We start from the raw sequence: 71,818 nt of genomic DNA on the forward strand, positions 1-71,818 counted from the left end.
TGGGTTCGCTTCGGGTGGGGGGTTGGGTTTCTCACAGGTTACGTTTCATCATCCATCGATCGATCGGCTCTGTTCTACATATCTCTTCGCTGGGTGGGGGGGCACACTCCTCGCACGAGAAATTCGTTTGTAATTTCTTGATTATGGGAAATTCAAAAAAGTTAAAAATGTTTTATTTATGAGTAAGAACTTTTTATATCGTACATATCGCAGATACATATTTTGTTGTTGTTGTGGCAAGTCAAGTAAATCGCCAGCCGAGGCGATTCTGATTCTGATTCCGAGGTGTGGTTTTTGGGTGCACAAGCGAAACAGATATGGAAATTATAATTGTGGTTTATGACTTTTTAATGGTTGTTGTCTTGGGGGGGAGGGTGTGGGGGCATGCAGGGGAGCCTTATGAACCCGAACAGCGTCTTGCCTCAGAGTCAATCAAATGTGACACAGGTTGAGCTGCCACTTTATTCTATGCCTATCCTAACCACTCCATCAAAATCACTCCCGCAGGTCTCCCCAGCGCCCCATCGCCCCATCTTAGGGGGCCATGATTGCGAAAACAACTTTCCAACATTAATGACAATTTGTATCGTAATTGAAATCGAAATGCCGTGAATAAATGCCGCTTTGCACTAAGCCACGAGAGACGAGGACGCAGACAGAGACGCACCAACAAGGAACACCTTTTTCCTCATAAGCGAAAACCAGTCCCGGCTGCTGCAGGTGCCAGCCCAGGAGTGGGCCATGCCAGCAGCCCCCACTCCCCAGCACGTTCCCGGTCTCGCCCGGGCGAAAGCTCAGGCTCAGGCTCAGGCAGCCGCTTTTCAGTGTGTAATCCATTTTAATGCCAACACCATTACGAACAGTAGCCTCAGTGTCACATTTAGCAAGAGCAAAGGCAAAAGCAAAAGCAAAGGCGACCAAAAATGCAATATGCTATCCACTCGAGTGACTCTCTGATTGGTGTAGAGCACCGCGAGGTGCTTCTGGCCGGAGTGGAAGTGAGTGAGGGAATCTGAAAGGTAAGTAGAGACTGGTCCGGGTCCCACCTTATTCTCTAGAGATCGCCTAGCGAGGGGCTCTTCGACTGGAGAGCACCACGCAGTCGTTGACGTCACGAGCCGAACTTTTCTCACTTTGTTTTATGATTTAAATGAAGCGCCAAAGTGTCATGGCAGCGCTGATAGCAGCCCCAGACGGAGACGGAGACAGGACAGGGCAGCCAGGAGTGCGACCTTAATACGGCGACAATTGATTAGCGAGCGACAGAGCAAGGCGCACAAGGCTAATGAGGCCCGGCCCGGCCCGGCCCGGCCCGAGTTCCGCCCCAGCACCAGCTCCAGCTCCAGCTCCAGCTTCAGTCCGGACAGAGGCGACAGAACTGGGTGTGGTGTGTGCCGATGAGTATTGGGGGACTGGCGGCAAGCGCCAAGTGCAGTGGAACAGGTTTCCCAGACATCCAGACATCCAGCCATCCAGCAGGGCCATCTCTGTTCTGGGACTCGGAATTAATCAAAGCGATTCGCCAGCGATCGCCTTCGATACGAGTGCGAGTGCGAGTGCGAGTATGTGGCCTGCACTTCGCTTAAAGCCCGATAGCAGGCGCACAATTTATCAAACCTTCCAGCCGGTTGGGGGCACGGGCGGGGCGGGGGGAGTGAGTCAGTGGCCATAACGAACCTTAGCCTACTTAGCGAGTCCGGCTATGCCGAAAACCCGCTGGTTGTTTCCCACAATTATGCAAAGCAAAGAGGGGGCCCCAAAAATGTGGCAGAGAGGCACAGAGGGGGGAGGGAGAAACAAACATGACCGTACCGCAAGCACAAGGTGCATCTCCCGTCCGGCAATCGACTGCCAAATTATAATGCATTATTTCATAACTCCCACTCCCCCACCCCCCTCCAGCAACTTGTTTGAACTGAGTCAGCCACAGAGGGACTCTGGTCCCTGGTCCCTGGTCCCTGGGCAATGGCCAGCAATCAAATCACTTGCCGCCCAGAGCGGAGCGCTAAATCCAGCCAGGCGGAGTGGGGTTCCAATTCTCGACTCTCGACTGGGATTTGCTCAGTGATTAGCTCTGGAACAAGGCAAAAGATACTCCCATCAGAGCTGGAGATCAGTGGAAGGAAGCTCCCTCATTGACACTAGATAGGGGGATCCTCCCCCCTAGATAGAAGGTCCACCAGTCGGGGCATACCCGTACCCTTGATACCCCTTGATAGGAGATTGTTAGACAACAATCGTCTTGGCCTGTTCGCTCCGCTGTGGCCTACATTGGCCACATTGTCCTGACTCCGACTCCGACTACGACTTGGACTTCTCTTCTGGCGGTTAATTTGATTATGTATTTTCTGCTCGGCCCGGCCGGAATGGGCTGCCATGATTAACTGCCTTCTGACATGACAGCTCAATTCGAACGATCGCGATCGGGGCCCTGCCATGATTATCGATTGCGCAATATTCCCTCGAGAGTCCTATCCTCATCATCTTCGGATCGAGCTCGAGGTTTATGGGCTACAGCAAACAGCAAACAAGCACAGCTCTGTCTCTGGCTCTGTCTCTGGCCCTTTAGCTACTCGTACTCATAGTTTTTTGTCTATGCCGAGACTCTGACAACGATCGCGTAATCGCCCTTAATCCATCAATAAAACGGGGCCATCACGATAGCCACGGTTGCCGGTTGCAAGTTGCCAGTTGCTGGGTTGCCAGTTGCCACTGTTGCCGAAAAACAGAGAAGAAAATATCGACAACATCAGCATTCAAATTTGCCAATTGCAGCGGTGGGGCGGAGGGGGCTTGCCGTGGATTCACAAACACCATCAGTCAACACAATCAATCTCTTTTCCGAGGCAGCCATCGGTGGGTATCGGTGGGTATTGGTGGGTATCGGTGGGTATCGGTGGGCATCGAGAGGGCCTGCAGTTTGCCTGTGAAAATATTTGACTTGTTTCTATTCGCTAAGTGCATTTATTGGGGGCTTAACGAGCTGCCCGATCGATCAAGTGCCCTAAAACCTTTCACTAATGATTTGATTATGCGGTGGGTGGCTGCTGGCTGCTGGTCGGTGGAGCCATGTGGAGCAGACGTAGCATTTAAGCCGGCAAATTGATTGTGACAGAGCATCCGGGGGGGCGGGGCCGGTTAGCGGGGCTCCAATTAGTATTAATAGAGACTTGTGGTTTGTTTTACTGGTTGTGGCTTTTGCAATCCGCCGATCGGGGGACATTTGAACCGATTTTAAGACACAATTATGACTGCGTTAACTCATTGCCATCTTTCAATCGGGCTGAACTTTCGACTACCTTCACTTCTTGTATCGCCCTCGCTCCGCCATCGGATAAGAAGTGTCCCAGAGAGACCCGAAAACAAACGTCTCGCATTCACTTTTCGCCATATGGGCTATAAAGAAACAAATTAACTGATGATCAGTGTCAATGGAATGCAACCATGTAAATAACCACAAGCTCCGCTCCTCCGCTCCTCCATGCCACACTGCCACACTGCCGCACTCTGGCAGCGAAATTAAAGCCAACACTGGCGTCGATTGTGGCAGCCACAACAGGAACCGTTTCGACCATAACTTAGGATACATTGGCCCCGTTACCTTCCCCTCTCCGTCGTCCTCCTGGGCCCGAATCGTCGTGTCGTGATCACAGGTTGTTTGGAGGATTGGCCCCGGCGCGGCCCGGCCCGTCTCCGTGGAGAGAACTATGCGATGTGTTGTCGTTTTGAAGCGATGAATTAAGCGATATTTGCAATTAATAACTGTCATGCTTTGGAAATCTGCTCAATAATAAAATTTGTTTAACGAATCAAAGTGCAGCGACAGCTCGGGCTGGGCTCCACCTCGCGCCGCCTGCCGCTCCTCCTTCGCGGGATCCCCGCTCTCCTTCGCACCTTCCTCCTTGGCTGAGATGGCCCCAAGCGATTTCGCAATCGAGGCGACTTTCGTGTTAATGGTATGCAGGCAATGCCATTGATTTCACTTCGATTGCTCATAAAATACAACCAAGTGGAAATCCAAGTCCAAGGCGATGTCGGAGCCAGTCCGAGACCCAGTCCGAGACCCAGACCATGGGCCATGGGCCATGGCCAGGCCAGGCCACGTGCGAGCAAAGGCGGCAAAAGTTATTGACTGATTATGAGATTTGGCACGCCATGTGCTGTAGAAGACGAGGTGCTGGTGGTGCTCTGTGGTCGGTGGTGGCACCGGAGAATGTCGGCAGATTATGTTTTGAAAGTGCAGTCAGTGATTTCTTTATGAATTCATTAAACTTTAAATTGGTTTTAAATTGGCCTGGCTCCATCTCCATCTGGAGTCCACTCCAGCTTCAGCTCCAACTCCATCGCCAGCTCCATCTCCATCTTCATCTTGTGCGGAATTTGGCACGACCTGCTTGCCACAATTATCTGGCAGCACACATCTCTGCCAGCCGCCTGGTGCCTGCTGCCTGCTGCCTGCCCTACCCTGTCGCTCTGTGTGGCCAATAGCCAGGAGCAGCCTGTGGGCCAATAATATTAATAACACGCACTTTGTATGGCCATCCAGTCTCCTTGCCTCCGGGAGACAGATGCCCTGCTGGCATTCTCGCCTGCGGCCTCATCGCATCGCATCGCATCGCATCTCATTGTTTGTTTTCATTAAGAGAAATATTGCAGCGTCAACATGAAATCAATACCGTGTCCAAGGCGAAACACCCGCACCAGCACCAGCACCAAGGAGAGGACCTGCCTAGAGATGGTGCCCACAAGAGGGCCGTCTCGTGAGTCACGACATGGGAATAGGAGGGCATCTGTGGTGTGCCCAAAGTGAGGCCAGATACCCCTGTCCTCACGAACCTCTGCCCCTCACGCTCCCATCGCTAGGCCATGTGCGTACACACGCCTTTTGTTTCAGAGGCTGCCTTTCTGATGGGGGTGACTGATTGTGATTGTGATTGTAGCTGTGCAGCCAGCAGCCAGCAGCCAGCAGCAGGGTCTGTGTCCCATCACCGTCTCTGTCGCCGACATAGACTCCGTCTCAGTGCAGGACACGGATACGGACATGGACATGGACATGTGCAATGTGCAATGTGCCGTTTGTCAGTGGCGCATAAAAGAAAGGAGTTTTCTGTTTCTGTTTTCTGTTTTCCGTTTCTGCTGGTGGCTGCGCCTTCCCCAGAAATCTGATACTTTGGCCCCGCTCGTAATTCTGCAGATGCATTGGTCGAAAAGGTGTCACTCGAGTGGCCGCCCAGCTATTTTCGACTAACGAGGCACCCGGAGGCACCCGGAGGCACAAGTCGGACACGCGTCTGAGATTTGAGCCGCCGCCTCACACCTGTCCGCCCTGTGGTGGCATGGAGGAAGTGCGCTCGGAAGTGGGACTCGCAGAAGGGTTGGGTCTATAAATAAAGGCAACAGCTGAATGGGATCGGCCTGCCCCCAGGACTCGCCCCAACCTTGGGGTCGCATCGGCGATCGATCGCGGTCTGGGCTACTTTTTAATTTCGAAACCTTGAACTTTTTTTCGCCCAGCCCGGCCCAGTAAAGCCCGCCGCAGATTCCAGTAATCAGTCGCGGAAATCACGGCCGGGCCGGCTGGCCCCCAACAACTTCATCGCAACAATGGCTAATGAGTCAGTGGAGCTGGCCCACTCGAAGCTCCAACGGCGACGGCAAGCGACTAATAAAACCATCAAAACCATTAAACGTTTGGGGTGCCATTCATTTGATTGAACTCTGACACCCAACCCCACAGCCGCGCAGGCGGCAGATGCAAATGCAGCCAAAGCTCGGACCAAAGCCAAAAGAGGCCCCATCAAAATAATAATAATAATAATAATGCAAGATGCAAGATGCTGCCAACGAGTTGCAGATAGGAAAAGCAAAAGCAAAAGCCAAAAACCGATGATTGCCCGCATATCGAACAGAAGATACACTCACACAAGATACAAGAACACATCCCCGAGTGGCCTAAAACATGCCCCAGATACTTAGATACTTTCATTGGAGAGCATTCCCTGTTCGGCTTGGCCAGGCTTCGGTTTCCTCCTCGTTTTGGACACCAACTTTTGTGGATTTGTAAATTATGGCAAGGTCTGCACGTGCTCAGTGGCCATTGTTTTGGTTGCATCATCATCGCGCATCGCGCATCGGGCATCGGCTGCAGTTTCCCCTCAATGGGCGACAAATCATATTGGCATAGTTTTGGGGCTTAAGGAAGTTCCGTCCCCCGTCCGCAGTCCCCCGTCCCCTCCGTCTCTGTTCACTTCCTATCGGCTCAATCTCGCAATCAGCTGGCTCCAAGCTTGGAGCTTGGAGCTCTCGTAGCCGTTACCATTCTAGAAAATCATTTTCGGAAAATATAATTGTGTGGCCGTTTCAATTTCATTTACGTTTGAGGCGCCCTCGGGTTATGTTCGACTGTCGCAGCAGCCCCACCATTGGCGACTGGCATTGTTTCTTTTTCTGTGCGGGGCAGTGGGGGAGTGGGGCACCAGAGATCGTTATAAACTGGCCGCTGGCGCCGCAGTTGCAACTGCCACGTCCTTCACGGCGAGTGGGTGGCTTTGGTTTGGTATTTTCGGCCGTTTGCTGTTTGATTTAAAATATAATTTTATATAATCTGCTAGCAGCCTCAATTAAATGCACGTTTTGGCTGGGCTGGGTCTGGCTAAAAGCAATCGATTATTGCCTTATTTTAATTGCTTCGCCTTGGCCAGAAGCAGCCAGAAGCAGCAGCAACGTGAGAAGCGAAATCGAGAACCAGAAACGGCGATCCCCAGTAGATTCCAAGGCCCAAAGCTGGCCACTCCAGCCTCCCCATTTGACACTCTTTATTCCCGAATACAAACGATGTAAACATCTGTTGTTAACTCATTTATGAACCGCCCAGCCACTCGACGTGTTAAACGTCAATAAACGGCAACAACCCGCGGAAGGCCCGCTTGCAGCCAAATGGAAACAATATCGCAGGGCCCGGCCGAGTCCAACCCTTTGACTGCCATCGGTTGGGGGGAGTACTCTCGCCTCGACTGGTGCGGGGGTCTCGCAATTAACTGTGTGAAGTGCCAGGGCAAGTAATTATGTCCCTGTTTAGGGCATGGCCGGGCCTGGCAAGGCGAAAGTGTGCCACCAGTCGGGGGGTTGCTTGCTTAAGCGGGCGCCGTCGAAAGCAAACAGAATTAACTACTCAACCCGTTGCAATTCAATTGGAAGAGGACTTGCTGGACTATATATAGGGCCTGCCACTGCCCCTGCCACTGGTGGGGCGCCTGACGAAACCCCAAAAACTAACCTGAGGCTAGACATTATTATAATGCTTTTCTGTTGGGGAGGGGGGGAGAGAGAGGGCTCCACGCAGAAGCAACGACTGAATGGCGGCGTGTGAAAAATCAGCTTGAAAGGACGCCGCCCACCACACGTGTCGCTGGCTGGGCGCGCCACTAAATCATCGCAAAATGCTTATGATTAGAGGAGCCATGGAAAGAGCTCCGATACGCTCGCTTTATGCGGGCCCTTGTCTCCTGTGCGTCGCTCACATTACACTTCACGGAGAGTTAGAGGCACCGAGCCTCGAGTTTTTCCGGCAGCTGGAAGGGGTCTATAAATAGCCCCGATCCCATCCCATACCTTGGCATTGTGTCTGCCTTTGCTTTGGTTTTTTAATTAGAAACATTTGAAAGCTATTGTCTAGAGGGGGAAGTGCCTCCAGCACTTGTTGGGAGCTATCATAGCCCCAGACTGGGGCCCGGATTTGGGCAGCCCTCGAAGTTACGGCGACAAGGCTCACCAGAAACAAATGAGCCTGTCAGTGGAAGGAACATAAGGAGCCCCGACAACGGGTGGAAGTGATTAAAATATGGAAAAATATAGGAAATAGTTTATGGATAGCTCTGGGAGAGCCCTTTACGCCTTGAGCTTCTTTTGCCCCCATAAAGTGCGGATCAAAGCGTACCTTCTCGCTCGATGTTTACAAAATCATTCTCAGGAATGGCCGTACACTCTCTATCTTCACATAAGTCCACATAAATGTCATGTTTTCATCGGGGCTTAGCCCGGCCAAGTTTTATCCCTGGGCATCGCATGACGTGTTATGTTTTGTTAGCTGCAAACACGCCGATGATGGCCCATAATCGCTGAAATTGGCTTAGTTGGCCCCCATAAAACGGGCCCCTTCCGCCACCAGCCGGTGCGTAGCTAGTAAAACAATAAAAACACTTTTACGATGGCCACAGATTCAATCTTAAAGTGCAATAAAAGTGCAGTGGGAACGGGGAACAGTCCGTCAATGGGTGTGGGGCCGGGGGGCTGGGGGGCTGGAGGGAGCCGTGAGGCAAAGCCCCCGGCAATACAAAAGATATAAAATCAAAGTCAAACTTGGCGATTTGATGGCATTTGGTGAGGAATCAATTTAATCGCATTTAATGCCCGCCAGATACAAGAATAGACCCCGACGATGGAGCAGAAGATGAGGGAGACCCTCCAGACCTCCAGTCTGATGTAAAAATTTCAATAATTTCTCAGAGGCAGCGCCAAAAATACTTCCCCAATGAAAGGGGGGAGGTGGAGACCGAGTTAAGTGCGACATCGCCTGGGGAATTGATTTAACATCATTGTTGGCCGCCGCGCCGCGCCGCACAGATGGGGCGACACCTTGCCTTGCCTGCGGAGTAAGCCCCAGCCAGTCGGCTGACAAACACCCACTAATTAGTTGTATCTGCCAGATATTTATGCCTCGTTTGGTGTCACTTGGCACATAAAACTCAACTCTTCTGCCGCCGCTAGTGCCTGCTGCAGCTGTGTGCGATAAAAAGAGGCCCAAAATTAGGCAAAGTGCAGACGATTCGAGGAAGGGAGAAACGATTGACTGCCTGCATTAGGCCCGTCTGATTAATGCGAAAAATTAGCCATCCATCGATCCCATGCACTGCTAAAATGAAAATGCGGCTCCTCCCCAGCCCCAGCCCCGGCACCAGCCCCACCCACAGCCCCAGACCCACTCCCCGGCCAGACGTGAATCGTTCGGCTCAGTCGCTGGCTCGCCTGATCGCCCCAATGTATCACGATGGATTTATAGTTTAGTATGCACGATCAATCAAAAATCGTGAAGCGAAGTGCCCGCGCAGAGAGCAAGAGAGAACTCGAACTCGGGCTCTTCTGCGTCTAACAGTAAACGGGCGATGCCACAGCCTCCCCAGCCTAGAGATGGCCGCGTGAGCCACAACTACTATCCCCAAAGGCAACTGTCGGAGGAATGCCCATCACGCGCCCATCCCCAGACGAGAATTAAGGCCTTCCGTCGTCGGGGCATATTAAAAGAAAGTCTTTCGGACGAAGCGTTGCCAATAAGAATTATTACACCTGATTGGAATCTGCTGCCGCAGCAGCTTGAACTTGACCACCAGCCAGTGGATGGGTGGGTGGCTGGGTGGATCGACCGCTCGACTGAGAGCTGGCTTACAGTTAGCCCCAGCCCCAGCCCCAGCCCCATAGTCGCTGCCTTTATTAACATTTTGACTTTGTGACCAATATAGAGCCAAACGTAGAGCCGTTTCTTTCGTTCATTCAGCGCAGACTGGGGGCCTGGTAGGCGTACTTAATCGATCGCTTGTTGATAGGCAAATTGGCAACAACAAAAGCCCCAAAAAAATTGTGCATAACCTGTTTCTGGCCAGGAAAATTCGTGATGAGCAGAAGTAACAAAGAAGCGAGGGGAAAACCCAGCAAAAGCCCGACTCTGCTTCAGTTCTTCTTGGCCATGTCCGTCCGCTGTGTGATCTTTATCTTGGCCGCTAGAAAATTTTTAGGGCTCCATCGTCCGTCTCAAAGTCATTTACATTTGGCGGAATGGGATTCGGGATGTCGGGACGTCGGGACGTCGGGACGTCGGTTTTGTAGCTGTTGTTGTGGCTGTTGTTGTGGTCTTCCTGACAGTTTGGAGCATTGCAAAGTGATCGTTAAATCACGAATATTTAATTGTCTTCATCACCTGAGGGTGCTTGAAATTAGTTTGGACTTGCTTTAAACATTTCTTCGTCTTCGTCTTCGTCTTCGTCTTGGTCTGGTCTTCGCTTCGAACTCCTTTTGTAATGGCCTGTAATGGTCTCAGCTTTCAGACGGGCCATTTACCTTTACCTGACTGACTGCCTGGCCCTGGCTTCGGCCCTGTCTCTGGCCCTGGCCCTTCCATGTTTGAGGTTTAAGGTTTTGGTACATAAGCCGCAAATTGTATGCATAGATTCGGCTTTTAATGAGCCCCACAACAGCAACAGCAAGCGATATTTAGTGCTAATTTAGTGGATGCAGAGTCGGCCTCAGAGTTCTCTATGTACGAGAATGGTGTGAAAGGCGGGAGAGATTACCTTCTTAAGGGAGAGATCCCTTCAAATCGATTCCTACCCTTTCCAAAGGAGGTTCTAATACGTTGCTCCGATCACACCTTGACTCATAAACGGTTCCAGTACAGCAATCTCCTGGGCTTCCCACGCTCGCCTCCATACGGTTCCCACTTCAATCTATGGACCTGCCCGGCCTTCCAAAACAATTAACGGGCGACCCTCCCAGCGATCCAGGGAGGGTGGCATTAGAAATCAAACAGTGACTAAACAGTTATCAATTAAATTATTACAATGCATCGATGATGTGCGTCAACATAACGTAGATCAGAGTGGTTCCCACATGAAGCGCCCGGGAAGCGGGCCATGCCTCATCGCACATGTGGCAGCAGTCGGTGGAATCATGGCAGTCGAGGGGAGGGTGAGAGGGATGACATTCGGCATATTGTTCCCACAATTGTCAAATCACAATCGAGGGGAACTTGCCAAAAACTGGCAATGGATGCTTCTGGTGGCTACTGGTGCCAGCCACCAGCAAAAAATTAAATAAAGCCACATTAAATGGCAACTTGGCGCTGATTCCGGGGGTGGTTTGCCCTCTGCAGTCGATCCATTAATGAGCGACAAACGCTGATGATATTATTTACTTGACGTCATCCCATTCCGAGTCCTCCTCCTCCTGCTCTTCCCACTTCGGAGCTGCGTCGCGTAATTGCTCGCCGGCCGCACAGTTGAAAGTCAACGAAAGCCGAGGTCGAGGTTGAGGGTTGGACCCAGGCGTCGTCACGGGTGCCTGAACACCCTCGCCCTCTGCCTCGGCCTGTCCTGTTCTGTTGGTTTAACCCTCACCATTCGCTGGGGTCGGGTGATGGTTAGGACATTTGACATACGTTTTGAGCAGCGTTCAATTCTTAATATGCGACACGTGACCCACACTTTGCACGTTTCACAGTTCCACCTTCCACCATGCCTCGTGCACCATGCAGGTCCTGCCAGACATCGCTCGGGGATCGTCCGCTTTCCGGCTTGACTTGTTGTTCCCTGACACGCGCACTGGCGACGCTTCCTATCGCATAGCTTCCCATCTACCATCTCCAATCTCCATTGTGGGCTGACCAGCGACACGCGTCCAGTGCCCCTGATGTGGGTGTGTCGGAGAGGGTTGACATGTGGCCTGCTGGGGGTGGATCCAGGAGCTTTTGTTCGCTGCCATCGATGAGGCTGTACTTTTGTCCCGAAAAGAACTCTGCGACCCATGCGGTTTCCTTTATGAAGCTCGTTAGGTGGCCCACAATCCCCTTATCACAGGTCAATCCTTCCTCAAGAACTTGTCCCAACACCGTCTGCACTCAACTCAAGCTTCGTTGACCCCCCATTGACCCCGCCCTGGGCAAACGACAAACGATCAGAGCCAAGAAAGTCCAAAAAACACCACTGGGATAATCCAGCATAATGTTTGGGCATTTTTTGATCGAGTTCGAGTTCCAGTCGAGGGCATCGTGAGGAAAACCTCGCAAAAGCTCTGCACGTTTCGCATTACATGCTTTTCCTTTTCGATTGCTGCCTGGCGAAAATTGCCGAACAAATTAAGTGATTTGCTATTGACATTTCCGCCAGGGCCCCAGTCCTGGAGAGCCCCGAGCCTTGAACGAAGCACGCGCGTGAATAATGAAGTGCCAAGATCGCTTACACTCCTCCAGAGACAACTCTAGAAACGCGGCCTGGGTCGCGGAGAGCTCATGGCTCATGGCTCATGGCTCATGGCTGCGGTCATTTTCACACAATTCACATTGACCCCGCGCACACTGGCCTGACCCTGGAATGGGGCCCAATACAGGCTCCAGCTCCAGCTCAGGTTCACAGTTTCGCTTCGTTGTTCGGTGTTCGGGCCCCTCAGACCATAGCCGACAATCGATTTTAATTTGTTTAACTTGTGCATCAATTTCTGCGCTTGTTTGTGCAGCATCTCCTCTGCTCCTCTGCTCCTCCGCTCCTCTCCGCTGGATCTCTTCTGCCATTGTGCATAAATTACTGACACTTGTCTCCATTAAAAATGAAGGTGATTCAACTGTCATTCGCCGCATCTCAGCCCTGACTCTGACTCTGGGACTCTCAGCGTCTTGGCAGTCACGGAATGCTTTTCACTCGGACATGCAACATGGCTGTGGCTATGGACTGGTATGACGTCGGCCCATTGCCGTTCCACGGACATCGATCGCTGCCAATTTTCGTGTAATTGTTTGATGTTGTTGTGCTGCACAATTGACAGCGATCTGTTGGCCAGAAGAGGCCGAGGCTGGGGCTGAGGCTGGGTCTGACCTCAGCACTTGAGAGGAGTTTCATAAATCCCCATTCACCCACACTACAATCCCCCGGTGGTCTCCAGGGGGATGGGGCGGAGGGGGGGAGGCTACAAAGTAATCTATAAATTAAGTTTGACGCATTTTGAAATATTTTAGCACTTTTTTGTTATCGCGGCGACAAAATCTATTACTTAATTTTTTATTTGCTCTCCGCCACTCGCGAGACACTCGCGCCATTCGTATGTTTTGCAAATATCACTCGAAATGAAATATGAAATGCAACCGGCCACAGAGCTCCAGCTCCAAGACCTCTTGGCCGGCATTTAACTGGCCATTTATGTGCGTGATTATTACGTGATATGGCGAGCATTGGGCTCATAAATAATATTAAGCCAGTTTTGCGGGCGAGACGGTCCAGGTCCCGGGTCCCAGCTCCCAGCTCCCGGCTCCCAGGTCCCTGGCTACACCCGCTCTCCATGTGAATTGATTTCTGTTTGGGGCTGCGCGCCTGCCAGACTTTTAAATCATTTAATATACCAATTATAACAAGTCGAGTGGTTAGCATAAATCCGAAATCGCAAGAGTTAAGTGATTTTCGCGCTGGACCTTTTGGCCAACGGCGGTGGCAGCGTCGCCAAGAAATCAAAACTCATGCATTATGAATGCCAAAATTTTCTGACGTAGTCAATTTCATTTTATTTATTTTATTGGCTCTAATGCATTGGCGCACCGTCGCACTGGCCGGCAAATAAATAAACATTGGAAATGGTACCAACAAATGCATGACATTCGTAAAAAGGAACCCACTCGGCATCGGCATCTGAAGAAAGACAGTGGATGGAGATGAGTGCGTGACACGAGGGATTAAAGAGTCTTTCTTTCAACTTTTCGCAAGGAATCATGGCATCTCTATGTATCTATCTCTATGTAAAGTTACAAAAGCTTCCATCTCTCAAACACTAATTTCTTATATACTTTCCTATTACCCGATACTATCGTGTGCACTGTTCGATATTCTTGTAGAAAACACCCATTCAATCGCATAACTTATCCAACTCCCAGGCCTAGGAATAACCGATCGTAGCTCTCAAATTTCCACCCAAAAATCGCAGAATTCCCTACCACCTATGACTCATCGCCTTTTGGCTATCGACTCCCATCTCTAATCGAGGTCTTTGGCTGACAGGTTGGTTTCCCCATTCGTTCGCTAGGTGGCGTCTGGTGCTGCTCGGACGTTTGTCCGTCCGTTGGTCAGTTATATACGACAGTCGCCGCAGACTCCTTTTTATTATTTGGCTGTTTTTGCACTGAATCATTGCCCATTCCCCCAGACGCCCAGGCCGCCCAGTCCGCCCCCCTCCTGCCGCACTCTACTTCTCCACGGCAGTCGACTGTCTGCCCCACTGTCTCATATTTTATCACAGCAGCCGCCGTCCTCGTCGGCGTCTCGAGTGGCCAAGTGTCTTGGCTAGAGGTTTTTCTTTTGGTTTTTGTCTGGGTTTTGGGGCTAAGAGCGAGAGCCGGCAGAGTTTTCTTTCCTTTTTTTTGGCACAGATTTACGGCTTTTTATGCTGTTTTGATTTGTTTTTGCATAAGGGTGTTCACGTGGCCAGAGACCGGAGACTGGGGACTGTGGCTGCAACTGTTTGGCCGTTTGTCTTGTCTGCGGCCCGGGCCGGGTCCCGTCATTGCCGTTGTAATTGGGTTTCAGAATATGACGGAAAGAGTGTTGCTAATCAGCAAATCACACTCTGGCGTTGAGTAGACGAATTACAGGGCACTATTTTGTAACCTGTTTGGCCATTGAAAATGGAAAGGCGTTTCTGCTCGGCGACCATCAATCGTTGGCCAAAGTGTCGCCCAGGACTTCGAGAGCATTCGTTTAAAAATCTTTATATGCTCTCAAGTCGCTCTAAACTCTATCCAGGGTGGGGCTGTCTGTACGAGTATTAGGAGCAGTTTCAATTATATGGCAAATAAACCCCGATCTGTGCACTTTTATCTGCTGCATTGCGCCTTCCTGGCTGGAAAGTCCATAAGGCTGTAAACCCATATTTTCATATCTCCCTGTCGCCAGGCGAATAACCATAAAACATTTAAGTATCTCCTCGATGGCATCGGAATCGGTCCACTCCAATAAACAGCAGCCATAACGAAATTAAGAAACGTTGAAGAATAAAATAAATGCATTCTAGTTAGGCCTTTGTCCACTCTTGGAGATTTGCATTTAAATGGATAACGAGGGATCCGCGAGAGAAGGCAATTGATTTCTTCAGCCCCAAGGCGATCGGATCTTGCAGGGAACGGATCGCATCGGATCGGATCGGATGGTAGTAGAAGCAATCATATCAAACATAGCTGTAGGTAAAACAGGATACTTTGTACTGGAAGTCCTACTCGTAGTAGGTCTTCGAAGTGTCGCTTTTGCCACTCAGTTTATAGACACTCTTCCATCGCCACGTAGGAAAGGGGTGGGCGAAGTCCAGCCAGAAATATCTTGTATTTTAATTAAGATTATTGCCCATTTTCGGTGGTATTCTTCGGCCTTCTAGAAGAATCTTAGAATCAAACCTTTGTGCATTGCCTCTGAGATCTAAAGCCACTCTATCGCTAGGGTTTCTGTATAGCTGGTCTCTGAAGTGGCTCTAAGATCCCTTTTTAATTGGAACACTGCATCTTCAGCTCCATTTCCATGGGTTATAGAACTCGCAGTAAAGTCTGATACTCAGTAATTGGGGTCTCAGCCCTGGGCAAACGTAGGATAGGGCATGATCGGGCCGGGCAGAAACGTCGGGCAGCTGGGCAATTGCTGGAGCTGGAGAGTCGTATGTTGGGCAGTTGGCCAGGTGCGGGTGCCCCACACACACACACAAACTGGTTAGCCGGCGATGGACATGAGGCGAGGCAAAATCGAACGGCTGGGCGCAGGCCAGGCCAGGCCAGGCCAGGCCGGGGCTCTGCGTGAACACACCCGCATCGCAGCAGCAGCACACAGGACAGACCCAGAGCCAGGCCAAGACGCAGACGCAGACGCAGACGTCGACATTTTCGTAGCTTAAAACCAGATTAGCGCCCAAGTCTGTGGCTAATTTTGGTCGGTGGCCCGACGCGTTGGGTCCCAGCAAATTTGAATTTGAATGTTAGCGGGTGATAGTCGTACCACCAATACCAATAGCTTGGGACCACTTGGTCAGTTGGCGAATGTTGGCCCACAATCTCGCGCCGCTGGCGGGTTGACAGTGTGCCCCGCTCGCCGGTGGCTGGCTGTAGCTGGCCGGGGTCTCTGTCTCTGTCTCTGTCGGTGCCTGTGAAATATAGGATGACATGGGGTATGGTTATGGTTACGTGCATACAAAAGCCACTAAGCTGATTACGAAATGTTGACCTTTTTACCGCTGTCGTTGCCACAGTCGCCGCCACAGTCGCCGGGGCTAGAGCTTAGCCACTTGTCAGCGCCTTTGGCGGCAGGCTTGCAGGAGACTCGCCGGCGAAAGGTTTATGTCAACTGTTTTGGTGGCTCGCTCCCTGCACTCCCAAAGATAATTGCACTCAAATTGAGCTCAATTTAATTCGCCCATATTTCAGTGGCCCCCTAATGGCTAATGGCGCCGAACGGGGCTCCAGAGTGAGAGCGGAGCATTTCCTGCCTATCAGCCACGCCGTAAACTAGCCGGGAGTGACCCGTTAATCTGCCACTGCCACTCGGGGAAGTAGTTTGCTCAGTGCTCACGATACATGACTCACGCGAGTCGTTTCCCAATGAACTTGTTCGGAAAATACTCATAGTTCTCGAAGGGACTCTACGAAGGTTCCATAGCTTTTCCATTGCCGGCTGTGCTGCCGGCTGGTTCCTTCACGCATACCTGCGCAGGGACTCGTCTCGGTGGTGGCTCGCAAATCAAAGCCGTAATCCACCGACAAAATGGTGGGAAAAGTTCCGCAGCAACCCCTAACAGAAAAATCAGACAAAAGCACCGGCACTGAAGAGGCGTCAACAGCAACCTGGTATCGGGTGCCGGTTGCCGGTTGCTGGGTGCCGCTTTCAAGGGCGAACGCGAACCCTACTCAAGCCACCCCTCTCCAACTCGGCCCTAGTGGACATTCATTCCCACCGCCGAGCATATGGAAGCTGTTGTGGCCTCCCGGTCCCGGTGCTATCCTGCAGCTGCGCAGTAGGTCCTGTCCGACTTTGGGGTGGCTTCCCAATCGGTGGGAAAATAAATTCGCACGAGTTCGGGTTCGGATTCGAGTTCGGTTCGTGGCGGCTGCATTGCAATGCGGAAAGTACTCATGATTAATTGCTGTCGATTTTCGGGGGGAACTGTACCTGATTTGCGTTCCAGAACGTTCCGGAGTGCCTTGGAATTCGGCGGCCTCATGTTGCTCTTTTCAAAGCGAGGACATTCGCTTAATAGCTGTGAGAGTGTTCACTTTGTGCCAATTGGTGGCCTGCTCACTTGGAAAATGACTGAGCAAGATCTAAAGGAGCGGAGGTCCCTCCGGGTTGCTACTTTTCCTTGATAAGCTCTGCTCTGGCCTCCCACTGGCAGGAGACGCATTCAAGAGCAGCGGACTGCTAAAAGATCTTTCCTTCTGGGAAAGAAATACATAATTGCTGGGCAGTGGACTGCAAAGACGCTTCAGATCTTGTGAGAACTAGTCTTCCAGAGAGGGAGGGGTGACATTTCACTTTAATGATTTCGGTTCACAAAAACGAAGCCCATTTTCGGGACGAAACTTTCCTTTAGGCCTCGCTTCACGCACCCTGTAATCTGCTGTGGACTTTCCTTTTTCAAATTGGGATTCCTCGCCCGCAGGGGGCTGTGCGGCCCATCAATAAAATCAACAGCATTAGTCAGCCGCCGATTGGCCGGGCTGTGGCCACAGAAATGGTTAATAGAAAGGCAGGTGGCTCTTGTTGGGGCTAACAAGCAGGCGGACCGACCCTCCACCCCCCTCGATGGGGCTTGATTTGGGGAATACACTCGTGGCGCGCTCGCTGACAAATTTGCCACCATTTATCCAGGCGTTTTCTACGCCGCCGGGCAGTGATAGGCAGCCGCAAATTGAGACGTGGAGGAGCTTCCAATCCCAGCCAGCTGTGGTCCGGCTGTGGTCCGGCTGTGGGCCGCTTGATTGGGCAGTCGGCGGCCCCTCGGCCAGACATCTGTAAGTGTCACTCGCAGGGAGGCAGGTCCTAGGTCTTGTGGCTCTGGCGACTGAGGTGACTCTGGCGACTCTTGCGGCTCTGGCGCTGCTGCTGGCTCTCGTCGGTCTCCTGCTCCGGCTCGGGCACCTTGAAGTTGTGGTGGACGGGGAGGTGGAAGAGGCCCGAGAGTCTGCCCACCTGGTAGCAGTTGCACTTGAGGCTGTCCGTGTACTGGATCACGCCGTAGTTCCCGGACGTCATCCACTGGGGATCGGTGCGCAGCAGGTCGTCGGCCTTGCCCTCGGGCAGGCCGCAGACCACCTCGCACTTGACCGTCCGCATGGCGCAAATGTTGCAGGGCCGGAAGCCGCGCAGGCACGTGATGAACTCCTCGTTGGGGTCCCAGATGTAGTCGCCCATGAGCCGGCGGTAGTTGAGGTCGCCCTTGAAGATGGCCAGGTAGCCGCCGGAGAGCATCTTGTAGAGCTCCAGATCGGAGTCGATCATCACGAAGTAGGGCTGCGGCCCCGTCCAGAAGTGGGACGTGGGGGCGATGGCGATCTTGCCGTCGTTCATGAGGCGCGCCCACTTGAGGCCCAGCGCGGAGAGCATCGGGTCGGGGTGGTCGATCAGGTAGTTGATGGTCCAGAGAATGTCCGAGCTGAGCACGTCCGAGATGTACCAGGGTATGGCCTTGACGTGCAGCCGCACCTGGGTGGCCATGCCGTTCTCGACGAGGAACTCGAGCAGCAGCATGTCCGTGAAGAACTCGAAGCCCCCGTTGTCGCAGATGAAGTCCACGATTATCTCGCGCTGGCCCTTCACCTTGGCCCGCATCAGGCTGTTCCACACGAGGATCGAGTCGTCCACGAGCAGGTTCCTGTCGAGGTCCGCCACCTTGGCCAGCACGTCGATGTCGGAGTGCAGCTCGTCCTCCTGGAAGATGTAGGCGTTCAGCTGGATCTCGTACCGGTTGCTCCACATGTTGATGCGCATCAGGTTGCTGAACGACTGGTAGTTCTTCGGCAGGTTCCTGGTGGCCGAGGCCAGGGCGCACATGGCCCGCTCGCTGAGCTGCAGATCGTCCTGTTTCAGGTGCGCGAAGTAGTCGAAGCCCCCCAGGTGCTGGGTGTTCTCCAGGAACGAGTAGATGCGCCGGTACAGGTAGCACTCGGAGTGCAGCCAGCAGGCCCGGAAGTACGTCCGCTTGTGGCGCGGCAGCTCCAGGATGAACGCGTTCCAGGCGTCCTTGTCCGGCTCGTTGCCGTGGAACAGCAGGAACTGGCGGTCGCGCTGCAGCTCCCTCTTCAGCCGCTCAATGCACTCGATGACGTGCTGGAGCTCGTCCCGCGCCTCCTCGCCGAACCGCGCCACCAGCTCCGGCCGGCACTCGAGCAGCAGCTCGATGATCTGCTGCATGATCCCGGGCATTCGCTCCTGCAGCGACAGAAAGGCGAAGCTCTGCTTGAACCGTCCCGACAGCAGCGAGTGGCGCGGCGTCGGCCCCTCCGTGAACTCCGAGTCGGTTGTCTTCTCCGACACCCTCGAGTGTCTACCCAAGGATATCCTCAACACCATCCTGGCAATCTGAGAGAATCACACTGTGAATTTGTTTTTTTTCCAGAATTTTTTTGCTTGTTTTTGATTAAAAAATACATTCTAGCTGGGATCGTATCTTGGGCTATGTGCAAGGAGAATACCTACATCTAAAGAGGATGAAGTGCCACAAGGGAGGAGCATTTGGCTGGGGCGAATCTCTTGGGAGTGGCCATGGTTTTTCGATTTTGGCTACACTTTTGCAGTGGTTCAGGTACTCGATTTTGATTGTTTCCATTTAAATACTGCTTAAATTTAGAGACTATTTTGCAGATAGATGTGCTTGAAAGATACAGATAGCCAGTCTTGTATCTTTTTCATTGATTTCGAGCTTCATTTGAGGGGATTTTTATGCCCTTAACTTAGTTTTTATGTCTTTTGAGATGACCTTTGCCTTTGCACGTCTCTGGCAGTCCCCAAGAGCAGTCCCCTAGCCCCTAAGTACTGTGGGAAACACCTTCGTCTTCCTTCGACTGCCTTCCTTCCTTGCTTGCTTTGCTTCTGCCTCTTGATCGCCCAGGTGTTATCCGCATCGTGGCATGTCCAAGTGTAATTTACACTGTCTGTGGCAGTGGCAGTGGCAGTGGCAAATACGGATTTGCATAATGCTGCGTTCCCCTGGGTCCTTGCACAGCGCTCGGATCACTTGAGCCGCGCATCCGGTTTGGGATCGAGATCGACATCGAGATCGGGTTGAGGCTCGGAAAAGTGAAAATCATAACGTGGCTAGGGTGGGGGTAAGGGTAAGGGTTAGGGCAAGGGCAAGGGTTGCCGAGGATGGGCCTGCTTTTAGCATAATTGTCACATGTTAATAAACAAGTCCGCCGGCACTGTGGGAATCGAAAGACGGCGAGGTTAATTCTATGCTAATGGAGCAAGGTGTGCACTTCCTCCGGCAACGGCCACCCTTCCTCCAGCTCGAAACGATCCAATTGAATGTTTATGGACTGCGGATGACGCAAGTGTTGCCTGGAGGGGGGATCCGATCCGATCGCCTGGTCTATTTGCATTTGCCAAAGGAAGCCGGTCTCTGATATGATTTTATATGACTCAAACACTCACTCGAGGGGGAGATTGCAGACATTGCTGCGTCAAAACAGAAACATGCGCCTTTTTTATCGAGGAACCTCATTAGCCGTGCACCTTCGAAGCAGCGATTCGCATCCAGGTGTTCCATAGAAATCAGAAACTTCCCCTCCGTGACCGTACCGGTTCCAGGTTCCAGGTTCCATATTCCAGGTACCAGGTTCGGTGGTGACTCCATCTCCGTCTCCGTCTCTGGCCTCGCCTCAAGGTGTTACATTCTCGTTGCGCAATTTTTGATCCGCTTCCGCGTCTATTGTCGTGGAAGACAGTGAAGACGTTACTTTTAGGTGGAAGTTGGGTTCGTTTTGGGTTCGTTTTGGGGTGTGTGTCATGCGAGTATTTTGATTTTGGAACTGGATTTCGGTGCCTGGTGAAATAGCCAAGCAGCTGCGCAGTTGCCGTGTTGCTGTGGCAAGTTTTGGCATGTGGCATGTGCTCATCGCTGCGCAGTAGCCGCCCTAGGGGTGGGGACCACAGAGACTATGGCTGGGCATTGTTCGATCCCCAATCGAAGCGAGATTCTGCCATAAAAATGCCTCAACTTTCACCCAGCGCTCGGGAGAGAGAGAGAGAGAGAGCGAGAAAAGTGACAAAATATGGCTCACCCGGTAATTGCTCCCAGCAGATCCCCGCAGATCAGTGAATATATTTATGGTTTTGCCCCTGCCCCCGATGGTGGCGAGTAAAAAATTGCATTATCAAGGCCATAAACAAATTAGGGGAGAGAGAGAGAGAGAGAGTCTCTCTCGCTGTGGCAGCTGCAATCAAGGCTCAAGTGGCGGCCCCCATTAGCTGACACCGCACCGAGGGATGTGGCAGTGGAAGTGGAAGTGGAAGTGCATCCAATATTTTAGAAACAATGGCCGAGGCGGTGCCGCTGCCTAAGCTCGACAAGATTAATAACTCTCTGGCGCACGTTCAATTAATCTTTCGCTGGGAGCAGGGAGCTGTAGGAGCTGCAGGGGGGAGGGAGAGGGGGAGACCCACCCACTGACAACTTAACGGCACGTCTCCGCCTCGGATCAGATCGGATCGTGTACCTGCCGCATTGTCAGTGTCAATTGTGACAGAAGCTGCGACAGACAGCCCCTCCCCGACTCCGCAGGGAAAACAAACAAACGGACACGTCCGCCGTCCGCGAGGGAGGCCCGTGATCATGCAAAACATTTGCCCGTGAAGAACGTGACAAAACTGAAGAACACGCCAGCACAGCCATCGAAGAGGTGCCCCGAAGCCCCACTAAATTAGTTGTTTTAGCTTCTAAATTTAGTCGGGGGATCGGTGCGGGACCCCTCTGTTCGAAGATCTTGGGCGTGCAGCAATCCATTGGCCATAAATCAATTATATGGCCTGTCCCGTACCGTATTTATAGACTGACTCCTGGGCTTCGAGAGCAGGGTTCCGTGGTTCAGGTGCACGGCTGCCAGGCTCTCCATAACGCAGCAGAAATTTCAGAAATTTTCATAGCTCAAATTTATGTAAATACAATGCTGACAGCCCGAATATGCCGTGGCCAATGCCGTGTCTAAAATTAACGTCTACATCGGTTATAAATCGGGATGCATTTGTAATAATTAGCGCGACATTTGCTGCCATTTCGAGGCAGTTTTTGGCAGATTTGTTTAATTAGGAATCCCTCGGGCAGGCGAAAGTGCCCCTGACTTTGGGAGGAGGCCACCCCCCAGGATTGGGTTTCACTTTCCACAGGAACATGCAACAAAAACAATGCCAAATGAGGCTGGAATCACCACCTCAACCACCACCAGCGACCAGCACGCAACTTGACTCCTGCTCACCGCAAGCCGAGGACGGGGTGGAGGAGGGAAGGAGCTGCAGGAGCTGCAGGAGCAGTCGAATTTTATTTGAATTAGCAACGCGCAATCAAAAACATTCAAACACGCATAAATTGAATCCCGTGGGATGATTTCTGTTTCGGGTTCCCACTGCCACTGCCAGTGCCACTGCCAGTGCCAGTGCCCTTCGGCCCTTCAGCTCTGCAGCAACTTGTCACGTGATTCAAACAACAAATAATGCAAGCAGGGATCATCCCTTAGGCCCAAGGAACCCGCACCCGCATCGGGCAGGGCCACAGTTAGAGCCAAAGCCGGAGCGTGGGTAAGTTATTTATTGGCCAAAGTCCTGCTGGGAGAGGCTGTGCAGACGTCTCTCCCTCTTCCGATTCGGCAGGCGGACAGACGACCACCAGATACGGTGACTACACCCCCATTCCACGGGCACTTTGCCTCCGCCCCTGCCTCTGCCTCCGCCTCTGCCTCTGCAAGTGTAAATTGTTCTGGTCATGGGAACACTTGCATCCAATAATAATTGAATAGTTCTATTAGATCCTCTCAATGAGTCCTAATTGATTCGCCCGTCTGTTCGGTCAGTGAAGTCTTTCTGCTGGTTAAAAAAGACCCCAAATGAGGGATGAGCGGAATTTAATTTGATGTAATGGAACTCCTAGGTCTCCTACTCTAGTGTTTTCCACAATTGTTGGTTTGCGCAGAGCAATATTTCCAATAATTCATAGATCTAGCTATAGTACGGCCCCCTGTACCACCCTGTAACATATGTCTCCCTCAAGACAGCAGCCCATGCAGCCGCTCTCTCACCTATCACCTTCTCCATCGATCTCTCAATCTGTTGAGCTCTCGCTCTTCCAGTCGGTCGCCTGTCCTTGATCTTAGTCTTCATCTAGCCATCCCTTGCAATATTGGATCTCGTCTATCGTCTTAGGATCTATTCTATTCAATCCGACAGAGTCTTAAACCGTCCCTCCGCGTCTTCAATCGACACCACCTTGCACCGATCCAATCCTCTATCGCTAATGATCCGCACACCTTTCGCTCTTGTTCGATATGCCATAATCCATATATATAGAGCCATATAATCGTCGCCCATCGCTCCGTAGCTCAACAACAATCGTCAGTGATTATATATATATTCCCAAAGTTAAGACTTGTGCCACTCTGTTCCGTTCTAACCTCTTTCAATAATAATATACTCAAAAGACACCTTTTCTTCTCGGATATACCCCTTTTCGATCCCCGTTTCCTCCTGGCGATTCCCCTCGGTACCTACCCAAAGGCCTGTTATACGAGGATAGCAAACAGAACTTGAACTTCAGGTTGCCCTTCAACTTCAACGTCGCGAAAAACGGGAAAGGATGTTTGCCATCCGTTGATAAGCAAATCAAAAGCACTTGGCAAATTTTATCTGAAGAAGTTCAAACACCGAAATACCGAATGATTCAGCGACAGTTCGAGTTCGAGTTCCAGATCCACTAATAAGGCGGCGAATATTTCATTTTTATGATGTTTCAACATTGCATTAACATAAGCCCTGATGCTGTTGCTCTTGCTGATGTTAATCTCTTTTTCCCATGAAGTGGAATCGAGTCGATGAAACATAAACAATTTATTATCGTGATTCATTTATGAAAAGCTCTCCTCTTCTCCTCTCCCCTGCCCTCTATCCAATGATTATTAGTCAAGATGAGAGGCTCCAAAGCTACCGATCAGCGATCGATCTTTCATATTCCAAGCGGGTGGTCCCCAGAAGTCACAGAACAGAGTCCGACTAGAGTAAGAGACTACGACTAGGTCTAAGCCGGCTTCCCAGCAGATTAATATCTCAAGACTGTGTAGAGCGCATTTTAATTAGTGGCGATGAAGTCGAAACTTAATTTATTGTCACTCTGGCTAATGAAACACGCCTTAGAGCCGGACTGCCGATGGCGAAGCCCCTTCGGGCCAGACCCCACATAATTGACCAATTTGGGGGTGCTCTGTGCGGAGGGTCTTATCTGGGAGATGGCTTCGAAATTGAAAGCGCACACGCTGTCAATAAAACAAATTAGTTTGAATTATAGACGTGGCTTCTATTTCTGTGTGACTCCGACTCCGACTACGGCTCGGACTCCCGAATCCGGAGTAATTTATGCGGCGTCGGAAGCGATCGAGCTTCAGACTGATTCAGACTGTTCTGTTGTCTGCTTTTATTTGATTATAATTACCGTTGGCTGGCTCTGGCTCTGGTTCTGGCCTGGCTCTGGCCTGGCTCTGTCTCTGCCTTCGACTGCTCTTCGGACAGACAATAATATCGGATTTCAAAAGCGGCGTTTATGTTCACTGACCTGGACCTGGAGCTCCTCCTCCCCATCGCTGCCCTATCAGGCGCCAATAGTTCTAAGATCTTGTTTTGATTGCGGCTCGGACTCGTTGACGTTGCATTCTTCTGCAGCTTCTGGAGCCTCTCCTGTTTCGCGTCCCCCGTGGCTGGCTGTCTGCTCAGTGGCTTGAAAAACCTTTAACTCGTGACAATGTAAGACAAAGTCGCCGGCGTGTGGCTTGGCCAGAGACAGGGGCAGAGACGGGGACAAAGACAGAGACACAGATTGGATTCGTTTTGGATTTCTGCATACTTTTCCTACACTTTCCTAACGCCGCCCGACTTTCTTTCTTTTGTTCGTCCGAGCCCCGTCCAAGGCGTCCGATTCGGTGCAGCTGCAGCCACCTTGACGGCGGCAAATTAATGACATTTTGCACTTCATTATGCGACTCTGCGCGGCTGTTTGACACTTTGAAGTGAGGCACTCGTCTGTGGCGCCGAGCGGAACGGAGCTGGGAGGACGGCTCGAGAGTTTGAGAGAAGGTTTGCTTGCGGTTTGGCTGCGAGCTGATGTGCTGTTAGCTTTCCGACGAGAGTTTGATGACATCCCACAACCGGGCACCTTGCCTCCATGCCTTCATGCCACACTGCCATAAATGTTGCAGAATTCTCGGAAGTCTGGGCAAGCAGAAGGTGAAATAGTGCTCCGAAATGGTCCTCAAATTCTGATGATTTTAAAGCATTAATTTTACTATTTGGTATGCCAGAACGATCCCGATGAACCCCGTTAATAAGCCGACCGAAATGCATATAAATACACCCATAGATTCTTATTCCTTAAGTTCCAACTGAAAGTATCACAATGAGACGTTCGTCTGTGGTCGTGCTGTGTCCTGGTTCTGAAGAAGAATCGTTTTTGTACCGACAAACTTTATATATACGATGATACTGTCCACAAAACAAGCCTACAGCCAGTAAGATAATTTATATAAGGAATGAACAGTTTCCAATAATTATTATTATTAAATAAATGGATTAAATGACAGGCCCACAAAGAAGTGAAGTGATGAAAGTTTAAAGAGTAGCAAACAAGTTTGAAATGACAAAGACTGATGGAATGCACTTTGATTTAAATATACAAAATATAATAAAAATATAAGTAATATAATATAATATAATAAATATAAAAATATATATATAAAATCTAAATATGTATTAGAAACACTTTAAAATAAATAGATTATATTATATTAAATTAAATTTCTATAAAATCTATTTAATTTAAATATGAAAATATTTTAATTATTTCTAAAATATATTTAAAACAACGACTTTCATATTTCATTCAACATTTAAATGAAAACCTTTCACTTAAATGGCATAAATACTTAAATCTAATTGAAAATTTTGCAATTTCAAGGCTTTTCTCTCTGGGTGTATGACTCAAACTTTTGGCACACCGCCTGTACGATCCCCAATAGATATTTTCAATAAAAATGGTAAAAGACATGAGGTAATGGCAGGGATTACCGATTCCCTGGAACTCATTAAATTGCAAATAAATATGAATATGTGGTCTCCACATTTTGAGTTTTTTGACTCACTTAAGCAGATTTTACCACCTGGTGTCTTGGGGTGACAAGGTGGACAATTCTCTTTAGTTTAGATAAACATAGAACGAGGATCGTGAGTGATCGAAAGGGTAGAATATTTATATATATCCATATAAAATAATAATACTTTCCATGTATTCCGTATTCAAAAAGGGATTTATCACAAATGGTTGAATCTGTTGCTGAGTTAACAGCTATTTGCAGCTTAATGATTCATCAAAGGCCATTAGAGTCGTTCGAAACTGAATTTCGCTTTTCAATGGCTTATCGATGATCCTTTCTATGGATTGGAATGGGAATGCCATGCGCCCTGTCAACGTTACAATGCTCGCGTAGAAGTATCTTCTTTGGTGTCTTGAGCACACCGGTTCGTTACAGATTTTTGGCGCCAATCTCTGCACAAGACAGCGACGGCGACGGCGACAGAGAAAGAGGGAGAGGTAGAGAATCAGTTCCGTTTGGTACGTGTCACAGGGGCAGCTGTAAGACGGGGCAACCCTCAGAGGGCTGAGGCTGAGATGTATTTCAAGATGATCGGCTCGAGCTACGACGGGTAGGGGGTAGGGGGTAGGGGATAGGTGGCAGACGGCGTTGGGGTTGGAAAAAGTAACGTCCTAAACTGCAGTTCCACCACCGCGAGGCGGCTGGTGATGCTGTCTGCGTTTGGGAGTGGGACCACTGCTCAGGGGCTGGTTCCGAGCACGGTGAATGGTGGATGCTGAGTGCCAGGTAGATTCGCACGTACCTTTTGGCGCATTCCAAGGCACTCCGCTACGACCAGGTATATGCGGCGGCACATGCGCAGCCGGAGACCCGCCGGACCCGTTTTGGGGTGGCTGCAGGACGATCGCTGGAAGTTCGCCAGATGGCAGAATTTTTCAATATCAAAAATTGAAATTTCACGGCCGTTAGGGGTTTGTTTGCCCGATTGCACCTAGTCGGAGGAGGAGGAGGAGGCCCAGACAATGGGCCTTGGTCCGGGAAGAGGCCGATTTACCTCCGATCTGTGCGCGGTTTGTTTGTTTCAATCGAGTGGGAACATGGCATTGCTGTTTGTGGGCTGGAGATTCGATTCAATGGCGGACTCTGTCACGTGCTGCTGGAGTTTTGGCAGCTGCCGAAGAGGAGGATCTCCGATAGAGATCAATGGGAGATCGAAGAAACTCCTCCGAATGAACGTCAAAAGATTCTCTTAGACGCCCAACCGGCAATCGCGGCACGAATGAAATGTGGAACAAGAGCGCCAGCACTCGGAAGAGAACCGCAGAGCGTAGGACACACAACGGTTGCTCCAACGGCTGCAAAGCTGCTCTTCGGTGTGGCCAAAGAGCGGGAGAGTGCCCGAAGCTCACCTGCGCGGAGAGAGGGGGTCGTGGCGTGGCTATGTACAGCCGATGGCTGGTCGGCAGAGGCAGGGCCCGAGCTATAAATAAACTTGCTCTGCAAGTCGTACATAAGCTCGGCACCAGCTGCACTCGCTCACGCACACAGCCGCAGCGGAGGGGAAATCCAAGCCGAGAGCGAGAGAGCGGGAGAGCGGGAGAGCGCGAGAGGACAGAATTAAATCTCAGACGCCGCAGCGGCAGAGGCATAGGCAGCGACAGCGGCAGCTGGTGGCGATCGTTTGCGTCCAGAGCCGGTGTGTGCGAGAGGGAGAGACAGAGAGAGAGAGAAGGCTATGGCACGTGCTCGCTTTTTACACACAGATTTGTTGCCTCCTCTGCAGCACTGTGGCACGGAACAATGTGCAGCTGGAGCAGCGTTCAACGAACGCACAGCTGTTGGGAGACGGAGACGGCGGTTCCACAGCATTGTGGCTCGTGGTGGTTGGTTTACAGAATCCCTATTCGAAAATCGGAAGTAGGTAGGGGGATCCTTTTCGCATGCCAGGGGGTTGGTGTGGCTAGGGGGTTGATCTCGCACGCGGAAGTCTATAAAATTAAACCGATCCTCGCCGGGTTGCATCATTCGAGCCAGGAGCTGCCAGCGATCGAGACACACGCGTGCGAGGAGCCCATGAGAGAGCAGTGATTCGAGTCTGAAGTGAAAGTGAAGTGAAAAGTGAGGATCAAGCCACACCAGTGACCACGAGGAGCAGAGCTATCCCCGATATGGATAAACTCAAGTACAGCAAGTGCCCGCTCAAGAAGCGTCCCATTCCGATCGAGGATGCCTTTGCCGTCGACCAGGATCAGGATCAGGATCAGGATCAGGACCAGCTGAGTCATGGTAGGTTCCAGAAGCCCTCCACCCCACCACCCGCCCGCTGTAGCTCTAACCTCTCGCTGATCTTTGCAGACGAAGGACCCGTGGACCTCAGCGTGGCCTCGGCTGCGGTTCCGCTGGAGCCGGCGGTGCCCACGGAGCTGCGACGCCGCTTCGATGCGGCCATGACGCAGACCAAGGAGCAGCTGGCGCGCCGCATCTGGGAGGAGACCCGCGAGATCGCACGCGCCTTTCCGGACGTCTTCACCCGCGAGGAAATAGCCCGGAGCCTGGCCCGACTGGGATACGGCGACTTCGAGCTGCCGCCGGAGGAGGAGGTGATGTCGCCAGAGCCAGAGCCACAGGCAGGGCTTCCGGTCACAGCTCCGGCCCCCACAGCGATCCCGCAGACGATCATCAAGGTGGAGCAGCCCGAGGAGGATTTCCCGCTGCGGAACTACAACAACAATCTGCTCAAGAGCATAGCCGACTACGAGGACTGCATGAAGATGCCACAGCCACAGATGCAGATGCAGATGCAGATGCAGCACCACCCACAGGCCTTCTACCAGCCGCCACCAACCCCCGGACTGCCGGAGGATCTCAGTCAGCGCCGGGTGCTGAGCGAGAACATGAATCTGCACAACGTGGCCCGGGCCCTGCTGAGCATGCAGCACATGCCACCGCAGCAGCCGTGCTACGAGCCACCCCACCAGAAGGCGGCCAGGCAGGAGCTCCCGCCCCTGGCCGGGGCCGGGGCCAGGGCCGAGGACACCGAGAACGGCGGCGAGAACAGCGGCGAGAACCAGCTGAACCAGCTGAAGATCAAGAGCAGCAACGACCTGTACTACCAGTGCCAGCAGTGCAACAAATGCTACGCCACGTACGCGGGCCTGGTGAAGCACCAGCAGAGCCACGCCTACGAGAGCACCGAGTACAAGATCATCCGGAGCAACCCCAGCGGGGGGCCGATCGTGGACCAGACCGAGTTCTGCACCGACCAGGCCTCGGCCCTGATCCAGGCGGCCAACGCGGCCTCCGCCCAGTCCATGCAGAAGCCGGTGGGCGTGCCGCGCTACCACTGCCAGGACTGCGGCAAGTCCTACTCCACGTACTCGGGCCTGAGCAAGCACCAGCAGTTCCACTGCCCCTCGGCGGAGGGCAACCAGGTGAAGAAGGTGTTCAGCTGCAAGAACTGCGACAAGACGTACGTCTCGCTGGGCGCCCTCAAGATGCACATCCGCACCCACACGCTGCCCTGCAAGTGCCCCATCTGCGGCAAGGCCTTCTCGCGGCCCTGGCTGCTCCAGGGCCACATCCGCACCCACACCGGCGAGAAGCCCTTCAGCTGCCAGCACTGCAACCGCGCCTTCGCCGACCGCTCCAACCTGCGCGCCCACATGCAGACGCACTCGGACGTCAAGAAGTACTCGTGCCCCACCTGCACCAAGTCCTTCTCGCGCATGTCCCTGCTCGCCAAGCACCTGCAGGGCGGCTGCCACAGCGACGCCCTGGGCGGCCCAGCCTCCGGCCCTGGCTTCAACCAGGAGCAGCTCCAGCAGCACCTGCACGGCTACGAGGAGGGCCATCAGGTCTACTACGCCGGCAGCATGGGCAGCAGCGGCGCCGAGGAGGAGGAGGCCTACGCCCTGGCCCCCCAGGCCCCCCAGGCCATCTACTAGTAACCAGTAGTCCCCCCCCCCCTAATCGTAGTATTATCCCGCGTAAGCCCCCGTAGCTAAGTCAGAGTTCAGGGAAAGTCAGTGCCAAAAATTAGTCAGTGCAATTTTATTGCCTCTTAGGGTCTCCAAATTCTAATCTATATCTATTCTACGTCTATGCTACTCCTAGGATATCCTTGTTGTTTGTTAGCCATTCCTTGTGTGTATATTTGTTGTTGAAACTCGATGGTGTACAGATCGAAACGGTGCCAGAGAATAAATCTATATCTATCTGTAATAATTTATAATTTCATTCTACAATTTGTCCTAATTTAGTTCATGATTTAAGCCTTTATTTATATTTATTTTCTTAATCAAAAAAAAAACACTAAGAAACACACAAAATGAAAAGGTTTTTATTTCCAATCTTTCAGATCTTCAAAGAAGCCCAAGTATCGGCCCAGATCGAGGCTCTGCGTCGTAGGTGTCGCTGGAAAAATGGAAAACTGCCTAACTGGCGCTGATCGAAAAGCTCAAAGCAGCCGTCAATGACTGGCCCCCGCAGGGGGTGGCAAAGAAAGAGGAAAATCCCCACAAAAAATACATACATATATCTGCTTATGGAGTACAGTATGTACTCGTAAATGTGTATATAAAATCGCTGCTTAAATCAAAATTAATTGCCAGAATAATAATTGTTTTGAACGTAAAGCGCCGAAATGCAAAAGGCAACGGCAACGGCAGTGGCAACGGCAACGGCAGTGGCTGTGGCAACGACAGTGGCAGGAGAATTGGCGCAGCTGCAACTTCACTGCGTCACCGGCAGCAACAGCAGGCGGCAAGCGCCGACAACGAACCACAAATGTCTAGCATTTTGGGGGCCCGCGAGGGAGACGTTGAAATCCACTCGAAACAACAAACAACGCGATGAATCATCGAACCAGCAGCAGCAGCAACAACAACTTGCCCCAGCCGGCTCTTGGTGCAGGCGCACGCAGCTAGATGGCGCTAGTGGGCAGCACCAGCCCCAGACCCAGCCTCAGACCCAGTCGCGAGTTCAATTAAACGCGTTTTCCAGTTGTCGCTGCACCGATTTTCAGCTTTTCCGCACTGCAGCCGCACCTTGTTTCAGACCAGAGCTGTTCTTGGATCGACAGGCAGGCGGTGGGGGGGGGGGGGGGCGGGGGGAGGGGCTAGCACTCACTGGCTTTATTATAAATGCCGTCCACGCAGTTTCCTACTCTACAAAGCTGCAGCTTACTTGTACCCTTACAGAAGGGGGGGCCAGGGGCTATAGGGGTGCACCTAATGCTGAGTCTTTTAATCCATATTGATTGATCACGAAATGGGCATCAATGAGGTGTAAAAACACTTTTATTCTTGAGAGAATTACCTCCTTAGTAGCTCCTTAGGAAAACCCCTGGTTATCCATTCCTTAAGCCCCCAGCGAGTGTATTTCCCTATTCGTCTTTGCCGAACATCCACTGCTTCCGAATGCAGGCCCGCTCGGCCAGGTTCTGGCCGCCACTTGAAAGTCATATTGCATTTGCCAGACAGCACTCGCCAGGGCCCCCCTCCTGCCTGTGCGCGTGCCACGCCCCGTGCAACGCACATACGGCCGAGTGGCAGGCTGTTCTTGGTAGCGGCTTTTGGTCAAAGGTTAAATCAGACGGGGACCTGGGGACCTGGGGACAAGTGCCAGGCGGCTTAGGAAATCGTTTAGAGCGCTAATTTATGGCTCGCCGCAGCCGAAAAACGCTCGAGTTTCGACGTGCAGTGGCCGCTTAATTGGCAGTCGGTCTTAGCCGGGTTTTTGGTGGCAGCACGCCCTGTTCTCTGTTCTGTTTGGGCCCGGCCGGGGCTGGATAATCTCCAGTCTTTGAATGCACTTTTAAATGCACTTTTCCAATCAAATTAATATCCCGATAATTGTTATTTAAATTCTGAAATTCAGTGCACGTTTTGCCAGCTCCTTGGCCGTAAATATTTAATAATTTCATGGAGCGGACATTATGGCGCGCCAATCGAAGCGTCGTGGCGACAGACAACCCGTTTGTTGTTGTTGCTATTAGCCTTTTGTTGTTGTTGTTGGAGCTGTACGTGTTGTTTGCTTAACGCTTAACGCCGAGTGTAAATTAATATTTAATTATGGCTGTTCTCGGCTGAGGCCGCCACCGCGATCGTGTGTTGAGTAAACGCCATTTTCTGTATTAAGATCTAATCGGGCGGGTGTTTGAAATGCTGCCAACAAAACGTTTAGCCCGAGCCACTTGGGGTTTGGGAAATCGATTGGGGCCTTTGTTTTGCGTTGGGCAATCAACGGGTGCCACCAAACGGGGCACTGATCGGAATCGTATCCGAAAAAATACACATTTATTGGTCAAAAATTGTATATGGAAGGTTTATCAGGCAGTCCCTGCTTAGATCCCAGGGGAACGCTCATTAACCCTGGACTGCATACACTTCAGCTACTCCTTTCCGGCTCGGGCCATAACTCATGCCACACACACGACACGGACTCCAGCCTGAATCACTCATAAATCCGGTGCCGTGCACTCGTCGACGTCAAATTAATCAAATGGAGACCCAAATGCAGCGCAGGCAAATTAGCCCCAACAACAGCACAAAAACAACAACAAAATCAAGTGGCAAAAGCCACGAATGGGACGAATGGGTAAAGTTTTTTTTTCCCACACCGAGAGGCGATCAAAGCGGACCGAATGATCCGCAGAGGGACAACGCCCCTGAAATGGAATCGATATAATTATTTGCATTATTAATAATTACCATTGTCTCGCTTGGATTTGGATTCGGAGTCGGAGTCGGAGTCGGAGTCGCTTTCGGAGATATGAAATTCAAATTCAAATACAAATTCGAATGCGTTGGCGTTGGACCGCACACAAAGCCATAAAGATTAGCTCTGTACGAGTTCTGCCTTCCCCCCTCCGCACCCCCTCCGCCACCCTCCACCCGTAAACATGCAAAAGAACAAGCAAGACTTTGTTTCGCGGCGGCTAATTAATTCAAACCGCAGCAACTTGAATACGGAAATAAGCTTAATCTTTGCACCGCAAACAGCTAGCAAAAAAAGCAATTTGAAAATTTAATACGCAAGCCCCCAGTCGGACTGCGGAGGCGCCCAGAGGCAAGACAATTGCACCAAACCGACCCGAACCGACCCGCCGGTGTCCAAGTGCCACCCACACCAGAGACAGGAGAGACAGAGGAGGCACTAGGGGCGGCACCAGGGGAGGCCTGTGCGGGCCCGTCAACGGCCACAATGAGGCACCGCTTCAGCCGGGGCGACAGCACATATCAAAGCTGAAATGTGCCCGAGACAGGGCCCAATCTCCAATCTCCAAGCCCGAAACGCTTCAACTTGTCAGCGCGCCAAGTGCTCGAAAAATATGGATTATATAAAGAAAAAACAGTGTTCTGCTGAATACTGTGAGCCATTGTTCTGTGCGATGGGCGTTCAACCCGCACAGGTCGCCCCATCGATGCCACATGGCGGAGCAACCTGTTGCGGACACCCAAAGACGACGGATACAAAATTAGCGCCTCGAATTCCCCATACACTATCCCGGGGCGGAGTATTCTTGGCAGAGAACAGGCCACTGCTCCACATATACTCCCCACCGCAGCAGGGTATACCCCACTCAGAGATGCGGCGGGGCGTGGGTGTGCGGCGGCCCGGCGCCGTCAGCGCTGAGGCGAAGACAAAAGCCATCCAAAGTCTCCAAATTGACATTTCGCTTTCAGCGGCAGCACTCGTACGGGCACGGGTACGGGTACGTCTGCGAGTACGGTTAAAAATCATATTTTGCACGTTTCTTGTGTCGAAACGAAACAAAAGACTTGAGCAACGAACTTGGGCTGCAAAGGGCTCGGAGCCGGCCTGCTCGCTGGCTGCTGGCTGCCTGGCTGCTGCCTGGCAAAGTGTCAAGTTGCGCAACTTGTCAGTGCCCCCCCGCCCCCCGCCTGGGCCTGGGCATCGTCTGTGCATAAAGCCTTTTTTAATTAAACCGACGACAGCCACTAAACATGCCCCATTATCATGTCGTATCTATGCGCCTATCAGGACCTGGAACCTGGAGCCTGGAGCCGGGGCCGGCGCTGACATAAACGCTGACATTAATTGAGTAATTTATAACGATGCCAGGCATGGTGGCACGGGAGGGACTAGGGCGGAGGGGTAGATGGACTCACATCAAAAGCTCGGCTCGGCAAGCGCATGTCTCGGGGCGCTCAAGAGAGGAGACATGATATTGTTATTATTATTATTATGATTACCGGCGACATGAATTCAATTAACACTTGTCAGAGCCACAGCCAGCTGCGAGCGGCGGTGGAGCCCCCGAAACAAGCTCACGATTCGCGGGCATAGATAAGTTTTTTTGAAATTTATGTTTCGGCCGCGGATTTGGCCGCGGATCGGGCCACAGGCCACAGTTCTATGGCCAAGAAAACCTTTTTGGGTCCGCTGCTAATGAGCCGAACATCGCCGGACCGTTTCTGCATTTAGGCCTAATAACTGTCCGCGATAGAGGTCCCAGCAGCCTCCCGAAAAAGGCGCACAAGTCAAGGCAAATTAAAATAAGAATCACGACAGGTTACCATGCGATGCTCCATCTCCATTTCCATTTCCATTTCCAATTCGATGGAGCTGCATGCGGCACAAACACGAAATGCCGCCACAAAAGAGAGAGAAATGTACAAGTGTTAAATGTCGAACGCTTTTTTTGGTAGTCCGCTGGGGAAATGCGTGCTGGCCGAAGGTAACCACCTCTCCCCACCCCCCTCTCTCGAGCCCCTGATGGGTCCGACAAATGGCGTACGTGTTAATGGCATTTGAATTTGACCAAATATGGAATTGTCTCCGCCGGCTGTCACTTTGCATGTTCCCAGAGGCTGGCAGCAAGTGAAGGCCCCATTCCCCCCCCCACAACCCCCCAATGCCGTCCACCATGCTTACCAAAAGTCGTGTCTCTTTTGCTGTTTTCGAATTAAATCAGTACCAGTGGCACGCATCCATCGATCCAACGATTGGTGGAGCGCCCGCCTTAAGATTATTTTCTTCTTTTTTTTTTGGTCAGCTTTCTAATGGTTCGTGACTCTGTGGCGGGCATGTGGATGAGTCCGGGGCTATGATCGCCAGTTGACACATTTCCAAAGACAGCAAATTAGCCGAAAAATGTTGCCAAATCTAGGCAGCCCCCTCCAGTCACCCTCCCCCCCGCCACGGCCACAGCCACAGCCCATCTGCCAAATGGATTTTCCTTTGCAATTTGCGCATTTGCCAAGTCATTCACTAAACACGGAATACGGCCGGTCTACGGCCGGTATATGGCCGGGCTAATCAACTCACAGCATCTGACAGGCCCTAAAGCAATTTCCTCATTATTTATAGAGGTAAGATCAGGCGGCAGGCTGTTGCCCGATGCCCGATGCTCGATGTGGTTCAATAAACCAGACCGCGAGTCCCTCTTCCCCGTGCCCCTTCCCCGTCCCCAAACCAAATGACAGGCAACAACAAACAAGTTTAATTATAGCTCATGTAAATAATTTCTCAATTGTAAGCTGTTATCAAAGAAAACTTCAATCAATCATAGAATACGTAAGTACGAGAGCCCGAGAGCCACCACACAATGGAATCGGCTGCGGGCGTGGGCCGTGCAGCTTGAACTAGCCAAATCTTGGCTAATTAATCAAAATAATAATCAAGCAATCAGTGGAGTGGATCATATGGCACAAAGCTCAAGTTTGAGCCGCACGCCAAAAGGGGGGGGGCAAGAGATGGCGGCGTGACACCGCTCTGGCGTGAGCCTATCGTATGCCTGTCTCACGCGCCACTCTCTAGAGCTGCGGCTTTGTGTTTTGTTTCGAATTTCAGGTGCTTTCGGGTATGATTCAAACTATTCAGCCATTCATTCATTGAGAGACATGCAACTTGTTTTGTTCTCTCGCCCCGACACCAACCATCCGTCCATCTGTCCATTTGTCCATGTATCCACGAGTATAGACTCCTCCGTATATGGGCAACAGATTTTGACATTACGATCTGTGGCTGTGGCTGTGGCTCGGGGCTCGGGGCTCGGGGCTGAGCGACTGAAAGCGTTAAGTAACGTCTACGCGTTTGAAACAATTAATCACCTGTCGTCGTCGTTTGCTCGATTGGTCTTTTATTTTTTTGGTGCAGAGACAGAGACGGGGCTAGAGAGACCCAGACAGTTATGTGGTTGATCTCCTATGGGTCTGTATGTTGATTGCTTTGAGCCGGTGATAAATCATCTAGGGGCTGCTGATCGTGTTGATCTTCGGCTCTCGCAGCGAAATGTCAAAAGCGCTGTACAAGATTTGTTTTGCTTTTGTTTTGTTTGGGAAATGTCCGGAGATAAGATCTAATTGGCATACATTTCCCTGCACCCAGTTCGGACTCATTGAAGCCAAGAATCCAGCAACCTGTTCTCGGCCATGGCTTCGATGGGAAACCTTTCGATCTGTGAACTTTTCCCCAAGCAGGGCTCCAGCCTGCTCCGTCGCCAACGCGCATAAATCGACGCCCAACACCTCGCAAGTGAAATTTAACAAGCCACTCCCAGAGGCTCGGCCGGGCCGGGCCGGGCCGCAACAATAGCAAAAGAGCGTCGAAAATACGTCACATTTCGGGAGGTGGAAATATTGTGGCAGACAGAAAAAGTGGGCACAGCCGAAGAAAGGCTACACGCCCCCAGACAGGCCCCGGACAGACCCCGGACGGAGCCGCATATAATTAAATCAAATTAAAAGAACTAACGAAATGGAGCCAGACATCCTTTTGAGGAGGTGCTGCAGTGTGCCACTTGTCGAGGGCCGCACCTGGAGCCCAGCGCCAACGCAAATTCAATGATCTTGAATGATCCTCCGAGGCGCAAAAAGCGAGTCACTGTCTCTAATTGAATTCGTCGGTTTAAATAAAATAATTCAGCTGCAGGGGGATTGCAGATAAATTTGGCCAGGGCCTAGGCATAGGCTGCCTGCCCCTGCCCCTGCCCCTACACATCCTCCTTTGATTGCCCACTAAATGCTCCTCCACATTGATTTCTGCGTCGGGCATGGCCCGGCAAGTGTCTTGGGCCGCTCGAAGGCGCAGCAAATCAATCTGCAAACATGCCGCCAAGCCAAGTGTAAGAGACGCCAAGACCAGACCCAGAGACAGAGCCAGAGACAGAGCCAGAGCCAGGCCCAGACCCAGGGACCGACCCCCGAGTACACCTCGAGAAAGATTGCTCAATTGGCGGGGTGTTGATCGGCGCGTCTTTAAGCGAACCTTGGGGAATTTCTTCGAGTGGATTTGGGCCCTGGTCTGTCCTGCCCGTCCGTCCTTTATGTGGGCATCACTTTCTGCTGTTGTTGTTGGGGCTTTGGTGCCGTAATAAATACATTTGCTGAATTTTAATGTCCTCCTCCCTTTTTTTTTTTTTGCAGGCAATTTGAGTGCCACGTCTTCGGGACTTCCTTTGCGATCCACCGAGTCCGCCCCCTCCCCCCAAGCCCCTCCCGAGTATCGGGGCAAACACTTTGGTGCCCTTTTTGGGGGCAACTCCTCTGCGATTTGTGCGCGGTTTGGCAATAAATATTTTGAATCAGAAAACATATAAATTTAGTGATTTGCCAGTCAGCTTCAGCGTCAGAGTCGGATTCGGACTCGTATTCGGAGTCGGCGAGTGTGTAAGCTTCTTCGACGTGGACATGGGCTGTGGACCGTGTGGACCCTGTGGACCCTGTGGACCCTGGACTTTGTGGACCTGGCAACGGATCAGATCGGATCGGATCGGATCGCCTCACCGCAGTTCAACATAAATTGGTAAATTGTTTTTGGCGGCTTCCCGGCACATATTTTCGTATATTGCATTTTTAGTTGCATCTTCCGAGTGTCCCGGCCGTCGGGCCGTCTGTCTGCACCGCAAGTAGGTCAAACCTGAGTCCGCGTCTGCGGTAGCCGGCATTCAAAGTAGGTGATGAAGTTCCAATGCTTCCTGATTTGTGATAAGCTTCATATTTTTGGGGTTTAATTCAATGAAAGTTGCGTCGACAATGGGCAGGCACTGGAGGGACTGGAGGGACGGCCACTGCCAGTCGACAGCCAGTGAAATTATGCAGTCCGTGGATGGGGATGTGCCTGGGCCTGGGCTTGGGCTTGGGCTTGGGGTCTGCGTGAAAATTTGCTTTATGCCGGGCCAGAGTTCAGCAGGCCGCCGTGCCGAGGGTGAAGAGGGAGAGAACTTCGTCGACGCAAGTCATAAAATTGATTTTAACCATTGGTCGAGAGAGAAAGCGACTGCAGATACTCGTGAGGGGAGGGGGGAACACCAGCTGCTTACCTCGCGAGGGCTTTGATTGCGGTGCGGATTCCTCTTAATTGGAGATAGAATAAACCAAAGTGTCCTATAAAGCATTTCTCACACGAGAGGGCCACAAAGCAGACGAATACGAGAGGATATTTGGGGCCTAGTCCGCAAAAGAATACCCGAAAAAGATTTCTTTAATAAGAGAGTATGATATTTGGAGTATTCCCATTTGAAACTGAAGAAGAGGGGGCCTTGAGGTGAGGGCAGATGGCCAGACGGCGAGGATGCAACCCACAAGAGTAGTGTTTGTGGAAGGGTGGATCGAAACGCTGCTATCCGGCGACGAGTGTGTATCAAAGTATCAAAGGGAAGACGCAGCAGCTTGAAGCGGGGGGTGTGGAATCGCAACTAAAAGCCTAGCTTACGTTCTACTAAACGGTGAGGGTCCTGTGGATCGTAAGAGCGCAACAGAGCTCTGTTAACAGCCTAACAGCTGAACAGCTTAACAGTGGAGGGCCAGCGCTGCTCTGCAGAAGTACAGCGGAATAGGAAAGACCAAAATACTGCCATTAGATGCCCCTTTGATGCCAGATTTGGATAAACCTATGATAGGCCCATGCTAAAATCATCTCTGAATGCTATTTATAGTAATTAATGGGCTTCTAAAGATACATGGTTCCAATCTTAGAGGCCTTGAAGTCAATGGATCAGACATTTCGACTTTTCGTCCCCAAAGTCTCTTCGTTAAAGCCTTTGAGGACTTGGCAAGGCACTCTATGATACGGAGAGTGCTTCAGATGGATCTACTTTTGATACTATAATCAAGGACCCATACCCGGCTAGCAAATTTCACTTGGAACACCATCTTTACCCGAAGATACCAGAAAAAAGAGGACTCAACTGTTCAGCCGATGCTGTACCATCTCGGGCACAACTGATCAAGAACTTACGTATATGCTGTGCCCCCAAAACAGTGTCCGATCTTTGATGCACCTACGAGACTCATTTGCAGACCCTTTTCGGCCAGACATTCGATTATCCCCGCTTACAAGTGGGCGACTCCCGTTGGACTGTGGCCCTTCCTCCTGCAGAGGTCCCCGAGCAATTATGCCATTTGCCAGAATCGAACTATCAACTTTGACACTCATTAGCGTCAAATTATAGCGCGTACAGGAGGCAACGGCAACGGCAACGGCCAGGGCATCGCCATCGGTGGCTGCCAAGAAGCACGGCAGAAGTCCGAGTACAAAAACCTCGTAAATCCATAAAAGCAATCGTAAATTTTTATTGTCATGCCACTTGCCAAGTCACAGTTGAGTACGAGGCACGAGGAAAATGCCCCGGCGCACTGGCGGAGGCTGAGAACTTTTCTCAGGGGAAAACCAAACACCCAGGCCCGCAGATGCCTTCGGTCTGGCGGGGGATGGAGGGGAGGATGGGGGCCAGGGACTGGGGTTCAACCAATGCGCACATATTTCATAACGAAATTTATGAAGGGCCATTAACTTTAAGAATCTTTGCTGCAATTTAACAGGGGAGGAAGGGGGTGGCGAAGGGGGGTCCATGGAGGCGGCAACGGAGCCCAAAGTCGCGCCAAAGTAGCGCCAATTTTTCGTCTAACAATCGGAGGCGACCTAATGCCCCGTTTGGCAATGCAATCGATGTGGTGGCTGGATCCGGAATCGCTGCCGTCGTTTAATTCAATAAGAGGATCCGCTGGGTGGAGGTGCAGGGAGGGAGGGGGGAGGGGGGAACAGAAGCCTCATGAAGTTCACATGAATGCCATGAAACAATAAATTATGTTATTAATAAATAATAAATGTAATAGGAGACTGCAATGGGAGTGGGGGGGGGCTGCTACCTGTTTTCAGCCCTCTTCCAGGGGCCGCTCCACGCCGATCCACTCCATTATTATTGAGCCCGGCTAACTAGTGTGTCAAAAGCGGTTTGCAGGCCAAAACGATTATTGAATACCCTTCGGAGAGGCACTAAGGGCACTCGGAGAGGGATAAACCGGTGGACATAGTCAGGGTACCCCAAGGAGGCTCCAGAGACTGGCAACAATTGCTTTTTGGTGTTGGGCAACTGTGGCTCCACAGCATCACGCGAGGCACTGGGGCCGCATCATCGCCTCCAAATTGTTAATCATCCAGAGAGAAGCAGCTCTCTGCTCTCTGCTGATTGCGCGTGATCTTCGGGTAATTGAAATTTCAAATTTCTGTACACGAATCTGGCAATTGAAAATCGCAATTAAATCTCTTGAGTCATAATTTTGCGAGCACACTTGTCGCCCAGGGCCGGGCCGGGCTCTGCTCCCCTCCCCTCCCCACCCCCCGCCAAAGGCCCAGAGCTTGAGCCACTTTTTCATATCGGAAAATTGGTAAAACAGTAGCCACCACCAGCCCCGAAAAGAGGAGCAGCTGCCCGGCCCGCACGCGCATATATTTAAATAAAACGTGACTGCCGAAATGGTCTCCATATCTCTGCGTCTCCGTCTCGGACCCCGTCTCGTTTGGCTGGACATTTGTGTGCCACAGCCACTTGTGGCAGGGCCTGGATCCTGGCTGTGCCTCGAGAGGCCTCCTCCATGCCTGCCCGCGCCAGTCTGTTGGCATCCTGCTGCGAGAAGTGAACTCTCTGGCCGACGCTCAATTCATATGGACAATATAAATATTTCATCTAATGCTGGCAATCTGCACTTGTGCCATCGCCAGAAGGCACCCAAAGAGTCAAGAAGGAGCCATCTATGCGCTCTCCATCTCCATCTCTCCGTCATCATCGTCGTCGTCGCTGCATCTGGAGTGGGCTGCCTGGATGGTTGGCCTCTCTGTGGGCCGTATCGCGCTTTTGATTTAATTTCTTGCCTTCCTTATTTTTCGGTTTTTTCGGGCTTGCAACAGAGATGTCGATGTCGATGAGGATGTGGATGTGGATGTGGGGCGATGCGATCTTTCTTCTCATGTAAATTAGCACACGTTTCTCCGCGAAGAAAAAAAGAGGTTGGCGGCTTGTCTGTTTTCGGAGGGAGCTAGTTCTTAAAACTGCTAAATGAACTCATATGCAAATGCCGTCTGCACTAAGTGGGCTGCCCGTGGAGCGGAGGAGGTGGGCAGAGCAGCCTGCTCTTCTATCCTCCATCCGCCATCCTCTGGGCCTCCCCGAAATCACTCATACGCCACATGTGACGCATCTTCGTCTCCCTTTAAACCCCAGTCTGGGATCTCGTAAAGTATCGCTCAATCAAGAGCAAACTCTGCTTTTGATGGCGGCTTTTATCTGAGAGCCACTGAACGAAAATTAAAATAAATTAATAATGCCACTCCCCCGGCGATACCCCTTCCGCTGGGGCACAGTACTCCCCCCCTTTATCTGTCTCCCATTCGATGTTTGTTTTAGTGTTTTGTTGCGTCGATCTTAATCAATAATTTAAATTTGTTATTTGAATTTTTATGGCCGCTTCTGCTCCGATATGAGGGGTTTTCTTTGTGTTGAATCCGTGACGCTTTTAATGGCCTTCTGGCTGGTGGCGGAGATTAGCCCTCATTGGTGGGTGCTTTGTCGCCGATTTGGCAGCCACTTAAACGCCATATTTGGTGTCCGTTTCATCAAGGAGCTGCGGTGGAGGGCCTCTTCTAATTCTCCTTCATTCCAAGGTGATCCAATTAAACAAAAAGCCACTCCATTTGCATTTCCCACGCTCCTCCACGCCGCGGCATTCCACACCTGACTTTCTCTTCGATGGAGCCTCTACCTGGTCCCAGGTCCCAGCTCCCAGCTCCCAGATGTAGGTGTTCGCAAACACTTGTTTCCGTATCCCCACGGATCCCTCACTGCCACTGGCTGGCGTGGCATCTACTTATTAACATATCAGAAGGCGACTCCGAGAGCGGAGAGGGGAGAGCGGAGAGCGAAGAGCGGACAGCCCCGAACATGATGCACATTAACTTGTTGGCCTAACGAGCCGCTCCATTTGACTCTGTAACAATTCGTTATGCCCTCCACTTTCCGGGGAGCTGCCGAGCGAGAGCAAACAAACCAAAGACTCATCCCCCAGCCCCAGCCACAGCCACAGTCACAGCCCCAGCCACAGCCACAGCCCCCATCATCGCCCTGACGTGCCCACAGTTATCGCTTATCACAATCAGTGATAATTTTAACAGTAATCAACCTGTCTTTGGGCCGTCTTCTGCTTCTGCCCGATGACTGACAGCCGGCCAGGCATGGACCATGCCCATGCCGCATGCCCCATGGCCCATGGGGGACTCCAAGACAGGTTGTCTTCTCGGTCCGCGACTCCGACTTTCGGCTTCTTCATTGTGTATAATTTTCAGTGAAATTGTTTAAATTTCGTTTTAATTTAATGATGCCGTGATCCTCAGCCACGGCTCGGATCCGAGCGCCAGTTGCGCAAAAACAAAGACTCAAACAAAAAACATACAATATTAAAGCAAACAGCAAAACAGCAAAACAGCAAAACCGAAAACAGAAGAAACAAAAACCCATATGAGAAATGTGGAGTCTTGGAAAAAATTATCAAAAGCTGCCGCGGACATGTCTGCGTTTGATCTTTTGGTAGCGCGTTGTGCGATGTGCGATGCGCGATGTATACTTGGCCAAGAGGCTGCCTGTGGATGCCTGTGGAGGCCCCCGCGCTAGAGGGTATCAGGGTATGCCAGGTCCGAGTGCGAGCTGGTAGTGGCGGAAGTATTCTAGGGGGTGAGTGGCTCCAAGGGTCGGTAGGAGGATTCTCTCAAGGGGTATTCGATAGTCCTAACGGAGGACTGCCTGCCACTGCACTATGGACACGATATGAACGATATTTTGGCACATTTTTAAAGGAAAAATATAGGTAATTTTATGATTGAAGAATTTTAAAGTCCGCAGTCTATAATTATTAGGAATTGTAGTGACTTATGGCAAATTTTGGATTTCTTTTGAGGCTGTTCTATCAATTATTGTGAACATTGAAAATATTAAATAAATTATGCATTGTATTTTTAATTATGATTTTAATTAAATATTTAAAAATTACTTACTATTTTCTCTGCTAGTTTCTGTTGATGCTATATTTTTTGTTGCCTCCTTTTTGCTTTTTTTGTAAGCGTAAAAGCTAAAATCAAATAAATTCAATCGTGTTTTGTATGGTTATTTTTTATTGATTAATATATATTATAAATTATACACATATACAAAAAAAATTATAGACCATTTTTCGTAAAAAAAATTTCAAAATAATGCAATAGTCAGGCTTGTAAAAATTATAAAAATATATAAACAACATAAAATTGTATAAAAATATTTTAAAATTAATCTTATAGAAAACTGATTAATTTATCGGATAAAAAATTATATTTTCTTCCGAAATTCGCGTTGCAAAAGCTCTAAGCAGTAAACAGAAAAGTTATTGCTGTGCCAACACTTATGCCCGGCACTGTATATAGGATAAAACTATATTTTAAGTTTTAATTTTTAAACCAACCTCAAATTTGGCTCGGAAAAAATTGGCCAGGGCAACAAAAATTTTCGTTTTGGTGAAAACAGAAAAAATATGTCAAAACTCGAAAACCTTAAAACGAAAATGTAATCCACAAAAGTAAATGAAAAACGGAGCCTTCCTGATTAGTTTATGGATTACTTTTGTCAATCTATTAGCATTAAATCACTGAAAAAGTAGCATGGAAGCAGGGACATTTATCCCCTCAATCAAAGGCCAAAGCTACTTTTAGTACAAAATGTATACAAAATTGTAAGGCTTCTACGTTGAAGAGATACTATTTTGAGCATCACTTTGGCCCTCTTAAGTTTTATAAAGTTTAAAGAAATAATAACACAGAAAAGCCCTTCGACTTAATGTATGAAAAATATATGAATTAATGAAATGTTTATTGGAATTTAAGGCAAGAGTTTTATAGTTTTGTAGTTCTGGTGGGGTTTTTTAGTGATACAGGGTTGATGGATTGCTACTTTGGCGATGGACAACTGAAGAGACGACTGATTAAAACAACGGCTGAAAGCTAAATATGGAGACTCCTCTCCCGGGGCGTCGGACGGCTCTCTCTGTGACGATGATTCTGCTCCCTCGCTATCGGGACACAGACCCAGCACCGCCTTCTAGCAAGTGTGTTACGTGTTTACCTCCCGAATGAATCGAACCAAATCGAGGGAACTTCCGATCGATTACTTCGCTATTTTATAGTAGCTAAAGGATGGTTTTGTGTGCCTTTAGAGCGTGATTTTTGCATGTGAAAATACAATGTTATATCTGCCTTTATAGAGGGCCTTCTTCTCCAAACTATCATACCTATTTCTGCCACTAAAACTCCGTCTTTTTGACCATAGTGCCGTACTGTTGGTGGCTTCCTACCTGCTCGCGGCTCGCGGCTTGGGGCTTGGAGCTGCTGCTGTTGTTGTTGTTGGGGGAACTTGTTAGCAGCTCTGTTTTTTCTATATTTATTTTGCGCACTACCCTTCCGCGAGGGTTTATTTATGGTCTTAGATTTGGGTCTCGGCTCCCCTTTGTGTCATTCGATTTTTGGCATTGACAAAACCACTCGCCGCTGGTCGGTGGTCGGTGGTCGGTGGTCGCTGGTGGGAACATCGCCATCGGAGTCTGCGGACCCCCATGGCCCCCCCTTCTCGGGGCTGCTCGAATCGCGGTAATCTCCTCGAACTAATAGCTACCGTGGTGGCACGCCCACCTTCGCCCATGCGGCAGCATAGGTACCTGCTCTGCCCTTTTAATTACCACATGCCGCGCTTTCGAGTCGATCTAAATTATATTTCCTGTTCTCTCCGGCTGCCGCGGCGCCCAAAAAAATACGCCGAAAAGCGTTGAGAAGTTTCCATTCTTTCCATTTGATTTAAGCCGCTTCGAACGGGGTTCCAGCCACGCCCTCGTCGGGGCGGCTAGCGTAAAATGTAGCAACTTTATTGGCACAACGGGCGTGCATATTAGATTAATAAAATACCCAAAGGGGGGCTCCAAAGGGGACTCCAAAGGGGGCTCCGAAGGTGGGATACAGATGGCTGCTGGGCCCTGGAGTACCCTGTATCATAGGATACCCTATTTGTGGGCTCTGTATCCCCCCCCCCCTCGCACCACAGCACATCTGCCAGATACATAGATACTCGTAGAACAAAGGCCAGGCGATCAATTTCTGGGAAAAAGGCAACCGAAATTAGTTTGTATGTAGATTTTGTTGGCTCGTTTGGTGGCCTCTATTTTAGCCAGGCTCCGACACAGAGAGGGGGGGAAGGGGCGAGGGGTAGGGAGGGGGGGGAATATTGTTTTGTCAGCTTTTTATTGGCCTACATGGGCCATAAAGCTACTCAAGTAGTATTTTTGCGATAAAATACAACAGAAAACACACGGCGGACACGGAGAGGGGGGGGGGGGGGGGGGGGGGGGGGGGGGGGGCCAGGGACCAGGCAGGAGAAGGAACAGAACAAGAAGAGCAGATTATGCAGACGCATAGGATAAAAGTCTCGGGACAAGCTGGCCAAGATATCGCAGCAACAGGCTCCAAGAGCAGAGCCCCCAACAGGCAGCAGGCAACAAAAGGCAGGCGACAAAGGCAACAACAGGCCGGAGCACTTTAGGCCCTGCCCTGCCCGAGAGCTAGAGGGGTAGAGAGAGGGGGGGGAGACCTGCAGAGCTGGACATTGGGGCCACGGCCAGGCAAAGTAACTTGTAAACTCTTCGGGATCTGATGGGGCACTGCGCGGGTGTGGAAAACCTCGCCGAAACCGCAGCTTGTACGGATAATTGGCGGACCTGGCCGTGTGGCATGGTGGCGTGGTGGCGTGGTGGCACGGTGCAGGTCTCTTGCTGCCGCAGTGTCTGGTGCCATGCCATTTGACCATAAACGAGCCAGAAATTTGTTCAACGTCGTCAAGTGCAGCATTTCGGATAAAGTATCTGCGGCAGTCGGCAGTCCCCACCCCCCCCCCCCCCCCCCCCCACCCCCTCTCTTAAGGGAGCGAAAATGTGAAAAGCTTTTCTTGCATTTCGCTATCATTATTTATTGGGCAATCGCTGCCGCCTGGCCGCCCCCAAAAAGAAGCTGCAGGAGCAGCAAGTGATATCAACAAGGAGCCCGCTTCGGAGGGGGGGAACGGAGGGCTCCAGCAACATTTTACAACGAAAAGCGATAAAGTTACGATTTATTAGCCAAGAGTCGCTTTAAAATCAATTATGCCGGAATGTGGAACGCTCCAGCAGCGGCAGCCAGGGGCAGGGGCAGGGGCAGGGGCCATCCGAGAGGACACCCAAGCTCCAAGAACAAAGATTATGCAATGCAAACACTTGGTGGATCCCAAAAGAAAGCCCAGGCCACTGCCGGGCAGGGTATGCGACAGGGGGAGTGCCCTGTAGGCGGCAGAGAGAGCGGACCCAAAAGGAGATCAAACATTCACTGGATTCACGGAGAATATTCAGATAAAACTTGCCCACAATCAACGCCAAGATATTGTCTATAATCTTGAGTGTTTCATCCTTCAAATAAGACCCAATTCAGATATGTTTATGCCACCCAAAAGGTATGTCTGTCCCCTCAAAGACTTCCTCAGACATACCTCCATTTGTGGCCTTCTGAAGCACAAACCCGGCTTACCCCGAATACCCTTTGAAGCCAGCCTAGTTGAGGATGGAAAAAACGCTGCCTAACCCAGGCGTAACCTCTACTTAGTCCCTCGACCGACGACCGGCAAGCGGCAAGCGGCGACCGGCCAGTCTCGCCTTGTCTATGGATGATAAATTAAAAGCCTAACTTGACAATCACTTAAGCATAGTTTGTAAGGCGTCCTCATAGATTTTTAGCTGCCGTTGGCTTCCAGTTTGTTGTCTGGCCAAAGGAGTAGAGGCACCAGCCACCAGCCACCGACCGGGCCCGAGCAAGGGACCCAGAGACCAGGCCGACGACAACGCCAACGACGACGACGACGTGAACACGTTCCTATTAGTGGCGAAAGATCAGCGAAAAATAGAACGACGGTTCATTAAAATGAGAATCCAGATGAGGTCGGGGGCGCAGGGCGGCGCAGGGCGGCGGTTGGAGGCGGATGGCGGTGGCCAGAGGTTAGAGTCGGTGGCCAAGGAGTTGTGCCACCGCCGCGGCGGCTCGGCCCGGGCCTAAAGAATAATGATAGCGGTATTCTTAAGCCATTGTAAAGGCAAAGGAGCCTGCCCCGCCCCACTCTGGAGTCTCGACCACCAGGCGTTGTTCACTTTCGCGCCCGCTCTTTAGAACTGTGAACATACAAATTCACTCAGCCTCGATAGCAGCAACCAAATAGGAAATCCACCAGAGCCCGAGAACCCAGAGGATACCCATTTCCATTTGCAGGGTATGCCCACAGCCAGTCGGGGGCGTTCGCTGGGCCTCGGGGCGTGCATTGGAAACAAGTTGGCCGCATATTTTGTGCGGGTTCAGAGTTCATGCCGGCGATCAGCGGTGGCAGCTAGACAGGCTGATCCAGGCGGCTCAGGCGGCCCAGGCGGCAACTCCTGTCTCGGCCACTTGTCGTCGCCAGTTAGCCAGCTCCCCAGCGATGGCCCCCGTCCGCGTGGCCCCTCGCTTTGCTCTGTGGCTTGGCCTGTCATTGTCACCGCCTCCGACGAGGTTGTTGTCTGACATTTGCCTATAAACCAGGCAACATTGCAATGCGACTGCAACTGCGACTGCGAAATGCGAAAATTTGCGGTTGGTTGCCGGTTGCCTCCTCCTCGCATCGCATTCGTATTGTTGCCACATATTTCAAGTGTCAAACGAGCAAATTGCATACCATGTTCCTGTTTCGATACCGAAAGTCTATTTACATGTTCTTGTAGGCGTACTTAAGATGCCAGGAATGCCATCGAGCCGGGCTAACAAGTCGGCTGCTGCCTCCTGCCTGGTGCCTGCCTGGTGCCTCCTTCTTACCAATTTGCTTACCGTTTTCGGTGCCTGGCAATTGTCGCCATGATTTAAAATTCCTACTCCCCGGGCGGTTTTTCTCTCCTGAACCTGTTGCTTCCATCCGATCCGATCCAAGCTGTTCTCTGGACAAAATCGAGTGAAATTTAATGTCTTCACGGGCATTAGCGGTGAAAGGTGAAAGGCAACATCTCCTAGACAACAGATGAGCTCGATTAATCATGGCTGGAACTCCAATTCAGGCTTCAAAGGACTCCGGCCCGCCCGCTGCTGCTGCGGCCAGATGACTGCCGAAGGTGGATTTTTAATTTCCGACTTGTTTTTGCCCAAAATTACAATATGCAGCCAGGACGGCCGCAAGGATTGCATGACTAGGGCCGCGGCCATATGCTGCCGCCGCTTGAATATTCCATGAGCTGCACAAATTAAAAACAGAGCCCCTGCCCCCGCACCAGCCCCAGCACCAGCCCCAGACGAGTCCTGGCCCAGGACTAAGCCACTTGATTAATTTAGCGTACAGAATGATTAAGTACTTTTGGGCATCTCTCGCTGCAGAGCAGAGAGAGGCAGGGCCTTTCGTTCCAACTCCACCCTCAGCTCCTGCCTGCCGTCCGTCCCTCGGTCCTTCCGTCCTTCAGTCCTTCCGTCCTTCAGTCATCTGTTCCCGTGGAAGTGCATCGAAGGAACTTGCAGTAAGCTGGAAACTACCTTCACGTTTACCTTTTTTTGTGCATTTTGTGCCGGATCAGCTTTTTATGGCTGTCACAATTTACAGAAAAACCCAGCAACACACCCACCCCGAACGCTCGAATCTACCTCGAACTATCTCTACAGGGTGCAACCCTATCGCTGGCTACACTGGAAGAAAATTCAGGGATAATACTCAAGTATTTAAGAGAGACTTTGAGGAATAACCTCAATAAACCTCAGGAATCAGCTTTCTTATGGAAGAAAATTGTACAGAAAAACATGACTATAAAAAATACCCAAAAAAACGCACTTTTGTTTATTCAAAAAGTTTTCAGAGTTTTTCAGTTTCAAAGTTAATGAAATATGGTTCAATATGCCAGTTGGTTCAATTTAGAGATGATTATAGCAATTATATTTTTGTTATTTAAGAAAAAATATTTCTTTTTATTAAAATTCAATTACTTAAATTTATTTATATGATGCTTAAAAAAAATTATTTTTATTAGATAATACATTTTTATAGACAAATTAAGTGATACAATTTATTTTCAATTTTTATTATAACCTAATTTAAATTTTAAATGAGCCGATTTTCAATCAATTTCGAAAATAATATCGGGACTTTGTCCCGAAGGCTCTTAATTTGTTGGCCTCGTTTGAAATTTCCACGGTCCAATAAATATGGTCCACCAATTCGAAAATTACATACAAAAATCTTTATTAAAGTTCCATTTACTATTACCTGGATTCCAGAAGCTAGAGCACTATATAAAACACAAAACCATGCAGATATATGCCATATGTAGAATAAAACACTACAATATACAGTGCCGGACGTAAGTGTTGGCTCGGAAATAATTTTTCAGCTCAGTATTTTTTAAGAGCTTTTCCATCGCGATTTTCAAAAGTAAAATAATTGTATTCGATAAACTAAACAATTTTCTATAAGATTTGTTAAAAAAAAAATCAAACGAAAACCATCTCGAAAAATGTCAATTTTTTTGCCAAATGAATTTTTTTAACTGATTGTAAACAAAGCAAAAAAAACAATTGTACATAAAAACGTTGTATGTACAAATGTTCTTAAAAATTACAAAGTTTATTGTGGCTTCGTCAGATTTTACGTATTGACATTAGTATTGCCAATTCCCGAAATATAAATAGTAACTTTATGGCGTTATTTTTTAACATTTTTTAAACGAAAAACGTTCTAAAATTGGTCGTACAAAATGGTTGGCACACCTCATAAAAAACTATCTGATATTTCTGTGAATTACTATATATAAATCGGCAAAGAATCATGAGATACAAAGTCTCAAAGATGAAGATCGAATCCCTATAATCGCATAGAAGTGCATATCAAATATATAAAATATTCCGATACCCGCAGCTTTCGTTTCTCGCAGTGTACTACCTGTTGGCGCTAGAGACCCACTCTAGAAGAAAATAATTATAAATGAGGCAGGAGCGCGGGTGGGGGGCGGCACAAAAAACCAGCCCACAACAAAGTTTGCTCGCCTTTTCAATTAGGCAGAAAAACGCACATCCTCGTACAAGGCTGATTCGATGCAGGGGAGGATTGGGAATTCGACGCGTGTCCTCGCCTGTCCGCCCCCTCCCCCTGGCAGCAGGACCCAGACAGAAGCTGCACCCAGTGGCAGTCGGGCGCGTCCTTTGGAAAACAACCGAAACGAAAACAGAAAAAGAAACAGAAACCAATAAAAGAGCGAAGAGCGAACCAGGAACCAGGAAGCGCTGGACAGGACGACTGATGTGGTATGTCTGCGGCTGCGGCTTGGATGAGTCACGTGACGCATCGGATTCGGTTTATTTCTGGATGCACAAGTCGCGTCGCCGCCCCCGCCCCCACCCTGGGGAGCGTCACGCAATGTGGAACCCCTCCTGGCGGGCTCTGTACATACATTAAAATTAATAATAAACGATTTCGGTGTAATAACAATAATTTTTAACCGAAATTTAGTGCCCGCTTGCATTCGGCATTCGGGCCTCAATGGTTGCTTGCACAGGAGTGGGGGAGGAGTCTCTTTGGGTGGGGAAATGGAGTCCAAGTTGGGGGTTTTCTCTAAGTGGGCGTGGGTGCAAATGGCAAACATTGGAACACGCAATGGCCTCCTCCTCCTCCTCCCCTCCCCCATCCAGGGAGACGGACGGACAAACTGCCTCAAACTTTATGACGTGGGCGTTTCAATTAAATTGATGATGGGGCTTGGGGGCTTGGGGGGGAGTAACAGCAGGAAGCTCTGACAAGTTGGACACATTTTTTTTTGGCCAGGAGGCAGTTGTTTTGAGTCCCCCTGTCGGACAGGGTAGATGGGAGATTTGTGGGTTTTGGCAGGGACTTTCAAGGTGGGCGGGGGGGCGGGAAGCATAGCCAGGGGCTGGGAGACGTCTACCTTCCAACTTCATTCACATTTCCTCCCATCTTATCTGTGCCTTGTGTTCCCTTAATTGGTGGCTCTTTCGGGCATCTTTCATTCACCTTTTGCTCCAATTTAAATCAACTACAAACTAGAGACCACTCATCCCCCCTCTCCCCCTCTAAAGTGGAAGATTTGAATGCAAATTGCGTCTTGTGTTCCATAATTATCGCATCTAAATGCCAGACACAAGTTTCGTTACACATTCCCCACCGAAACTTCATTAAAAAGCAATCAACCCAAAGGGAAATGGTCGAGAAAATTGAAAAACAAAAGGGGAAAAATTCAAAGCAAATCAAAGACAGAGACCTGACCTTATCAAGTGGCTTGTCCCTAAAAACCGATGACTGTCACTTTATAGGACCGTAAAAAATTATACAAATTTTATGACGGCTCGATGACAAAACTGATTGAGATTGGGTCGCCCCTGCCCCTGCCCCTGCCCCTGCCACCGAGTTTGAGGCGGAAAACAAGTTGGAAACGAGCGGTGGCCGATCGCCTTGAATAATTTAGTCTAATTAGACGCCATTAGCCGGCCATGGGGCAGACTCCATCCGAGAGACTCCATCACAACGAAACTGATCTTTAAGCAAAACCAACACCTGATTCGCTGCTGTCCAGCCAGGGACGGGGAAAGGAGGGGGGCTGCGATCTATGGAAAGGAACTACACTTTGTTGCGGTTATTTTTTGGGCAGGATCCAGCACTCCAGCTCCACGCTTAACGCAAATATTGACCCGCGCGGGCGAATAAACACATAAAAATCCACAATAAAAATAAACTCTTAGAATTTATGGCACTTGGAGAACCCGAAGAAGAGAAGCCCCCAAAATTTGCATGGCCTGGCATTTTCGTTGGAGCATTTTCGAAATAAAACACGAAACTCTCATTAGGCGATGTCGAAAAAATATTATTATTACGGCCCCCGAATGCGCCATTGGGGATTTTTGGATGTTTTCTTTGTCGAAATTATGCGGCGACAGGTTTGCCAGCCCCCAAATAACCCGTTTAGAATTTATTCATCGACTAATTTTTGTAAGAAATTTACAATTCGAATCGGAACACAAAATGGCCGACAGCTTGGAGCCCCCGAGGGCAATGCACACGCAATGCTAAAAGTGAGGAGGAGGAGGAGGATCCCCGGCTGGAAGTGCAAGTGGGTGCAATGGCTTTTAATGAGCTGGCAAAGTGGATGTTGCCTGCCCCAATCGCCATCTATGGCCGGCCTGCACCTGACGTGGGCTTAACCCTAGGAAAAAGTAGAGACATCGCTGCCCCAAAGGAGGTTCCTGCATTCCCCACTCGTTCGTGCCGGCCTTCAGTGGGTTAATCTGCTGTGCACTTGGCTTCCAGTGGAGTAACCAGAGCACTCCCCATCCCAGACATGCAAAGCCATCTCCCAGGCCTCGGCTCGTGGTCTCGTGCTGCAGCGTGCCTCTGGGCTGATAAAGTTATTGTCGCACCGCGGAGACATTTAATAAATGGCGTAGGCATTAGAGCGGGCCAGCGCGGAAGACATGGCATGTTGCACGAGGACCGGGACTCGGACTCGGACTGGGCCTAGGAGTCGCTCGGGCATAATGAGTGAGTAGCAGAGAGAGCAATGAGACGCTACAGACAGTTGTCAACATAATTTAGGCGCATGCAAAATGCCAGCAAGTACATTTTTCGAGAGGCAGCTCCATCTCCAGATCTCCACTCGCGCTGCCCCAGGCCCCAGGCCCCGGCTGCAGGCCCCACTGCAGTCGTCTGTTGGTGTAACATAAGTGCGAAGCACACTTTATTGTATCACAAATGCCATATTTTCTCATTACGATTGGACATGATGCATGTGGAATGCCCGCGGGCCCGCCGGCGACACGCAACTCCGCCGGGGCCAAGTGCCAGTGGAGGATCGAAATAATTAAATCCGTCAAGTGTTGGCAACCGAAGCTGTGGAGCTGGAGCCAACCTGTCACCCTGGGAGCAGGGGCCTGGGATGGTGCCGTGAGTATCGATTGGATTTGGCCTCACTTTTCACTCGAATCTTCCACCTCTAGCAGGAGTCCCCCCGCCCCCTTTTTGCTATGGAATATCGCACCAGATTGCGTCCCGGTTTGATCTTGTTTATGGGAGCTTGGGGCACATAAAGCAGACGCCAGGAACATGCAAAAAGGCAGGAGAAGGAGAACCGCTCAAGAACCGCTCCGATACCCGGAGGACACTCAACACGAGAGTTGAGAAGTTTATTTGGCACCTGAAGATGATAATCGGTTACAAATTAATTGCAACTATGTTGACATTGTCTCTGGTCCCTCGCCAGGGCAGATGAGGGTGGAGGCGGGGAGGGGCTGGGCGGGGCAGCCGTCTCAATTTATATAGACAGGCGGCAACTGTAAATAAATAAAATTGTCAACAGCCTGGATGCCTTGCACTTGCGAACTCTTCCAGATTGTGGCTCCCTGATTGGCTCGGTCTTAAATTGTGCTGCCCAGCATTTCAAAAGGGAAAATTCCCGAGATCTTGTGCAGGCCTCGACCGAATGTTTTACATATGTAGCCCACAGACTGCCCTCCCCTCCTCCCCTGCTATGGATGGAACGCATTCCTTCTGACAGCTCCAGCGGGGGCCGTCATCGAGTGAGTTACTTGTTGTCTACATTCTGGAGCACAGGTCCAGGTCCAGGACCCGCCTCCGCCTCCGCCTCTGTCACGGTCCCCGTGGCATGCGTAAATTGGATTAATGCATTTGATTCGCCCCAAAAGACGCCAGCGCCAAAAGCCTCAAACTCGAGTCGAGTCCGTGTCTGGCTGTGGGCCTTCGTCTCCTCGTCTCCTCGTCTCTCTCAAGTGTGACAATTGTCTGAGCACTCGGGTTCTCGGGCTCGCATTGTTCCAATTTGGCTTGTTGCATGCCGCATGTTGCCACAGCTACAGGTGATATATCAGACAAGTGACGACGGGCGGTACCCACAGCCCCAGCTCCAACCCCGGCCCTCCATCTGCGATGACGTGCAGCGATAATGGAGCCCGGCCTGAGAGCCCCAATGGAATGTTGACGGCCGAGGCTCCGAGGCTCTTGTGGGTGTGGGTGTGGGTGTAAAATCTCCGTCCAGGGTCTCTCCATCGCCAACTGGGGCTTGTCTTGATGCCCAGCCCAAAGGTCAAGGATGTGTTCGAAGGGCTCTCGCTGCCTGTGCCCCTCTTCCCCTCCCCCCGCCACCCTGGGCCACAAATGCTAGCCCTCCACAGTCACCTGCTCATTAAGGACAAATGAGGGAAAATCAACAAAATTCCCAGCATTTCGTGGCAGTCGGTGCCAAATATGTAAGCGCGTGAAATCCCCAGCCAGCAGAGTGGACACTCTCCACTCTCCACACTCCACTCTCCAGTGGGGATCCATCATCTTTTGTGGAGTTATGTGCGCCTTATTAGCACATCATTTAAGCGAGTTACTCGACACTTCTCCGCCACGACCTGGACCTGTGCCTGGAGTCCGTCTGCGCGGCTGCTTCCTGGCTCATTAAATTTGAAAATATAGCCAGCGTTGTCATATAAATCTTGTTTCCATCAATATTGACCTGTCAATGTCGCCAGCTCTCGAGTCTGGACCTGGACTGGCCCTTTGGTCAGCTCCACGTATCAAAAATTCAATATAATCACACCAAACGCATCTTCGCAACGGCTTCCCGTTGCCAGCCAGAGGCAGAGAGCCGCCGAGCCACAGAGCCACAGAGCCGCGTCCACGTCGTTGTCGGTGTCGGTGTTGGCAATTATTTTTGATTTTTTCTGCGATTTTCGCAGACCGAGATGAAGTCGAAGCTGGAGACGAAGACTGGAGACGGCGACGCACTTGGCGACGTCCATTGTACACTTGCTGGGGCACTTGTGGCCACACTCGTGCGTAAGAGGCTGTCAATAAGCAAACAAACGAGCCCCAAAGCCTCAAAGCCTGTAGCCTGCTGCTCCTTCTGTTACGCCTTGTGCCTATTAGTCGGTGGCGCACTGCCACACGGTCTTTGGCCAGAGTGTTGCATGCCCCCGCCGAACCCCAGCCATTGATGTGTCAGGGCATATGTTCTTTTATGTCATCATTTCACAGCTAAGTGGCAGGCTACCGTTGGCCACTGACCGCCCCTGCCCCCCTCCTGGTGGCAAGTGCAAATTCAAATGGGGCTCCCCCTCCGCCTCCCTCCCCCTCTCCCGTGGTACAAATCAATTCCAGGGACTCGAGAGAAAACAAATACCAAAGCCAATTAGATTTTTCACGCTCTCCCGCGGCCGTAATTGACATTTCCAGTGCAAGAATTTATTGTGCCCAGAGCGTACATAAGTTATTCCCTTTGGAAATGAATACATACTCGTACGAGTACGGGCTGACAGGGACAGAGGGGCGCAGGCCTGGGCTGGGGTTGGGGCCTGGGCTGGGGCTTTCTTTGGCTTTCTTTGGCTTTCGGCTTTCGCGCTGCGTGGCCATAAAGTACCCGCAAAAGTCGACTCTCGGCCACAGATCTCACCCCCACGCAGCGCCAGGCCACTCCGGGCCGTGCTCCAACGTCGCAAGTGCTCCATTGTGTTTGTTGTAGGAGTCGCGGAGGCCGCTCTACCATCTCTAGCTGCAGCCCCAACAAATGTCGCCTTTTGTTTACGGTTGTTGCTGGTGTCATTTGACTCGGGGGCTGCCTTTTGGGCCATTTTCGACAGCCGGCAGCGCGCTAATTTGTAAGCTTTTGCTGCATTTGGAGGCTGATAAGACACGGCCCGCGAGAGAGAGAGAGAGAGAGAGAGAGAGAGAGAGCTGCCTGCTGGCCATATTCGTAGAGAAACTTTTTCGTGGCCACTGCCGTTGGGCCGTGGCGCGTTTGACGTTGCACGTTTGATGTTTGGCGGCGACGACGCGCATCACGAAGCCATCAAATGTCAGTCGGCACCGGCCATGGGGCACCATGTGGGAGAAATTGGCTGTGGGGCCTAGCAGCCATTAGCTAATGTCATGTTGAGATTAGACGCTGCCGATTAGCAAATTTGTTTGCTTGGGCCCGCAATGTTCGGGTATGGAGGGTCCAGGAGGGTCTAAGATGGGCCTCGAAGGGCTCCTGGATCCTGCAATGGTAGGGGGTATGAATGGGTATGAAAAATACCTGCAAAATGTGTCCAGAACAGGCTTGGCTTTGCTTGACCCATAAATACTCCTCTATCTTCCAATAATCCAGGAATTACTCCTCCCTTTCACGCCCTCCAACCATCTATAACCGCTTCGAGGCCCATAGGCATTCCCGTGCCTAAATTGGAGACACCCCAGCCCCCCCCCACACACCGACAAGCGACTTAATTACGCCAAAATCAACGAGCAATTGCCATCAATAACAGCGGCTATTAATATTCTTCCGCCGCCGAAGCTTGTTTATTGCCACTTTAAGCCACAATTAAACAGAACGAGTGCGAGTACGGGTCCAGCAGGCCCAGGCGACAGATGACGCGTCGGCCGATACGACGTCTCGAGGCTGGCAAATAAAAATTTGTAGTAATAGCAAAACTATGTAAATAATCAGCCACGGCCAGAGTCAGAGCCAGAGTCAGAGCCAGAGCCGTGGCAGAAATGCGTGTGTGATTCATGTTCGGAGCGGAGAAGCCAGGTGCCAGGAGACCCAGAGTCGTGGAGGGGGGACTGTGGTGGCACGAGCCGCAGTGCTGCCAAAAGTGGGCAACTTTGGGAAATCTGGCACTAGTTTTTCCAGCCTTTTCTGTAATGCGAAACCAGCGTCGGGCGGAAATGCAAATGCAAATGAAATTAATGTGCTGACAAGGCAGGCGCGCATGCGCGTTGACACCTTCGGAATAGAGAGATACTCGTACGAGTCCGGCCGGGAGAAATTACAATTACACATGGCAGCATGTGCCATATTTCTGCTGCTCCCCTTTACCAGTCCCGATCCCCGTCCAAGTCCCTCCTGCATCCGACTGTGGGTCGTCGTTGTTGTCAGCCTTGTTGTTGATGTTGGAGTTGATGTTGTCGCCGGGCTAAACAGGTACCACTACGGACTACCAGCTACCAACTACACTTGTTAACATGCCTCCAGAGCGTTGCCCTTAGAGCGGATCGAGGATCGAGGGCGGATCGGGCGGGGAGTGCGCACAAGTGGGATGCAGGGGGATATTGAGAGCAATTCAAAGACAAAACCAATCACAGTGCCAGATATAAAAACTGCATTAAGGTTGAAAATGAGGCAAATCCATCCAGAAACAGGTTGGGGAACTTCCTTTTAAGGAGTATATTTTCTATGGACGTTTCCGTGGATATTTCAAACGAGGCCCACAAATTAAAAGACAATAAAAACACATTTCCATATAATTTTGTCCCGATATTATTTTCTAAATTGATTGAAACAGAAGCTAATTTAAGAGTTAAGTTAACATACAATAAAAATTGAAAATAAAATTTATGATTTAATTTTCATATAAAAATTGATAAATAATAATTATCTTTTATTTGTATCACATAAATTAATTTTGATATTTAAAATTTAATTTTTTTTAATTTTTGTTTTTAATTTTTTTTAACAATTTTTTTTTGTAATTTAATTTTTATATAAAAGTTGATCAATAATAATTATTTTTTATTTTTGTCACAAAAATTACGTTAATAATTAAAAATATTTTTTTTATTTTAATTTTAATTATTTTTTTATGAATTTTTGTTTTTTAAAAGATATACTTTTTTAAATTAAAAAAAATATATATTTTAATCGCTATAATTGTATCTAAATTTAACTAATTGGCATTTTATTTCATTAAATTTTATCTGAAAACCTATTAAAATAAGCAAAAGATAACTTTTTGGGTATTTTTCGGTCATTTTATGGTCATATTTTCCTCTACCATTTCATCCTATAAAAAAGAATATTCAGGCCAAATTTTTTTCCTCAAAATGTCTCTTGAAAGCCAACAAAGTTGTTTGTTAAGAAAATACGAAGGGTTTTAAGGGAGAATTTGAAGCGATAAGCTAATAAAAGACACATGGAAAAATCGTAGGTTTGCGACCGGCACTTAATTCCATTTAAAAAACACCAAAAGCGATTGTTTATTGTGTAAATACTCGATAGGAATCTACATTAATGCCCTCTTAAAATCAATTAATCGCTTTAGAATACTCCGTTCCATTTATCAGATTTTTTCAAACTACTAGATCAAGCCAAGGTCGTCTTCTATTTCAACTTCTGTATCAAAAAAGTTGTCTTTCAATAGAGAAATTCTTAATTATTCCATAAAAAAGGGTTTATTCCATGAAATTCTTCTGTTATCGGTTCCGATATGTCCTCAAAAGTAATTCCCAATCCCTGAAGGTCTCCTTTAGGGCTCGTGTCTATAAGCATCCTAGATCTTCTAGGATCTGCTGCCGTGCTGCTCATAAATATGCATAAGCTGGTGGCGAACATGCCTTGCCGACAGCCACCAATCAACACTTGGCATGGGCCAGACATGTCCTGCTGCTCCTCGCCAGAGCTGGCCATAAATCAAACTTCAAACTTCAAACATCGCGACAGCGCCAGACACCTTTCACCCGTAAATGGCCCGGCCAGTTGACCATAAACTCGGTTTCTGACTGACGCACTTGCCTTCTAATGATAACATTAAAATTGTGTTAAGAAATTAGCTAAAAGAGGGAGGTGCAGCGGGGCACAGGGGGGGGGACACAGCGTCCACAAGTCGTAAATCATTCCTAGAGACAGAAGAGCGGAGATTCCTGGACCCAACCACAGCCACAGTCCCCGGCCAAGAGCCAGCAGCATTTTCACATTATGCGATAGCGAAATGTGCACGTCAATTAAGATACGCCGAGGAATGCCATGCGAAAACAGACCAAGACAGGTGGAATCGAGTGCCTCGAGAGGAGTTACCAGAGACCAGAGAGACCAGAGAGACAGCTCCCGGACTCCTTGGGGCTGCAAACCAGAAGCTTGTCTCTGGCACTTTTGTCAACTTACTTAACAGTTTTTACGCCTGTCAGCTCGTAAATCTTCGCACTGCGAGGCCATTGTGGAAGCTCCTACCCGGACTCCTGGCTCCCGGCTCCCGGCTCCCGGCTCCTGGCTAATTTAAATGAGGGCTAGAGCAGAGCCACGGTTCGGGCAGCATTTATTAAAAGTCAATAAATTAATAAATTATCGCATTAAAATAAATTGCATCTAAACGTCCTAAGTTGCACATTAATTAAGCAGATTGCTTGATTTATAGCCGTATCAAGTGTCCATCCCCAGTCCCCGTCCCCCCTTGGTCTCGCTCTCTGCCTCTGATTTTTATCATCAGCCATCAGCCATCGCCATCATCCTACCCGTCGTCGTAGTCGTCGTAGTCGTCGTAGTCGTCATTCTTGCCCATCTACTCCCCAGCCCGGGCCCTTCTTGCCACACATTTTATGTGTCCATTTACGTGGCTCAAATTGCAGGCATTCTAGGCGGCGGCCGTCCCCGACTGGGGCTCTGTCGCTGGCTCCACTCTGGCTTCTTGTGCGTGCCAATTTTCCCCTTATTAATAAAGATAAATAACTTAATGACTATTACGTTTAAAGTGTTTAATTTTGCAGACATTTAGGCGGCGCTCCACTCTCTCGTGGGGGCACAGATGATTGCTGGTTGCTTCTTATTGAAATTAAGCCATTAAGTAGGGGAAAAACTTGAACAATAATGGGATATAAATATTCCTAATAATATATAATAAATATAGTAAACAAATTCCTAGACTCCTGGCGACTCGGGGGTTCCCTTTCCCAATCGTTCTCCCAGTTTTGCATCTGTATCTCTTCCTATCCCCAAATCTTATCCCTGAAATCCTCCCTTGAACCCTGAAGAGTGCTCTTCCCACCTACGCCTCAGTCCTGATTGTTGTATGCATATCCTTGAGGTTCAACGACTGCAGTTTTGGCTTCCCCCCCTTCAGCCTGCTCTCCGGGCCTGTCCGTCTGTCAATGGGGGCCCTTAAGGCGATTATTTAACAACTGTTTAAACAGAAATTTATGTTTATTAATAATATCAACAGCATTTTGCCAGTTGTGCCTGCTGGAAAGCGTTTAATCAACGCGCCTGGGCTGCGCCTATGAATCAGCCCCACGGATCAAGATCCAGAGTGGAGCCCAGAACGAGACTTGAACAGGCAGAGCGCCAACGGTAGACGCGTTTTCGGATAAAAAGATACAGATACATACACATCCATTCGGTTGGGTGTTCACTGTACGTATGTATGGGTTTTTGCGGTGTAACAAGTTTTTGCCGCCTGGCCCGCCTCCCCCTCCCGCCAGCAGAAATTCTTGTTTCTACTGGAGACGCTGGAAGCTGGATGCTGGATGCTGTGGAGATTCAAGGTTAGCCGCTGCGGCACGACGGCACCCAACACCAGTCTCCAGCGCAGAGCAGAGCAGAGCAGGTGGGGCCGAGGGGTCAGGGGTGGGGGGAGGCAGACGGACGGACATCCAACAAATGAATTTCATTATATTGGACGCATTCGTGCATTCTACCGCACACGTCGGCCCCAGACCAGGTCCAGGGCCCAGGACCAGGCCAAGAACCAGGCCCAGACCCAGGCCCAGTCCCTTGGACGGGCTCTTGTAATCAGTTGGCAGGCGAACGCATAAAGTAATTGCTAACCATTTGCGTTGGCACCGCCGCCGTACAGCCCCCCCCTTCGGTGCCCCTGCCACTGCGCGGGCGTTCATTAACAGCAACCTGTTGAGTGTTGCGGCCGGGGCGACAAACGTTGCCTTTTCGGGCAGTGCGCGAACAATGGGGCCCGCCGACTGCGTCTGAAAGGAGGGAATCATCGACTAGGCGATACCCAGCAGCCCAGTCTACGCCCTAGACCCCCGCAGCCCTCCTGCCAGTATCCTTTGGAATTAATAACCAGTCGGGTTGTTGGGGCTCCACCTGAGCACGAGCTGCCGCCGCATTAATCAAGCCAGGAACCACAGACAGGGACAGCGACAGCGACAGAGCCAAGAAATCGAAAGCCCAGACGCCTGCACTTGCTGCGGCTTCTTTTCCCATCGTAATTGGCCAAATGGACGTTTATATGGGCCCTGGGACCCTGGTTTATGGCCGGGATTATAGCATTGACAGTCGAAAGTTCAGGCGCAACAGGAAGGCCCAGACGCAGGCCCAGACACTGGCCCCGACGGCCTTTAAACCCGGCTAATTTACGTGCCTAAAACTTGTATTTCTTTGTGGAGTTTTAATTAAAATGCCATAAATTCGTGAAGAGCAAATTATCATTAAAATTCCGCTACGAATAAAAACTTAATTTCTTCCTTATGCCCGCGCAAGCAAGCAGGTTGCCAGTTCTCCGCGGGGGCAAGGTTGTGGCGTTAAGGCGAGGGCTGATGATGATATGATATACTAGATACTTTCTAGAGATAGCCATAGGAAAAGGAAGTGACGGCCAGGAACGAGAAGGGCACCCAGAACCCAGAAGAGAGCCCAAAACCCGGAAGAAAACCCAGAAGGGCACCCAGAAGTGCACCTTTCCCTCTGTGTAATCCATAAAGATACAGATACTCCTGGAGCACAGATACGGATTGAATGCGTGTGAATGTGAGAGACAGAAGAAAGTGTTTCCCCCACGGCTCGGATCGGAATTGAAGTCTCGACTCCTGTGACTCCTCCCACGGCCTTTCCCGTCATGTCTAGCTCTGTCTCCCTCTCTCACTCTCTCCCAGCGAGGCTTAGCAGTTACCCAAAGAGAGGGCCACCGATCACGAGCTCTTCATAAAGATTGTCACAACATTTCAAAGCAAATTTGGTAGAAAGAAATCCCCATTCCTAAGAGATGATATATATTCTTTGTATATTTGGAATATATCCCCCACAGCTCCCTTGGTAATGCAATTCCTCGATATTCTGCCCCACCGTTTGATAGCTCTTTAGCTTTAGAATGCTTAGACCCCGTGTCCTCCAGGCCCATTCTCCTTCGACGGCCAACAGGTTGCATTTCAGTCCGTCTTCGGCGGTGATCACCTTTCCGATGAACCCATAAAGATTGCCGCCTTGCATTATGAAATATTCTCCAACGAAGGGGGAGGAGGGGAAGGGGCACAGGCACTGACCAGCCCCAGGTAGCTGGGATGCGGGCGCAACACGAATTACATACATCAAGGCACTAACTACCGACTTTCGGGGAGAGCCTCGACAGAGAGCCGGCAAGCCGGTACGTAATCTGCGGCCAAAAGCCTAAACCACGTACGCATATATCTTCTTGACCGATAAGGTGAAGAGGTGAGCGGGTGGGGGGGTAGGCACTGGGTAGAGATGTTCAATAATGTTGCCACTTTTGTTTTGTAACCTGTCGAAGGTGTTGAAGATGATCATCTAGCTCCCTCTACCCCAGCCACCTCTCTACCTCTTTGTCTCTCCCTCTCTCTCTCTCGCTCTGTCTCTCTGGAACAATGAATTGCATAAATGTACGGGCAAAAACAAGAGGAAGAACCATCGCAGACAACAACAATTGAGCCGCCATACGCTGACGATGATCATCGCTGGCCAAAGTACAATTGCCACCATAAAGCCCCATCCAAGCCCCATCCAAGCCCCATTCCATTCCATTCCAGCCAAATCCATCGATCGCATCGTCTCAGCCACCACCTCCGCCGCCTCCGCCTCCATCTCCTCCTCCTCCTCCACTGCCGCCTCGCACTTGGCTCTGTCGATTGCCGCGATCAATGATCGCTGCTCTGGGCTCTCGGCCCTGTTCTGGTCTCCGTCTCCATCTCCATCTCCGTCCACGCCACTTATACACTTGTTGCTGCGGGTCTGCGGTCGTGGCTGGTCGCTCGCATTTCGGTTAATTTCGTTTGATACCCTTCGCGAGAGTATCGCCAGTTATGCACGAGGTCGCTGGCCATACTTGATCCCCCGCCAAAAGGCAGGCTTAAGGGTATCCAAGGTTCTGGCATCCCTTATTTCTCTCCCGAGCGCGCTCCTCGGCTGGAGTGTCTCTGGCCGTGGCTCCCACTCGAGTCTACGCATTCATTTGCGGGCTCATTGTGGCCTCATCGTCTGGTTCTTCGGTGTCTAGAGAAGTGACTGCCGTCGCCGTCGACATCACCCTCACCCTCGTCACTTGTGCGCTAGGGCCCTCCTTTGTTCTTCTCCAGCTTTTATTTATTTTAAATTCTTTTCTTACGGGGCGTCTGGCCGGTCCAGTTGGGTTTCTCAACTCGTTAAAACGCGCCTGGCCCGGCCCGGCCAGGAGACGCGAGGCATTCTTTTATAATTCCATTTCGCGAGAATTGCCCTTGCCCGATGCGCCCTTGGAGTCGAGCCCCGGCACGAAGTCGTTTCTGTTCTTCTTCCATAGAATCTTCTGCGGCTGCGACCGCATCGCATGGCAGGGCAGGGCAGGGCATGGCATCGCATCGCATCGCATCGCATTGTGTGTGTAGTGCGTGGATTATTGGTTCGCATCTCTCGGTCTGGGCCTGGCCTAGAGGCGACTGCCAAGTACCTGTTGTCGTGGGTTTTTGTTGTGGTTTGAGATCAGGTCCCGGTCTCGGTCTCGGGTCTCGGGTCTCGAACGTGCACCGATCTCGTTGATTTGCTTCGCCCTTCGCCGTCGCCTTCGCCTTCGCCTTTGCTTTTGCTTTTGCCTTTATTTTTAACTCATTTTTTCCTCCTACTTTGTTTAGGAACGTTTGCCTTTAATGTTGGGTAATAATATTATGCCATGACCCTGCCCCTGCCCCTGCCCCTGCGCCTGCCCCTGCTGCAGGTTCACGATTACGTTTTATGCTGGTACAGGTGGAGCAGGCCCCAGGGCCCCAGGACGGGGCATGCAACCGATTCTATGAAAATTGAAATTGAAATTTTCGTTCCTTCGAGGGTGGGGGGTGGGGGAATATATTATAATTAACCGCCGAGCGAGAGAGAGAGAGAGAGGGAGAGAACGCTTAGCGGGCATCTTTTGGACGTCAACAAAAGTGCCAAAGTGGTGGGGGAGGGGGCGAGGTGGAGGGGGGACCCTTTCAACTCCCACTTGACATTTTTTCCATTGACGTTCCAATTACGAAACGCAAACACTTCTCATAATAAAAACAAAACAATTTCTGTGCTGTGCTTGGAGCCCACACATAGATGGCCCCCCACTCCCCCCGCCACCCCCTCAAAGCCAAGCCAAATCGTTGACACATTCTCGATGTGGAACGGAGCGACTTTTGGGCGAATAAACAAAAACCATTAGAAGAACTACGGAATAAACAAATCTGTTGGAAGAACGAACTCCAGCCCCTGCCCCTGCCACAGCCCCCTGCCCCAGACCGAGACGATGACTGACAAGTGACCATGACATGGTTCCATGGGAGACGGGGAGGAGCCCATTAGGGTTCTGCCAGCGAGGTGGTCTCAGCCTCAGCGCTTATCCGAGCGCTGATAAGGCGAGATTGAATTGTTTCTGGGGCGCGAGAGACAAATTGATGGCGTTGCCGGACTGCGGCAGGTCTTAGATCTCACTCGATGGCTCATAAATCACTCTGTCCAAGAGGGCATAAAATTTGACTAATGAAAGGGCTAATAGATCGGTCTGTGAGAGACGTCAAGTACCAGTTACGTGGCAAGAGTATTTGGAATAATATTTAGAAGAGACCTCCGCCATTTGGGGCTCTGCCATGCCCCAAAACCCATATTCATTCACTGCCAGAGACGTCCAGCTACTCCCGAGATCACGAACCTGCCACCTGCCACCACAGGAGCTTCCATTACTATTATTAAGACTCTGGCCACTTAAAGGAGACGGAGAGGACAGAGGGGACATCGCACAGTCGAGGCTAATAAAGCCATTTCGCACACTTCACACCTGCCTGGCAAAAATGGTTGCGGTTTGGCCCCATTAACGTGTTACAGATTGCTTATAATTAAATTATAATCAACCCCGTGGAGCCGGCCAGCCAGGAGAAACGGGAACGGACCGGACCGGATCTTGCACCGCATCTGACATGCATCTAACAAGCCGTGGCAACTATCTAATCAACGTACAACGTCAAAACATCAACACCTCAAGTAATCAAAATCACTTTAGAATTTCAAATCAGACGATGGCCCGGAGAGGCAAGGCATGGCCAGGCAGTCCAGGCAGTCCAGGCCGGCCAAGCAGCCGAGACAGCCAGCCCGCCCATAGCCAAGTGGCGTTTAGTGGAGCCACAGCCAGCTCCAAGCCTCGATGATCATTCGCAGTGGCACAGCCTCATCTTCATCATTCTCCGGGCTCATCCTCATCCTCGGCCTCGGCACGCAAGCAACGACAGTTCCAGGCGAAGAAAAAAAACTAAGATTATTCAAATTTAATGGGCGGCGGGGCAGCGCGTCGGGAGTCACGAGTGGAAATGGTTCAATGGGGGAGCCACGGCTGCACTGAGAGAAATGTGTGCGAAAAGCAAAGATCTCCCATCGGGCGGATAATATTTTGGAAGGGAATCGAACTCGCTTCGCACTCATTCGCTATAGATATTCCAGCAATGTCCCAATTTATTTAAGGAATTTAATTATATAAAATTTTAAGTTAAATTTAATTTTAATTTGATTTAATTGAACTTTAATTTAATTTTAATTTATTTATTTATTCCATCAATATTTTATTTGAGAAATGTAATTTAATTTCGAACTTTGATTTTAATTTATGTATTTATTTATTCCATCAATACCCAATTTTTAATAATTATTTTAATTTAATTTTAATTAATTTATATACTCCATCAATATCCCATTTTATTAGAGATTAATTTAATTAATAATTTTAGTTTAATTTTCTTCAATTTCTTTATGTATTTATTCCAACAATATCCCATTTTATTGGATCAATTTAATTTAAATTCTTTTTTAATTGTATTTTAATTAATTTATTGCATCAATATCTTATTTAATTTTAATTTATTCCATTAATATTCCATTTTATTTGAATAATTTAATTTGAAAATCAATTTGAATATATATATTTATTTCTTCTATCAATATCCGATTTTATTTGAATAATTTAAATTATAATTTTAATTTAATTAATTTTAATTTATTTATTTATTACATCAGTTTCAGATTTCATTGGAGAAATTTAATTTAAATTTTAAAATTTATATAAAATTTTAATTTATTTAATTTTTAATATTTTTAAATATTTTAAATATTAATTGTAATTTATTTATTTCTTTATTCCATCAATATCTCAGTTTATTTGAGGAATTTAATTTTAGTTTATTTATTTTATTTGAATAATTTTAATTAAAACTTTAATTCAATTAATTTTAGATTCACGGTAGCCTTGGATCTACGTATATAGTGCTGCTATAGTCTAGCGTGGACAATTTCGCGCAGTGTACTGTGCCGTGCGCAGTGCAACTGGTCTTGGGCTTGTCATCATGATTGATACGTTTGATGGATTGATTTGAGTGGATTCGGTGCGGTGTCCAGTGTTAGAGCATCGACTGAGACTTTTGCTGATTGATCGCAACGCGTTGATTACAATCGCAGTTGCAGTGGCAGTCGAAGTTGCAGTTGCAGCAAGAGTCGACTCCGAGTCGCTGGAGTCGGAACAACGCACAGGCTGCTGGGAATTCAATCAAAAGTGTCAGCGCCGGGGCCACCATCGGCAGAGGCAACATCTAACTGGGGGCTGCACTAACTAGCCAAGAGAGAGGGGGGGGAGAGAGAGGGGCAAACAGCGATCCCCAATGCGAAACAGGTACTTTTTCGCGCTTTGATGATGATGACGACGACGATGATGGCTGGTGGATGGCGGCAAGTGTCTGTTGTGTCTTTTAGTGCCATGTTATATGCCACCTTAATGATCTTGTCTTGGCCAGTGCACTAGCCAGCTCCTCTCCTCTCCTCTGCACTCCACCCTGCTCCCCTCTGCTCTGCCCGACACGCGGCTCTGCAACATTTTGACCACCAACGGCGCCTTTATTGACTTCACAGTCCCGGCTAAACTGGGTGGCCCCCCAGTCTCTGGCTCTGTCCCAGCCAGTGCCCGCAAACTGGGCCTATTAAGTCATAGATCGCTGGCTTATTTCGAATCATTTCACAGCTGTGCGGCGAGCAGAGGCCCCTCTCCATGGGCCTGCCTCATTTGGTTTCTGGATTTTGGATTATGTTGTTGAAAATTTCCTAATTAGTGAAAGAAATTCAATTGAATGTTTGTGACTTTTAATTGGTTTTTGTTTTTTGCATAGAAATTTGTCTCATGACGTGTTCCACCAGCCTCCATCCCCCCAGCCTCCGGTGGCAAGTACTTGCCACACTTGTCGGCCTTTCGAAAGCGTTTGAAGTGCTCCGCTCGCTCCATCTCTGGGGCTCCATCTCTGGGGCTCCATCTCTGTGGCTCCATAGAATATTGAAATTGGTTCAGGCCGGCCCTGATTAATGGTCTTTTAATAGAGCGTGAGAAAAGACGGTATTCTTGTAATTTTTGGCACTCGAGGCCCCTCCAAGGCACCTTGCATTCGTTGTGGCTCACTCGGCGTATGATTGATACGGCCCCACCGCGTAGACCTAATTAGTCGCTGGGTAATGATTCCGAGAATCTTCAAAGTGGAGCACAGCACAGCACAGCAGGGGGGGTGGGGTGCGGAGGGTGACCATGTAAATGGGAGGCTGGAGGCCTGAGAAATTGAGATATGTCGGGTACCGCTAAGAACCGAATGAACACAGCAAATTCTTTAATTTCAATGTACAACCTGTTGCGGCACAGAACAAGCCCCAAACGAGAGACTCGGGACACGAACTTGTCGTACACAGAGCCCCAGAGAGAGAGGGAGAGACACCGAAAAACTTAACGTAATTAAGCAGAGAACTCGGAGCTAATGTCGCACATAAGTCACACGGAGGGAGCACTCCCGACATTGCCGAACAAAACGGTTAATGTTTTTCCAGCCAACCCCCCCTCCAGCGCCACTTGCCCCTCTGTTCTTGGCCAAGAAATAGCTGCTGGCGGCTCATTCACGCGAATTTTTTTTGGCAATTGAACTTGGCTTTCGTTTGAATTCGATTTTTTTCGGCTCAGGGCAACGCGTTTTTGAATAGCTTTCCGCATTTAAGCGGCATTTGGCACTCGGCAACAGCCCCAAGAAGGGGGGGGTAGGGTAGGGGGAAGCAGACGACGACGACGACGACGATGGCGATGCTTATCAGGAATCACGAATATTTGTTTGCCGCTGCAGCCAAACGAACTGAAGAACTTGTGTTCAAATGGTTGCTGTTCTCTTCGTCTGCCACTGCCACAGCCACTGCCACTGCCACAAACGGATGGGGCACGGACAGGGGATCATTCCTGCAGGAACAAGAAATCCCAAACTTGACTCACGACGCATTTTTCCTACAGCTATTTACCAGATATATACATATATATACAAACGTATCTACTAGATACATTTGGATTTAATTTCAGTAAATCAAGCGGCAAGTGTATCGAATGGCCGAAATGAGCATTTGGCGGGGGGGAAAATATTAGCAGGCAGAGGGCAACGGTTGGATGCTCTTTTTGGGGCCATAAACTGGCACTATCCATGGGTATCCTTCAGCCCCTGGCTGGGACTCCACCTTCCAGGATCGTTCTATGGCTTCCCTCCCCATTCCCCGCCCAAATTGGAGCCCACAAAAGTCCCCCAAGGGTCACTGCCGGCCCCAACGAGAGGCAAAAATTATTCAAACAGTTGCATAAACAGTCGGCAGAGAGTCGGCGCCCACGCCAGGCGCTGGCGTTGCCACATCGTCGCTGCTGCGGAGCGTGGGCGTCCCACTGCGGGGCCTCTTACAAATGATTTTGCCAAAATATTCAACGTATGCATATTTTTTATAATTTTCACAAATTGATAAACAAAATTGCAAGTGATTTTTCATTGTTGGGGTCGGCACTCCGATCCGATCATGAGTCACAGCGGCGGCGGCAGCAACGGGATAATTATGATGCCAGATAATGCGATATTGAACAGAGTTTCCCTCGTATCACTCGTATATTCATTTGCCACACGACACGGTGGCACTCTGTGACAGCTGTGCCGCAATGGACACAAGCCACAGCCTGCCACACTACGTGGCGCCCTCCTTTTGTCGCTGAGATTTCCCTGCCCAGCCCGGCCCCTCCCCCTGGCTGCCACTTGTGGCCACAATGTGGGTTCCTTCAACCAGCACCAAAGACCCCAAAAAGAAACACCACTCGCAACGTAATGCAGTCCATTGTCTGGGGCCGGACTGCATTTTACGAGCGGCTTTGTTTGCGCTTTTGAGAATTATTATGTCATAAATTAATAGGCGCAATTTTTACAGCCTCCGGCGGGGACTTTACATACCCCCAAAAGATACAAAAAGGGACACTGGGTCCCCAGTGGGTGCTGGATGGGGGCTGTGTGCTGGCTAAGTGAAAAATGCTCCACCGCCACCGCTTTAGCCTAATGTCTGGCGGTTTTCCATGTCTCACACGGTCGCAGATACAATCGAGGGGCCAGGCAGGGGTAGGGGCGGAAAAGCGGAGAAAAATGGGGAAATGGTAACGAAATTAAAGATTGGCAAAGCCGAGTGAAAGATTAAGTATTTCCGTTGAACCCAATTGGAAGAGGGTAGGGGAATATTTATGCAGATATTTATAAAAATAATATTAGATTGCCATCCAAGGAAGGCATCCTTAAACCGTTAATACATATAATATTTAAGGAGCGTGTTTTTCCTACCTTTTAAGTCCTTATTAGAAGAGCCCTTCTCCCTGCCATATTCTCCCTTATTATACTATAATTATTATATTACTATTAGTATACTATTATTATTATATTATATTACTATTATATTTGATACATTTTATTTCTTAATCAAATGATCAAAAGCCTTCGGATTAGATTATTTTGACAATTTTGTATACGAGTCTATATTTCTTTGTACTTTTGGTAGATGCATGCAACAACGGCATGGCACTGGAACATGCAGCAATTATGAATATCTGGGTGAGTAGACTGAGGCGTGACTGAAGACCTAATAAAGAGAAAAAGGGGCAGTGGTGCAGGGATTAGGCTAAGTAAACGAAGCCCCAAAATAAGGCGAATAACATTACACCCGTGAAAATCCCCCCAATTGGAACACTCCAGTAAAACTCACTGGCAAACTCGATTATCTGGATCATGGGATCCCACCTACTTTGAAATTCGAAATACAACTCTATAGGGTATACTAATGTTCCACTTAAAAAACAGAAAGTACAGAAGAAGTGCCGACTGGACAGCGAGGCCTCTCCACAGATACTATATACTTTAAATATCATGTGAGATATATTTTGAGTTGATATATTCCTGTTCGAGATATATTCTAAAATACATTCCATTGGGAATTTTCATAGGAACGATTTATCATTCGTAATAAAAGTAGTGCTGCCGATAAAAACTTTTCCTTTTAAGATTTTTCAGCCAGTGAAAACCCGTTTAAATCGTCTTTTTGCTACCGATCCAGGCAGCTCCCAGTTTTGAAGTTGAAATATATTCTATGGCACCCCTTTGTCTCTCAGCAGAGTCCAATATTGGTTCTAATTGAGTATTGAATGGGAGGAACACTGAAAGCCATGGCACTTCTAAACTATAGGTTTACCTTTCCTGCTATAATTCTGGCCAGTCGGGTGTTGCTCTCCATCGATCGGCACTGATTCATTGAGCCGTGGAGCCAGGGACCCCGTGTAGCAGCCAGCCGATCCACTAAGCCATTTTCTGTGTGCAGTTTTAACCTTTTGGGCCGCGTTGCGACTCCGTCTACACTTTGCATGTTGTTTCGTTTCAAAACTCGCTGTTGCCGGCACGAAAGAAACAACAAATTTTCGCAAAAAAAAAGAAAAGGAAATAACGCCGAGAGTAGCAACAACACGCCCCGTGGCACCAGACAGAAAACACCCGAGACCCCTCCCGCCCCCGTGCGCCCCCAGTTTGTGGCAAGTCTGCACAGCTGTCTGGGGCACAAAGTTCGGTTTTCGTTCTCATTTTTCGGCGGGCTGTGACTCATTGGGGTCTGCAGCTTGTCTGCCGCTATTTGTTGCATATATGATTTTATTAGTTGCATGCGGCACTGGATTTTTTACGTTTTGTACGTTTCGTGTTTTTTTTTTCCCCCTACAACGAATCGCCGCTGGTTGTTGGCTTGTTGCATGCCCCAGTGTGTGTGTTTTGTCAATTAAGCAGCAAATTTGCCAAACAAATACAAAAATCGCGTTTAACAAATTTCCAGCCAAAAATTAAATCAAACCTTGTTCTCGCACACACACACACACACACACACACACACACACACACACACACACACACACACACACACACACACACGCACACGTGTGTGCCTCTCGGGGGGCCAAAAGTGGGCTTATCACAGCCACGACATCGTCAAAAAGCATCGACTCAAATGACCATTATTAGCGGTAAATAAACCCAACTTCCACTCG

At 49.8% G+C, this 71,818-nt stretch overlaps 2 protein-coding genes across 2 annotated transcripts; one reads left to right on the top strand and one right to left on the bottom strand.

Annotated features, from left to right (window-relative positions):
• Window positions 1-17,254: 17,254 nt before the first annotated feature.
• Window positions 17,255-19,417, bottom strand: LOC108164273 (damage-control phosphatase ARMT1). Its single transcript, XM_017299917.2, has one exon. It carries the CDS (start codon window positions 19,344-19,346, stop codon window positions 17,817-17,819), a length of 1,530 nt encoding a protein of 509 aa, XP_017155406.2. The 5' UTR covers window positions 19,347-19,417; the 3' UTR covers window positions 17,255-17,816.
• Window positions 19,418-28,017: 8,600 nt separating this feature from the next.
• Window positions 28,018-30,340, top strand: LOC108164211 (zinc finger protein 569). Its single transcript, XM_033394024.1, has 2 exons — window positions 28,018-28,402; window positions 28,472-30,340. The coding sequence occupies exons 1-2, from the start codon at window positions 28,285-28,287 to the stop codon at window positions 30,058-30,060; spliced, it is 1,707 nt and encodes a 568-aa protein (XP_033249915.1). The 5' UTR covers window positions 28,018-28,284; the 3' UTR covers window positions 30,061-30,340.
• Window positions 30,341-71,818: the final 41,478 nt, after the last annotated feature.

Source organism: Drosophila miranda, chromosome 4, assembly GCF_003369915.1.
Source record: "Drosophila miranda strain MSH22 chromosome 4, D.miranda_PacBio2.1, whole genome shotgun sequence".
In the NCBI taxonomy this organism is placed as follows: domain Eukaryota; kingdom Metazoa; phylum Arthropoda; class Insecta; order Diptera; family Drosophilidae; genus Drosophila; species Drosophila miranda.

Coding starts and splice junctions, on each gene's coding strand:
- LOC108164273 (XM_017299917.2), bottom strand. CDS start 19,346: ATGGTGTTGAGGATATCCTTGGGTAGACACTCGAGGGTGTCGGAGAAG.
- LOC108164211 (XM_033394024.1), top strand. CDS start 28,285: ATGGATAAACTCAAGTACAGCAAGTGCCCGCTCAAGAAGCGTCCCATT. Junction 28,403..28,471: donor TCAGGACCAGCTGAGTCATG/GTAGGTTCCAGA, acceptor TGATCTTTGCAG/ACGAAGGACCCGTGGACCTC.